This window comes from Carya illinoinensis, chromosome 10 (assembly GCF_018687715.1).
Source record: "Carya illinoinensis cultivar Pawnee chromosome 10, C.illinoinensisPawnee_v1, whole genome shotgun sequence".
Taxonomy (NCBI): Eukaryota; Viridiplantae; Streptophyta; class Magnoliopsida; order Fagales; family Juglandaceae; genus Carya; species Carya illinoinensis.
In genome coordinates this window covers 36741439-36813527 of record NC_056761.1, presented here as the reverse complement: position 1 = coordinate 36813527, position 72089 = coordinate 36741439, and the positions used below count along the sequence as shown (strand labels likewise).

The 72089-nt window shown below is 35.7% G+C and overlaps 2 protein-coding genes, 1 non-coding gene and 1 pseudogene across 4 annotated transcripts; 1 reads left to right on the top strand and 3 right to left on the bottom strand.

Annotated features, from left to right (window-relative positions):
• Window positions 1-15314: 15314 nt before the first annotated feature.
• Window positions 15315-22419, top strand: LOC122278939 (annotated as a pseudogene).
• A 9999-nt stretch (window positions 22420-32418) lies between these two features.
• Window positions 32419-32556, bottom strand: LOC122280248. The gene has a single exon (XR_006229833.1). It is a non-coding gene; the product is annotated as a small nucleolar RNA Z247 (small nucleolar RNA).
• A 5929-nt stretch (window positions 32557-38485) lies between these two features.
• LOC122278158 (mitochondrial uncoupling protein 1) lies at window positions 38486-55196 on the bottom strand. 2 transcript variants are annotated; one of them, XM_043088264.1, is made up of 9 exons: window positions 55067-55196; window positions 46430-46648; window positions 46253-46331; window positions 46033-46166; window positions 45839-45937; window positions 45627-45731; window positions 44903-44977; window positions 44274-44360; window positions 38486-38729 (listed from the first exon to the last, which is right to left on the bottom strand). In XM_043088264.1, the coding sequence occupies exons 2-9, from the start codon at window positions 46550-46552 to the stop codon at window positions 38694-38696; spliced, it is 738 nt and encodes a 245-aa protein (XP_042944198.1). In that variant the 5' UTR covers window positions 46553-46648; window positions 55067-55196; the 3' UTR covers window positions 38486-38693. The 2 variants fall into 2 exon arrangements, with proteins under 2 accessions (XP_042944198.1, XP_042944197.1); XM_043088263.1 differs by lacking the exon at window positions 55067-55196 and adding an exon at window positions 47673-47862.
• On the bottom strand, window positions 54727-61694 carry LOC122278157 (neutral ceramidase 2-like). Its single transcript, XM_043088262.1, has 11 exons — window positions 61262-61694; window positions 60990-61169; window positions 60137-60540; window positions 59170-59378; window positions 58193-58561; window positions 57243-57507; window positions 56894-57164; window positions 56666-56791; window positions 56088-56151; window positions 55746-55915; window positions 54727-55520 (listed from the first exon to the last, which is right to left on the bottom strand). Exons 3-11 carry the CDS (start codon window positions 60481-60483, stop codon window positions 54972-54974), a joined length of 2370 nt encoding a protein of 789 aa, XP_042944196.1. The 5' UTR covers window positions 60484-60540; window positions 60990-61169; window positions 61262-61694; the 3' UTR covers window positions 54727-54971.
• Window positions 61695-72089: the final 10395 nt, after the last annotated feature.

Here is a 72089-nt window from a genome sequence, read left to right as displayed (position 1 = left end):
AGGTCATTCCTATTTGGCATTATCTTTGTTCAAAATCCTCCTTAACTCTTCGAAGAGTTGTAACACTTCAATGATAAATTGGTTAGCGGTTTCCAACCTATCCAAAATGGACGGCTCCTATGAGTCTCACGGCTCTTCCAAGTCTCCCTAGGTATTTGGGGAGCTAGCCTCTTGTGCTTCCCTATGGTCTTCTTCTTGCATTCCTGTAATAGCTTCTACTATTCCAGGTAGGGAATGATAGTGAAAACTGCTACAGTGAGATTTTGAAAAATCTCAGTAAGTAAACAACTAAATAAATAACATACAATAGATATCATAAGCATACGATAGCAAACCATAATGAATGTCTGTACATGAACTTTACATATACAACTTTGACTTTTCAAAAGATAATGTGCAACTTTGACTTATACAATAGATAACATGTAACGGAGATTTTTTGACATTTTTCAGAAAAATGCCTTTTCATTTTTTCATTCTTGGATCTTAAATATGTAACTTATGACTTTGAGTTCTTGATCATATAACATAAAATATCTTAAAGCTCAAGGTTTTATTCTTAACTTAAACATATAATTGGATACCTTATGGCTCCCATACGCACCATGTGTTCTCCACTAGTTACCGCATCAATTAATAACCTACTTTGATTGAAGTGACTATGTCTTATTCTTAAACATATATATTATGACATTTCACATTTTTGCCTTCACCGTATGGCGCCCACTTGCTTTAGATGTAACCCGTTTCTATATCCTTTCCTTTTTAGAAACCATTTAAGATCCATCGACTATACTTCGTTGACCCATGGGCTATTACTCTATTTTAATCACTCCAGATTGGACAAAGGAGTTCCACAAGAGTGTTCTCCCATTCTAGCAATTGGGACAGTGACAACACTTTAAATAATTCTTTTCTTTTAAGAACAATATTACAAACCTAATGTATGTGACATGGATCATGATACCTTGCTCTTTTCAAGAAACATGTACTCATGTATGCCAAGACTTTATGCAAACCATACATCATGTAGTTATGTGCAACCATATATATATTTCGCATTACGGCTTGAAAATATTAGAACATGTGACCATATTACAATGACATTTAACAAACAAACAAGGAATAAAGCATGCATTCTACCTTATATACCATGCATGGCTGAAACATGCCAACTTTAATAAGCATGGATTTTTTTATTTTTTTATTTTATGAACTTGGAGTTTCAAACATACTTGATAATGCATCAAACATAGGTATGGCCGAAACATACAAACAATTGGATACACAAATATTCAATCTTTTTATAAACTTGAAATTTTTTAATAGACTCAGTTAAGCATCACTAATAAATTGGATCTCTCTTTATATATCTTATTAAATGACAATTCATTCTATCATTTACTTTTTTCCAATTGTCAAAATTTTTTATTGGTAAATGCATCTGATCCTAGAAGGCCCATTGATTTCTTCGCAAAAACGTAGCATGGAAGACAAAATACAACATTTTTCGATTGTGAGTACTCCAACCAATTTAAATATTTTTGAAACCAAGAAAATTGAAATCGACGACGTTGATTGCCTATTCCTAAAAGAGTTTTGCTACATATAAGCACAGTTGTGCACTAATTTGTATACCAACACTGATTTATTCATACTTAAAATTTAAATTAACACTGTTTTCAATAAAATCTACTTTTTGACCAATCACATCACATTGGTGCACAATTGTGCTTGCAACTATACTTTTCCTTCCTAAAAATGGATATTCTGAAATTTTAGGTTGATATGAACCAGTTTTAAGATAGACATGCCAGATCTCATCTTGTAGGTTAGTAGGAAATTTTCATATTTGTGGACGTAATCTTGGATCATATTCTAAAGAGGTAGCATCCATCTCTTTAGATTGGATTTTTGAAGTTTTAGAGGGACGCTCATTAGTGATAGAAGCATCAGGATCAGTTGTTACTGAGCTCTCTAAATGTATATTACTCTCCGAATTGTCCACATCTTTCTTTTGAAAAAAAATTAATTGTTCTTGGCTTGCTCATATTTTTCTATACTTCAAGAAAAATTTATCAAGAAAAATTTATAGATCAAGAATAAACCTGAAAAGTACCTAATAAGTTTAAAGTAATGATAAAAAGCTGTTAGATTTTTTTATATAGCTTGTATTTATTACTGAGTGAAAAGGAAAAAAAAAAAACTAGATGCAAATGTTCTGTCAGGGCCTCAGGCTATCAACAACAGAATAATCCTAATATTAAAGGTGCTACTAGTACTTTATATACATATGTAACCACTCAATCCATAGAAATCTGCGACCAATACTACTAGTACTTTACATATATATATATATATATATATATATATATATTGTATACACATGTATGATATATCATTGTATCAAACAACTAACAAGAAAATAAATGGAAAACCAAAATCAGCAAAGAAATACTCAGACTAGGCAATGAAGAAGAAATAGTGACCTGTGTCCCTCTGGGAATAGTTCTTGAGTTGATGACTAGGCACTAAAGCAAATACTTGGATAAGAGAAAAACTCCGTAATGGCAAGCAACGCTCCACAAAATATTAACAAGAACTTAAGATACCCTTTTGGATCTTCACATAAAAGGAAAAAAGGAAAATTGTAAAAACTAATTATATAATTAGCCTTCTCAAGATTCAATTTGCTTTTAATGCTTGCAAAATATCAAAGAAAGAGTTAAATTATATCAATTTTCTGCAAAACTTTTCTATACATCAAATTAGATTTTGTCCAAAAAGAACTTCAAAAGAAATATCATTACAGTCATAGAGAGAAAAAAAAGGTTAAAAAGATCAAACTTCACAATCCATAAAAGAAGAAAAAAAATAGGAAAAAGAAAAAAGAAAAAATCCTACGAACTTGTTTGGTTCCCAAGAAAACTTGAGAAAATAGACAACAAGACGCAATGCACACGAAACTGTTATTCTTTCTTTAGGTGGGGGTATGAAGAAATTAAAAATAGGAAAAAAAAAAAAAAAAATAGACAGAAAGTAAGAGGAACAGTGCCGATTATTGATAAAAAAAAAGTAAGAGGAGCAGTGTCGAGTATTAGGATTTGGGGGTGTTAGTAGTTGAAGTGAAGTGAAATGAAAAGTTGAAAATTTGTTGGGGGTGTAAGAGCAATAGCACCGAGCTGGGTGCTGAGTATCAAGGTTTATTGGTAAGTAGTTGAAGATTTGGGTGTCAGGTGAGGTGGAGTGAAAAGTTAGAGTGGGTTATGTGAGTATTAGGACTTTTTTTTTGGGGGAGGGGGGTTAAAAAATCTAAGTATTGGGGGGGGGGGGGGGCACAATTTTAATTATATAATTTTTAATTTTTAATTTTTTTAAAATTTGGGTGGTGATAGCCCTCTACCTTATAACTAGTTTCGCCCTTGCATGTGAATATACATATGATCACTCAATTATTTCATGAACTTAAATTTCTAACAATTTCGGTTAGACATCAAACACTAACATGTGCATCAAAACATATAAATCTGAATACTGGATGTAGTATCACAACTCATTTTCATGATGTAAACAAACCAATCAAATAACATGGTAACAACTACTCAAAGAATAGAATATATGACATGATAAAGTATCATCAAATCAAACACAACTAAACAAGTTTACATATCATATACTTGCAATATCTGAGAGTAAGTTGAAGATCTACATACAAAAGTCCAATATTCAATAATAAGAAAGCTAAAAACTATAATTTAAAATTCACGAGAATTAATCATTTAAAAACCCTAATCTGTGTGTAAGTGAGTGTCGTGTTCTTATCTTTTCTTTGATACAAAAAATAATCTCCAATATTCAAACTCCCTTCCATAAGTTTGAAACCTCCATGAAATAAAAATCTTAATTTTAGATAAGTACTTAGGTCGTGGCCCTTCTTCCTCTCAAAGACATCGTTCTCATAAGTTTAATGCAAATGAGGTTGGTATCCTTATTCTTTTAGAAAAAGGAAGCCCTAACTATCTAACGATGTGTGTGTGTGTGTGCGCGCGCGTGTGTGCACATGTTCATGAAAATCTCATGGAATCCGAAACTTTCTCCCTTGGCTGTGTGTGAGGTGTAAGGCAAAAAAGTATTTGGTTCCTCACATTGCGTGGCTTTTCTTGTAGAATGTGTCTCTAGCTTGGCAAGGTCATGGCCCTTCTCTCTCTCAAAGACATCATTCTTATAAGTTTAATGCAAATAAGGTTGAAATCCTCATTTTTTTTAGAAAAGGGAAACCATAACTATTCGACAATTTGTATGTGTGTATGTTTGAGCATGTGTTCATGAAAATCTCATAGAATCTAAAACTTCCTCACTTGGCCGTGTGTGAGGTGTAAGGATAGAAAGTGTTTGGTTCCTCACATTCCATGGCTTTCCTTGCAGAATGTGTCTCTAGCTTGGCAATCACTTAGAATGATGTTTGAATGGATTCTGATAGTGTGGGCAGTGTTTGGATGGAGAGAAAGTTATAGAAAGTAGAGAGAAAGTAAGAAGGCCGAATGTCTCAAGAAATTTCTCCAAGTAACCAAAAGACCTCAAGGTTTTAAGCTCCTCCCCCTTTATAGGCATGTGAGTCCTTGAAAAGCTAAAACTTTTCGCATGGATGCCACGTGGCATCAAACCGTGTGCCTCTTTTCCTTCTCCATCATTGGATTGTGTTGGGAACCAAAAACAACCTTTTGGACAAGTGGCATGGCTCCTCAAAATTGAAACCCTACCTTTCATTTTTGCCCTTCCTCTTATGTCTTGATTCAATATACTAGGTGGTAAAAGAGTCATTTTTTTCAACCAAGATCCTCCTCAATCTTGTGTATGTGTGCCATGTGGTGTGTGGGGTGTTGATGGCCAAAAGTACTTTATCTTTTCAAGGAGATCCTTCATCTTTTAATGTCTTAGACAATGTCTGATTGAGCAAGGAAGGTGACAATGCACAAGTCCCTATTGCCGTCCACCTCATGTGTTCATCTTACAAGATCCTTCTAAAGGCCCTTAGACGTGTAAGCTATCCCTTTCATGCAAGATTTTGCCTTTTCCAAGGCCACCTTCTTCAATTTTCATCATTTTACTTTGCATGTATGATAAGTGGCAAAACTTTCTAGAAATCGAATCCTCTCTAGGGCTTGTTGTGCCCTTCTTGTCTCTTAGCTTGCCCTAGGCGCCACTTCTCTAAGTGTCCATCATTTCTATTTTTTAGAAGTTCTATATACTAGTGAAAAGTGTCAAAAAGTCCATTCTTACAAGCAAATTCCTTTGCATGCATGACAAATGACAAGTAGGTAAGATTTTAGGGTAGGTGTGTGGGACTCCAAACCCTAATTTCTCTCACCTCCCTTCCCTCGTTTCACGTTCAGATTCATTTGTTCCTAATGTGGGTCTCAATGGATGACATTTAGCATAAATGAAAATGGGTTGGGCTTGTGCCCTAATTCTCTAGGGTTTCAAAACCCTAATTTTCTATAGAGGCAGAATGAGCGTGGGCTTGTGCGTCTCCCTTGTGGGCTTAGATGCTAGTGCATCAAACTTAGGTTTCCAATTGGATTTCACCACATTGCATGTTATAAATACCATGCACTAACCTATAATAAAATAAGCTAAAAGGCTAAGGTAAGTGTAACGCCCCCAAATTCCGTTTGGGATCGGATGAACATTTGAAGCGTCGAGACATGCAACACAAGGTTACCTGCCCCCGTTCATGACATATAAGATGCAATGTTCCTAACATGCATCTAACATCATGCAATATTTGCAGCGGATAATTTTTTATTTTTTAGCAATACTATGCACCAAATTGAAAATATCCCAAATACTTAAAACATACTTCATACATAAAGACCCATTGAATAGATCACAACACTAGTCCAAAATGGTTATGATCCAAAAAGTACTAAAGATGCAACTCCATTGTACAAGTAATAATTTACGTTAACTACTATATTAACATTGACGTCACACCATCGCTTAGTCAACTGTGTCTAGTTAATCAGCTCCTGATTCTCCTTCAGGTCCTGTAACAAGATCTACCATTCGGGGGGAATGGTAGTTGAGACTACCAAAATAAGATTTGATTACAAATCTCAGTAAGTTAACAAAAAACTTCCACACAAGCTAATGATGCATGCATGACAGTAAGAGCATAAATGCATAATCAAATTCATAAGTAATTAAAGTATAACTTGGCGTACAACATAGCATAATTGACATAACTTAAATTGAAACATGAACTGAACTTGACTAGACATGAACTTGATCTGAAACTTGACTTAACATGAAAAATACATACTGCACAGTTATTGTGGCCCCATGTATTCTACATGTAAATACATACTCCACAGTTGTTGTGGCCCCATGTATTCTACACAAACTTGACTTAACATGAAAAATACATACTCCACAGTTGTTGTGGCCCCATGTATTCTACACAAACTTGACTTAACATGAAAAATACATACTCCACAGTTGTTGTGGCCCCATGTATTCTACGTGTCACAATTGCTGTGTCTCACATAGTGTATGCGTCACAATTGCTGTGACCCCATACATAAGTAATCAAGATGAAACGTGACTGGAATACGAAATGACTGAAGCCCTGACGTAACATAACGTGACTTGAATATAACTTGAAATACATGACCAACTTGAGATAGAAATATTTCGTAACATTGCATAACATATAATATACAACATATTTAACATGACATACTTGCAACAGTGAATATTACATGACTTGACATACATGTAATAGATGACATACTTAGCATGACGTACTTGTAAGGTACAGTAATACATGACAGAATATATTATGTAACAGATAAAAATTGACGACAGAATAAATTCTGTATAATAGACAATTATGTGCTAACTTGGCATGACATGACATATATGATAACACACATACATACACTGTAGTTCCTTTACTTAGCACACATACACAGTAGACTGCTAGTAAGTTAAAAACTAACTTACCTCGATCTCCGCGTTTCTTATAAAACTTCAAGTGCGACCACGAGGAACTGTAATTAGTGATTCTAAAAGTTAGAACTAAATCACTAATAATTTGAAATATGGAAAATACTAACTTAAAGAGTAAAATTTTCATTTTACTCTCTACATGTGGGAAAATGACCGTTTTACCCATAACTTAAGGATTTTGCATACTAACTCTAAAAGTTTACAAAATCTACATTGCTCATGTAAATTTTGTCCTAAACTTAAATATCAACTCAGAAAAATTTAAAACAAAACACAACTATGAAGAACACACTATGGCCGAAACATCCATAGGCCATTTCCCTTGATTTTTGTTGCAATTCCTTCCAACTTCAAAACTCATGCTTAAACCAAAATTTTGGAACAAACATCTTCTAATCCTAAGTTCAAAACCATACTTAAAACATCCATTTAGAAAAAACTAATAATTAACACCAAACGTTTTTGTAAAAAGATCGAAGCACTTGAATCACAAGTTTTGACTTTAAATCAAAACATTTTCAAGAATTTCAAAAATCAAATCTTACTTCTAACATATTCATAATATCATCCTAACATCAACCATGCTTTAAATCATCAAACTAAAGTCACCAAAATCACAAAATAACATTTGGAGTTTTTGGTTTTACACTTAGTCCAAAAACAGAAACTTTTTCCTCAACTAGTTTTGATAAATCTCTTGATCTATGACTTATAAATATATAATCTTCAAACCAAACCATCACATGGTTTAAAAAGATGTCCTAAAATATATATATATATATATAAGCTTCTAATTCAAGATCACATGGTTAGAAATTAATCAAAACATAAATTTAGCCAAGAATATCCACACTTTGGCTTATCTGAATATCTCTTTGCATAAAATTCTATATCTTTGAAACTAACATCAAATATCTTCAAAATAATAATATAACATGTATATAAGATGCTTAGGATCCTCCAATAAAATTATCAAAGTCACTGGAATAGGTTTAGACCACCAAAGAGTTAAACTTTCTCAAAACAGAAATTGTTTTTCCTCTTCCAGTTTCTAAGTTTCTAAATCTAAGAAAATCTTTCATCAAAACCTTTAATCATGCAAACATCCTCAACCAATAATCATATACACATGTTAACAATACTCCATAAAAATTTTGGACCAATATTTATCCATTAGCTTGGTCAAAAACTCCAAACTATAACATATTCTCCAGTTTATCTCCCAGAATGACATTTCTATGGTTTATATAATAGTTTACTAATCAAATGATCTTCAAATGGGACAAATAAGATATCTACGTAAACTAAACTAAAAAAGGAACAACTTATATGAAGGAGATTTTATGATAAAATACTTACAAAAGTTTCAAAATGGGTGTGCAAAAGACCTCCTAAAAGCTGTCCGAGAGAGAGTGTTTGATATTCTTTCAATGGAAAGTGTAAATGAAGATAATTTAGTGGGGAGAGGTGGCTGGAGATACTTATGGATGAGATATGGAAGAGATGAGGCTGGAGTTGAGAGTTGAGTGTAGTTTTCTCCTACCCAAAATATCTATAAAAGATTATCTCATAATATTCTATCCAATAGTATCTACAAAAAATCAACTTAAGATATTTTTATCTAATAATATCTATAAAAATCAACTCAAAATATTTTTACCCAATAATATTCATGAAAATTACCTCAAGATATTTCTTTTTATCCAATAATATCTACAGTTTTGAATAGACGTTTTGTCCGAAAATATGAAAAAATGTTATTGCGCCATAAGACTTTAAATAACCCTCCGAGTCTAATAGTACAAACCATAATACATTTTGACACTTCTAACTACCTCCAATAATCAAAAATACACTTCTGATACCATAGTAAATAATAACACTAACTATGTAGTTAGACAAAAACCTATACGATTAATGGATTCGTGAAAACTTATGGGATTTTCACGAGATTCCTAAAGTTAATAGAAATTTCACAATTAAATTTCTAGCGGGCTGTTACAATCTCCCCTCCTAAAAAAAAGATTTCGTCCTCGAAATCGAAGTAAGAAATAACAAGTTAAGGAATATGTGTTGCTTACCAACCTTGTGTCTATCCCGTATATATTTGCCTTTGAGATTATGTCATTCCTTAACTCTCTTATTTTAATCAACAATTATATTATACTTCTTTCCACAAGGTTGGCCAAGTTGTATCGACACACTCTCCAAACCTAAAATTTCAAGTAAATAATCTTCCGAAATTCTTCTTTAGAAAAACATAGGCGATATACTTTAAGTGTTCTTGTAAATACTAAAGTTAGTAGAGAATTCATCAAAATTAAGCCGTTATCCTCTCTCTCTCTCTCTGTTTTTTTTTTTTTTTAAATCGGTGGCCTCTGTTTTAGACCAGACAACTCTGATGCGCATGATTTTTATAGGTCTTCTGTAGTTGTCAGGCGCCACATAGTTACGACACTACTTTGTTCTTCTGTAATTGTCAGGCACCGCAGCTATGATACTACATTGCTCTTGTCTCTTGTAGAGAAATGATTCACGAGAGATGATTCGTCATAATTTTCTCTATAAAAGAATTATTCAGTTCATCTTCTTTCTCATCTCATCTTCTTCACGTTTCTGAAATTAGTCTGCATTCTTACTCTGCAATCTCTTTCTACTTACTCACTTTGCAATGGCTCAGCAATCTTCTCATTACCAAAACATGAGGCATTCTGCACCTCGTTCACCAGTTGTTTATGCTTCTTCCGTAGGTGCTATAATGCAATCCAATAATGATCTGACTAATAAGTCAGATAATGAACTTATTTACGAGCTTGTGAGTCTCGGTACTCGATACTCATCAGCGATTGTCGCATATTCTCAGCGACTGCAATCCAGGACTGGTGGGGTTGACAAACTCCACGAGAAAATTTCTATCCTTCAGAGGCTTCTTATGGAATCTAACATGAAGATAGAAGCAGTAAAGCGAGAGAACAGAGATTTAAAATCTTTGCTTAACTCTTCTTTTCGAGTGGCTACTCCTTTAGATAGGAAAGGCATGCAGATTTTTGAAGAGCAAGAGCGTTTAAAGATTGAGGCAAAGAGTCTCAAATTTCTGTAATTTTGCTTTATAATAATAAAATAATACTTTACAAATATTCATATTTGTGTTTCTATCTTCTGGTAGATGTTTTATGTGCTCCATTTTATTTCTTTCAGGGATTTTCATATATATGACATGATCCAATGACTCATATAAATATGCATTTAATCATGCATATCCAAACTCTCAGTAATCTTCAAGTTAATAAAAACCTCAAGGAGTTCTACTGGTCTAGGACTAACTTACTTCTTTATAATCGCAACAATCAGTCATCTTCCTAGGTGGTACTTTGATAACTGACCAATTAATAACTTAAACTTGAGACTGTCTTTCTTATGATTGTCATAACTCTTCTATCCATCATGAGTTATCAATTATTCTAACTCTAAATGATTTGTTCCTAATGTTCACATAAATCCTCAAGACCAAGATTTTACTCCCCATATAATAGTCTTCAAAAGAAGATCAATCTATGTATCCATAAAGATAGTGCTTTGCCAGAAATCATTTATTGGCGGCGTGGTAATACTATTATCATAAATGAATCCTACTAAGGCTAAAGCTTCTCCTAATCAAATTACTCTTCCAAACACAATTTCTATCGTATTCTCAGAATCAAAACAATCCTCCAAATATGTGGAATATCATTCATCAATCCTACATATCATTTCTCATATTACTAAAAGGTATTCTATATCTACATTAGTATGAACAATAATACTTCTAATGAAAATTGTTACTCTTACCACTAGGGTAACAATTTAGCTTCCAAGCTGAATTCTCAAGCATTACCACAATTAATAGAAACAATGACTCTTTTGAATCAAACAATGTACAATTTACCAACCCCAAAGACTTGACCTACTCCAAAATAACAATAATGCAATACTACCATCAATTGCAATCAGATCAACGTTAACTATGTTTACCTCAACTAATCTTTCATCCATCGGGAAATTTTGATCCTCTTGATTGTTATCTTCCTTAGGATTCCGAGGTATTCTATCACGAGTCATGTGTCCCTTCTTGAAACACACGAGTATATGTATAAAAACCACATACTACCTTTCATACCTTAAGAAATTCAAGCCTACTGACGACTAAAATTTCAAGTCAAATGTTTGGTGCATTTCCTAAGGACATGTAGATTTACTGCCCAGAGACGTATTTGCTCTGATACCACCCTGTGACGCCCCCAAATTCTGTTTGGGATCGGACGTACATTTGAAGCGTCGAGACATGCAACACAAGGTTACCTGCCCCCGTTCATGACATATAAGATGCAATGTTCCTAACATACATCTAACATTATGCAATATTCGCAGCGGATAATTTTTTTCTTTAGCAATACTATGCACCAAATTGAAAATATCCCAAATACTTAAAACATACTTCATACATAAAGACCCATTGAATAGATCACAACACTAGTCCAAAATGGTTATGATCCAAAAAGTACTAAAAATGCAACTCCATTGTACAAGTAGTAATTTACGTTAACTACTATATTAACATTGACGTCGCACCGTCGCTTAGTCAACTGTGTCTAGTTGATCAGTTCCTGATTCTCCTTCAGGCCCTGTAACAAGATCTACCATTCGGGGGGAATGGTAGTTGGGACTACCAAAATGAGATTTGATTACAAATTTCAGTAAGTTAACAAAAAACTTCCACACAAGCTAATGATGCATGCATGACAGTAAAAACATAAATGTATAATCAAATTCATAAGTAATTAAAGCATAACTTGGCGTACAACATAGCATAATTGACATAACTTAAATTGAAACATGAACTGAACTTGACTTGACATGAACTTGATCTGAAACTTGACTTAACATGAAAAATACATACTCCACAGTTGTTGTGGCCCCATGTATTCTACATGTAAATACATACTCCACAGTTGTTGTGGCCCCATGTATTCTACACAAACTTGACTTAACATGAAAAATACATACTCCACAGTTGTTGTGGCTCCATGTATTCTACGTGTCACAATTGATGTGTCTCACGTAGTGTATGCGTCACAATTGCTGTGACCCCATACATAAGTAATCAAGATGAAACGTGACTGGAATACGAAATGACTGAAGCCCTGACGTAACATAACGTGACTTGGATATAACTTGAAATACATGACCAACTTGAGATAGAAATATTTCGTAACATTGCATAACATATAATAGACAACATATTTAACATGACATACTTGCAACAGTGAATATTATATGACTTGACATACATGTAATAGATGGCATACTTAGCATGACGTACTTGTAAGGTACAGTAATACATGACAGAATATATTATGTAACAGATAAAAATTGACGACAAAATAAATTCTGTATAATAGACAATTACGTGATAACTTGGCATGGCATGATATATATGATAACACACATACACACACTGTAGTTCCTTTACTTAGCACACATACACAGTAGACTGCTAGTAAGTTAAAAACTAACTTACCTCGATCTTCGCGTTTCTTATAAAACTTCAAGTGCGACCACGAGGAACTGTAATTAGTGATTCTAAAAGTTAGAACTAAATCACTAATAATTTGAAATATGGAAAATACTAATTTAAAGAGTAAAATTTTCATTTTACTCTCTACATGTGGGAAAATGATCGTTTTACCCATAACATAAGGATTTTGCATACTAACTCCAAAAGTTTCCAAAATTTACATTTCTCATGTAAATTTTGTCCTAAACTTAAATATGAACTCAGAAAAATTTAAAACAAAACACAACTATGAAGAACACACTATGGCCGAAACATCCATAGGCAATTTCCTTTGATTTTTGTTGCAATTTCTTCCAACTTCAAAACTCATGTTTAAGCCAAAATTTTGCAACAAACATCTTCTAATCCTAAGTTCAAAACCATAGTTAAAACATCCATTTAGAAAAAGCTAATAATTAACACCAAACTTTTTTGTAAAAAGATCCAAGCACTTGAATCACAAGTTTTGACTTTAAATCAAAACATCTCCAAGAATTTCAAAAATCAAATCTTACTTCTAACATATTCATAATATCATCCTAACATCAACCATGCTTTAAATCATCAAACTAAAGTCACCAAAATCACAAAATAACATTTGGAGTTTTTGGTTTTACACTTAGTCCAAAAACAGAAACTTTTTCCTCAGCTAGTTTTGATAAATCTCTTGATCTATGACTTATAAATATATGATATTCAAACCAAACCATCACATGTTTTAAAAAGATGTCCTAAAATATATATAAGCTTCTAATTCAAGATCACATGGTTAGAAATTAATCAAAACATAAATTTAGCCAAGAATATCCACATTTTGGCTTATCTGAATATCTTTTTGCATAAAATTTCATATCTTTGAAACTAACATCAAATATCTTCAAAATAATAATATAACATGTATATAAGATGCTTAGGATCCTCAAATAAAATTATCAAAGTCATTAGAATAGGTTTAGACCACCAAAGAGTTAAACTTTCTCAAAACAGAAACTGTTTTTCCTCTTCCAGTTTCTAAGTTTCTAAATCTAAGAAAATCTTTCATCAAAACCTTTAATCATGCAAAAATCCTCAACCAATAATCATATACACATGTTAACAATACTCCATAAAAATTTCGGACCAATATCTATCCATTAGCTTGGTCAAAAACTCCAAACTATAACATATTCTCCAGTTTATCTCCCAGAATGACCTTTCTATAATTTATACAATATTTGACTGACCAAATAATCTTCAAATGGGACAAATAAGATATCCACGTAAACTAGACTAAAAAAGGAACAACTTATATGAAGGAGACTTTATGATAAAATACTTACAAAAGCTTCAAAATGGGTGTGCAAAAGACCTCCTAAAAGCTGTCCGAGAGAGAGTGTTTGATATTCTTTCAATGGAAAGTGTAAATGAAGATAATTTCATGGGGAGAGGTGGCTGGAGATACTTATGGATGAGATATGGAAGAGATGAGGCTGGAGTTGAGAGTTGAGTGTAGTTTTCTCCTACCCAAAATATCTATAAAAGATTATCTCATAATATTCTATCCAATAGTGTCTACAAAAAATCAACTTAAAATATTTTTATTTAATAATATCTATAAAAATTAACTCAAAATATTTTTACCCAATAATATTCATGAAAATTACTTCAAGATATTTCTTTTTATCCAATAATATCTACAGTTTTGAACAGACGTTTTGTCCGAAAATATGAAAAAATGTTATTGCGCCATAAGACTTTAAATAACCCTCCGAGTCTAATGGCACAAACCATAATACATTTTGACACTTCTAACTATCTCCAATAATCAAAAACACACTTCTGATACCATAGTAAATAATAACACTAACTATGTAGTTAGACAAAAACCTATACGATTAATGGATTCCTGAAAACTTATGGGGTTTTCACGAGATTCCTAAAATTAATAGAAATTTCACAATTGAATTTCTAGCGGGCTGTTACAGTAAGTCTAGGTTATCACAATTTTGTAAAGGAAAAATGATAGTATGCCCTCTTATTTTGCTCAATCATTTTGACTGCTCATGCATTTAATTATTATGTTTTGCTTAATAGTTAAGGAAATGATTATTAGTGTATTGATTTTTATTTTAATTTTTTATAAATGTTTAAAGATGTTTAAAAAATGTGAAAAGGAAAAAGAACAAAAATAAAGGAGTAAAATTTAGCCTAGTAGTTACTCTCCGCTGTCACTGCTAGGCAGCACCCTAACAGTAACTTATGAAAATAATATCATTTTATATAAATACTCTTATTTTAAAATATAATTATATAAAGAATTGTACATGTATCATTATTCTTGATAATAGTGTATGCACACCAGTTTGTAATCATCATCCCTACACACTACACTTATTTTTATTTTTTTCAACTATTTTTAGCTTTAATCTTCCTAAAATAATTAAATTCTTATACTTATCATTTATATACCAAACATTTGGTAAGATAAAAAAAGAAAAAAAAAATTATATGTAGTGTGTGATGTAAGAATGATGAGTTGAGTTTTTCTTATAAATAACATGACTCATGTTTAAATGTCGTTCAAGGGCTACAATTCGGTAAGAAAACGGCAATCGTTTATAGTTATTTTCCCTTTGATACGTGGCAGATAGTTGTTTGCAAGTGATGAGTCATAACGTCCGAGCCCCGAACAGAGTAGACTTTTATAACCGATATTTCACGACCCTGCTCTTTGCCCCTCAACGGCTTCTCTGACATCCAACACGTAGACACGGGGAATTGAGAGATGCTCAGATTTTGTTTTAAATCTTTAGAGTTTCCGTTTCTTCTCGTATTTTTGCTGCTTTCGTATCTGAGTTAGAGATTGATATATATATACATACATACATATATTATATATATATATGGAGGGATGTTGTACCATGAGGTACAGGAGGCGAAGCTGTGCGCGGTGCATTGCGTGAACGCGGTGCTGCAGGGACCTTTCTTTTCGGAATTTGATTTGGCCGCATTGGCCTCCGATATTGATCGCAAGGAGCGCCAGATGATGCTTGGAGGAGGTTCCGCCTCCGGAGATTTCCTCTCCGCCGAGTCTCACAACGTCTCCTTGGACGGTGATTTCAGTATCCAGGTTCCACTTCTTTGTTTCTCTTGGAGAAAATGACTTTTTCTTTCCTTATACCTTGTTTGGTTCCTGTGAAATCGAGGAAAACTATATTTTGGAAAAATCGAAGTATGGATATTTGTGCTTTTCTTGGTTTTAGAAGAGCAGCACAAGGCTAGTTCGAGTAGTTGCATTGGGTTTAGTGTACGTGTTGCAGGATGTAGGTTTAAGTTTATTCTGTTTACGGAAAAAGTATTGAAATCTGCATGTTTTGCTGCGAAAGGTTTTGGGAAGAAGAAAAGGAAGTAAGTTTTCTTTTTACTTTAATAAAGAAAGAAATAAAATTAGCATTTTATGACAAGGATCTGCTTGCGATTTATTTTTTAAATCTATGGTACAGAATTCTTTGATCTGGAGTGGACAGTGGAGGAGATAAATTTAGATGTTCTGTGTTCCTTAGATTCTACAAATTTAAGCTTTATGCATCGGTATAGAGAAACTAATCTTAGGTAAAAATTGGTGTACATGCATCATGTAAACTTACATTTGCTTGGTTTGGATTGAGAGGGGCTCTCAATCATCTCATCTTATCTCATAATTACAACTTTCATAAATTTTCACATAATATAAGATAAATAATTCAGTCTTTTCAAATCTTAAAATAATAATAATATTAAAATAATATTCTAATAATATTTTATTTGACTTTTAACTTTCATCTCAACTCACTAGCCAAACATAACCTTAGTGGAGATTTCAGTTATGGTCCCAAGGATGATTACCCAATGCCAGTTCCACTTTAGTGGGTGTGGTGAATAAGGTGCCACGTTTTAGCATTTTATTATGCTGTAGTAAATGAATAAATTTGATGCTAAAAACTTTGGGTCTTTTTCTTGAGCGTCTATTCACGGTATCAATTTGACGTTATCCACTTGGCAAGATTTTTAGTATGGTTTTCCCATTTCCTCATCTTTTCACTACAGATTGATCTTAGTGGTATGCATGTTTGAAAGCCCAAAATTTTGGCATTTAGAGGGTCATTTCAAGCTTCTTGAATCTGTAAGTGGTAATTAAAAGATAGCACTAGAAGTGATGTTGTCATTTTGTTCTTGAATTCCTGTTGAAAAACGTTGTTTATTTTAAAATTAAATGGAAACCAATTTCAACTCTGTTCATTTCTGGCCCAAATTTAGGGGTGGTCAATGTATCAAGTTCATTTTTAACTTGAGTATATGGATCAAGTTCTTGCACCTTTGCTTGGTTTAGAGATTGCAAAGCAACTTGCAGCCTATAGGGATCTCTTCTAGGGTTTGATGTTGGCTGTCTGGTGTGTAGAGAATTGAAAAATGGTTCAAGTCAAACTAGCACTTTGGATTTTGTATTGTTGAGTAATTTCTTCAAGTAGATCTTGAAAACAACTTACCATTCAAGTGGGGCAGGAAGTAGAAGAACAATAAATTCCTCTTTAGAGTTAGGGCTTGAAGGAAATCTGGACAGAATATAAAAGTGGCCTTAGAGATTTGTTTTCAAGACATTTGGAGAGAACAAGTTATGGAAAAACCATGGAATCTCTTACCTCAGAGGTGTGACAGATCTGGAATTGACGTCACTTGTGTTTTGGCTTAGGGTTTTGATGCTTGAGAGGGACATCAGCCTTGGCAGTACCTGAAGTAAATCTTTGGCTACATTTTCTTGTGAAAGTTTGGAGAAAATAGGTTGCTGTAGGGATGGCTGATCTGGTAGGGAGTGTGTAAGGTTTCTGGAGAGGCTAAGGTTTGATTTTCTTGAAGAAACTAGCGAAGGTTTTGTTGACAAAGCTTTTTGGACTATTGGCAGTTCTAATTTTTCAGGTCCTAGGGTTTTTTATTTTTATTTTTTTCTTTTTCAAGTCTGGACAAGAAAATTGGTATGTTGTGACACCTAGCTTCTTAACTTCTTAAGAAATAGGACTCTAGGACTCCTAACAGCTAAGAGCCATGGGAGAGGCGCAACTCTTCCCTAAATAGACTTGGTAGTATCTATCAAAGAACTTCTATTTTCTTTATACTTCCTTTAGGTAGTCCTTAATCCCTTTAAATCAACATCCTTTATTTTTCTAACACAAAAGAATTGTATTAAAATTAACAAACAAATTGCAATGAATCTTTTGGGATCCATATAAAAAATACCTAGATTTAGATTTAAAAGGAAAACCTAGTTTTCTAAAATAGAAACTCTAGAATTTAGGGTGTGACATACCTAGAGGTTTGCTCGAGTGATAAATGCCTTGGGCTTGGGGGTATACCCCCCTCCTTCCAGGCCTAAGATTCAAATCCCCTTGGGCGCAAACAATGTTTAGGGTCTATCGGACTAGAGGATTTTTCCCTTGAATTACCCAAGGTGCACTTGCAGTAAACTCCTTGCCGAGTGCCTGTGCACCCCTAGGATTAATCGGGACACTATTTTTGGACACACGGTGCCAATAAAAAAAAAAAGAAGAATTTAGGGTGTGACAACTATAGACAAGAGCGGATGTTGTTGAAACTAGTTTAAAGTAATTCTAGATGGATAATAGAAAACTGGATTATAAGGAATTATCATCATCCGTTAAGACATTAAGGTCCCGTTTGGATGTTATGTTGAGTTGAGTTCTTTATGAATAGGAATGAGTTGAGATGGTGGAGTGAGTTTTGTGGGGTTCACCTAAGATGAGTTTAGATGTGTTTAAATGTTAAGATAATTTTAGATATATTTATGAGAAGTTGAAAAAGGTTGTGAGTCTAGCGTGTAAAAAGGTGTTGAGTTGAAAAAGGTTGTGGGTCCTACATGTAAATAGGTTTTGAGTTAAAATAAGTTTAATAATTTGAGAGTTGGGTGTTTGGATGTTAGACTTAGTTTAAAATTAGACTTAACTGAGTTGATCTCAATTAAGTCTAGTTCTAAACGCACCCTAAATGGACCACTAATATTTATTATTAGCGGGATGAAGCTAAAAAGTGTTAAAATGAGGTCTGAAATTCTGATGTGTCACCTTTTGTAATGACCTGACCCAATAATTTAAGGTTGGAATATTGATAATTTTATTGGGCCTAAATTATATTTAATGGGCCATATTGGATAAATCCATGAGCTATAAATTATTGATGTTGATTGGAGTTTTAATTAGACTCAATAACTATGTTAAATCCCATTTAATATTTATTGAACTAGTTAGACTTCTTTTAGAATTTAAAGATCAACCATTAGAAGTTTATTTCAATTAAAAATCATCATTGATTGAAGTTTCCTACACAATCTCAGTCATCGCCAATTCTACATTGAATGGACTATTAGATCATATTTTTAAATTCAAACTCTCTTCTTGAATAATCATGAACAAGTCCAACTCAAACTCCGCAGCACCCACTTCCAAATCTCTCTATAAATATTGTCCTTCCGTATGTTATTTGAAAAAATTATTATGAACTTCTGTAAGTGCAACTGTCGAACCCAAGATACTTGTTCTAGCACTGTGCATGTCCCAAGTTCACCATGCCAATAGCCGATTGTCTCATTCCTCTTATAGCATCCCTCATGTTTTCTCTCTTATGACAGTGACAGTGACCTAAATAATGTACAAAGATTTTAAGTTATGTCTTTTATAGCACAGGCTTCAAGAAATCTTAATAAATGATTCCGCGTACTCTCTCTTATGATCTCAATATTGTAATAAAAGATGATTTTATTTATAGAATCTTTGTACCTGGTGCTTCCTTTAGTATAAAGTAAAAATGTTTTTTTAAAGTCAAATTCAGTAGTAATACTCCGACTTTCCCGAAAATTTCTAAAAGTGATTTTATTCTTAACTGTTGGGTGCGGGGTGTTATGCCTTTATTAGTTTTAGTGGGAGAAGTATAGTTCTTAAATAAATATCTTTTTTAGGTAAGCAAAGTATACTTCTTAAATAGCTTATAGGACAGTGTGAAGTCAATCATTTAAACTATATTCTTTAAGAAATACCATGTGCATACTATGTGCTTTAGACCTGCTTGATTTGTTTAAGTGGTTTAGACCTAGCTTGATGAAGTTGTGGTTATAGGGAATGGAAGTAAAATTATTAACTTTTCTATGTTTTTGATGAGGCGAGAACGGAGGAGTAACTCTAAGGGGAATCGGTCACCAAATGAGTTTTTTCCCTTCTTTGAGGGAGAGAAAAAAGAAAAAGGGGGGGAGGGGGGGGGGGGGGGGGGGGTTGTTTACCAATATGGTATTTTTTGGGAAAATGGTTGCAGGTAACATAAGGTGCTTCACGAATTCATATTATGATGACAACAAAGGATGGTTGAGTCATGAGAAAAAGAGGGAAGATGGTTGGGCGTAAGAAACTCAGCCGTAGGTCCCTTGCCCTGACTTAGCTCATTACTTGGATGCATTTGGAGGTTCTAGACAGACATAGTTAATCATTTACTTCTATTGATATTCTGGCTGTAGAACTAAATCTTTGCTGTACATATTCAGTTTTGATGTCATATGCCAGCGGATGATAACTTGTGCTCTTGTAATGGACTTGCAATTACAAAAGGTTTCATTGTTCTGGGTTGGGTTTGGGGATGAGCTGAGCAAAGGCTAGAATGAGACCATCTGTGTTTTGATTCGGTACAAGATGTGTGTTCAATATTAGCCATTCAAATTAAGCCTATTTCAGCATTTTTCAGTTTTTGGGTGAAAGTGATGGTGATTGGAGCTACACCAACTAGCATTATCGGGTTTTTAAATGTTAAAAATTATTTTACTAAATGCAAATTTTGATAGTTATCTCTACCTATAGTCTCTAGACCAGTTGAACGCGTGTAAATTCATTTGGTGTTGACCTTTCCAGTGCATCTTAACTAAACATTGTCATGCAGGTTTATTTTATTTTTATTTTTGGTCTTATTTTTAAATCTTTGGAAAGCTTTGGAATATATCTGAATGGTAGCAGATATAGTTTCCTTTTATTAATATGAAAATCCATAAGAAAACAGACTGCTGAAAATACATTTTATTTGGGGGAAAAAAGAAAGGATTAGAAATCTAGGGAAAACGGACAAAAAATTTACTTGTTTTAATTTAGGAATCCTCAGAAATGCCTCCAGGTGTCCATCTGAAGTGATAACAAAAAGATTGGTGTCCTTTCTTACAGTTGGGCTGGAAATAATTCTCGATCGATTAGTTAGTCTTAGGCCAATATCTATATTATTTAGCTTTATTTTTGGCTGATAACCAATATTCGATATGGTATTGACTTGACTGATTAGAAAGTCATTCTTGCAGGTGTTACAAAATGCTTTAGAGGTGTGGGATTTGCAAGTCATACCCCTTGATTCTCCAGTTGCCGAGCATGCCCAGGTTGACCCTGAGTTGGAAAGTGCATTTATCTGTCACTTGCAGGATCACTGGTTTTGTATCAGGAAAGTGAATGGAGAATGGTATAACTTTTGACAGTCTCTATGCAGCACCGCAGCACCTTTCCAAATTTTACCTTTCAGCCTATCTGGACTCTAGGGCTGCGGCTGGAGCATTTTTCTGGTGAGAGGAAACTTCCCTAAAGAATTTCCCATCTCATCCTCAGAGTCTTCTAATGGATATGGGCAGTGGCTGTCACCTGAAGATGCTGAGAGGATAATCAAATTGTGCAACCCAACACTGGCTCCTGAGAGGATCACTCTGAGTCAAGAACATTCAGATCAGGCTCTTCCATCTAGGGAGGCAGAAATGATTTCGGAAATTGAAGATGAGGACTTGAAAGCAGCAATAGCTGCTAGCTTGGTTGATTCTTTCCCAGCCACAGCCAGTTCTGAAACCGGCCTTGCAGAAAATGAAAATCAGAATAGGAACGCAGAAATTCAGTAAGAAGAAATACTCTTTTGGACTAATATTCACGTGTTGAGTGCAATAATCCATGTCGGGGGAGACGGCGCAATTAAAATCCATGGCATGAGGTCATTGAACTGTGCACTATATATATTAGGAACACTTGACCAAATCTTAGTTAACATTATGAAATCATCAAGAAATAGCCTCAGCTTTGCCATTGGAGTATGTTTCATTTTCCATGGTAAAGCAATAGTGTTTTTGCCATTATGCTCGGGTTTACGTGGTGATTATTTTTTCACCCTTTTCCCCATTTTCTTGGTAACTTTATTTGGAAGGGTCCTGACAAATTGTTGTTTCCATAATTTTAAAGTAATTCTGGTTTCCATACAGTTGCTATTTATTTTTGCTGAGGATAGTTAAATTTACAAAGTAAAACTTTCTTAAAGGGGGGCTTGAATTTTCAGTTCCCATACATCCCTCGTGGAAGAGGGGGAAAATATTATCATACTGCATATTCATTACCTGCTAGACCTATTTAACTCTCATAAGTGTTGCAGTCTTATCTTGAGAAACATTTTATACAACATTTGTGCATAGTCCTAACCATTATGAACCATTTTATGGCAGGGTTCTATAAATTAGTGGTTAGCCTCGCACAAAAGGTGCTCTGTAATATCTGCATTCTCATCAGTTAGGGTAATTTGGGTGACCTTGCAACTATCAGTAGTTCAGAATTGTTTCTTGTTCAAGCTAGTCATGATGCTCTTTCTCCACTGGACAACTGCCCAAAGTACTTGATCATGTTACATCTTTTTATTAATTGTATTCTCTCCTCTCTATCATCTTCCTAATGTTCCTCATTTCTTTTTCCCTCTAATATCTCGTTAATGCTATAATGTGTATACTTTTCTTTCTTCAAGGAATTCCTCTAAATACCTCCAGCTTTTCTTTTGTTTTATGGGCTTAGACCTTGCATGAAACAGACCTCCAGCTCTTCAAGGAATGTCTCAAAATATGTGAAAATTTGGAAAAATGAATTTCAAAATATACGAGAGAGGAGAGGAGGGGCAACTGCTATTGGGTTGTAAGGCCGATTACAAAAGTTCCAAGTAAAAATCATATTTGGAAGTCAATGTGAATGATATATTTTTTACGTTGTTGTTATGTCATGATTTGATTTGCAAGAAAATTTTAAAACTTTGAATCTTATAAATTAAATCTTAATACGTTAATGTTATAAATAGTGTATCTCCCGGACTGGTTTGCAAGTAGAATGACTCATCCTTGGAACAAATAATAGGAACTATGGGCAGTTTGATCCATTCAACGAGTTCAAAAGAGAAACAGTACTTAATAGAGGAAAATCAGCATCCTCTCTCTCAGAGTGTACCTAGCATTATTCTAGCTGAAGAAATCAAACTTCTTTTATCTTTTGTAAACCACAATTATGGGAACAACCAAGATTCTTCAAGCAGCATCTTTCAGTACACACCCAAAAGAACATTAAGAAAATACAACAGGAAAAACAAACATCATTAGCATTTATATATATATATATATGGATGATCAATGACCTTAAAAATTCTTGCCAGGTCTAGGTGTCAAGCAGTTTAGGTTTAACCCAACCGTTAACCCTCATTTCGCGGTGTGACACAATATGCAAATCCATTCTTGCTTGCTTTGATTCAACAAAATGCATGGAAATCTCCCTGCCATGGCAAGCTGGAGCAGAAGGAAGTAGAACAATTCCGAGGAGAAACACTGCAACAAGAATAGACGAGTGAGCCTTGATCATTGCTACCTACCTTGTGCCGAATTAAGGGGGTGTGTTGGCCGGGGGGTTTCCTCATTAAGTAGGAGAATATATATAGATGATTTTGGGACGGTGGCATAGGCTAGCTGTATTGATGGTCTATTCCTCTTTTTTTGCATGAAGTCAAGTGAGGTAGCTAGAGGATTATGGAATGAGATATTGAGTAGACTAGATTTGGGCTGGGTAATGTCAGAGACAGTGGTGGCGGTATTGGCTTGTTGGACAGATTTGAGAGGCATTCAACAGATCAAGACTATGTGGAAGATGATCCCCATTTGTATAATGTGGTGTGTATGGCAAGAGCATAATGAACGGACCTTTGAGGACAAAGAGAGATTTATGGAGGAACTAAAAGCTTTCTTTTTTAGAACTCTTTGTACATGGGCCACTGTTGTTAATTTTAATGGCCAAAATTTTCATGATTTTCTTGTATTTATTGAGCCTACGTAGTAGGGCATTCATTGTTCTGAACATGGCTTTTGCCTATTCTTTTCATTAATATACTTTGATTTTACTAATAAAAAAAAAAGGCCACTTTGCGCCATTTTCTAATGCATGCATGAATGTGAAAATGATCTTTTTGAATCATAACTCATCATAACCATATTGGGTGGGTGACTTTGATCCTCTCATCCTCCAGACAGGACAAAATTCCATCAATTTGTTTTGATTTTGCCAAATGCGCATTGGTTCTCACATTTATCCATCACCTCATGTCTTGGGGATGAATGAGCGCGCGCGTGCGCGCACACACACATATATGTAACTATAAGAAATTAATACAATTCGGGAAAAAATACAAGCATCATTAGCATTGATTTGAGTTTCCCATAATCAACTTATTTTATAACAGTAATCATGACCTTAATTAGGCAATACTCCCGGGACTTGGTGGTGCGTCTTGACAATGCCCACCGCTGGCCTGTGGTGAAGATATCATATTGACCAGCGGAATCCTTCTAACCCTGAAGTTGTCATGTGATACAACCTGCAATTTCCTTCCTTCTCGTAATTGGGATTCAACGAAATTCACCATCACAATCAGCTCCCTGCTACCATCACAAAGTGTAGCAGGGAATAGAAGAACAACTCCAAAGAGAAACATTGCCACAAACATAAATGAATAGTCAAACCTTGGTCATATTGCTACCTTAATCTTAATTATGTTGGAATGTTAAGGAGGTAGTGTTGTGGCTTCACCATGTAACGCCACGTTCTCGGAGGTTTGGAGAGTTAGCTCTTATTACTTACTATCAACTTCAATATTACAACTATAAAATCCAACAAACTCTATAAAATCTTAATTTATTCACTCAATCTAAATATCCATGTTCCTTCATAGACACAACAAAGAAATTCTCAATAACATAAATTAAAACTCCCCAAAGATTTGAAAATATCCTTAACTCATCAAATCAAAATATTCGAAAATAAATCAATTTACTAACTACGACTCTCATACCCTTGGGACCTTATTCCACTATGATCATCACACCTTACTAAAACTTCCTACTCTTGTTCTTCAACTGAAGCATCAAAATTATCTAAAAAATATTTGGAGATAAGGGGTGAGTTATCAACAACTCAGTAAGTAGAGAACATATACTAGTGTGCAAACATGAGCATTTACATATTTCAGAATGCAGAACAAAATATTTTCTTTTTCATTTTCAGAGTGTGGAAGTAGAAACATGTTAACAAAAATTAGAGCGAAAGTTCAAAAATTATTCTTATTCAAAATTCCATTAACACAGCATAATTGAAACATCACATCAGAACATAATTCCATATTTAACCCCCGTGGTAGGGTTGTGCAAACCTCGACGACCAATTGAGTAGAAACAGAATGTGAATCTTCCTCTTATTATTCTTGGAGCCCCAAGTGTGTATACAAGAAAAACTACGCAGAAAACCATTTTGCTTCCAAAGTGGGTGCATCAAAAACAGAAAAGTTGGTACCAACTCAAACTGAGGCCACAGTTTTACACCCGTGATAAGGTTAGAACAGAACAGAAATAGAAACAGAATTACATGCCAGAGTTTTTCAGAAATCACATCATATCAGAGTACATAACATTTTCAGAATATAGCAAAACCAGATCACAAAAGTAAGTTTATGTACAAAATTTCATATTCACTCTCTTTTGCACAGTTTAAAAATAAAATGTCAAAATAGCCCATGTGTAACAGCCCGCTAGAAATTCAATTGTGGAATTTCTTTTGACCTTAAGAACCTCGTGAAAATTCCGTAAGTTTACACGAATCGACTAATCGCATAGGTTTTAGCCTGTCAACATAGTTAGTGTTATCACTCACTATGGTGCCAGAAATGCGATTTTAATTATTTGAGATAGTTAGAAGTGTCAGAATACATTATAGTCTACACCACTAGGCTTAATTGAATATTTAGGATTTTTCAGTACTAAGTTTATTACGTTTATTTTTGGAGTGAATAGTAATCTCGGTAAACGTACTAAACGCAGTGTTTTCAAAATCACAGTGTGAAATGTCCAAATTAGGTTAGCGAAATTTTATTTGGATACTTGGCAAGATCTTAACCACACATAATGAATAGTATTAGATACTTAGCACAAAGAGAAACCATTAGATGGAATTGTGAAGGAAATCAAGGTGTGAGATCATGACACCTAAGCAAAATACACATTTGAAAAATATCTTAAGAACATAGATTTAAAATACACATGGAAAGATTTTAACCACCTTACTCTTCCAAGTCTACTCCACATTTAGAAAATATTTTGAACTAATTTCGTGGATATTATTGGGTAAAAAAATATCTTGAGTTGATTTTTGTAGATATTATTAGATAAGAGAGTCCTACACTCCACTCTCACTCCGGTAAGAGAGTCCTACACTTAACTCTCACTTCGGGTAAGAGAGTTTTGAGTTAACTCTCACTCCAGCCTCATCTCTTCCATATCTCATCCATAATTATCTCCAGCCACCTCTCCCCACGAAATTATCTTCAATTACACATTCCAATAAAAGATTATCAAACACTCTCTCTCGGACAGCTTTTAGGAGGTATTTTGCACGCCAATTTCGAAGCTGTTGTAAGTGTTTTATCATAAAGTCTCATTCATATAAGTTGTTCCTTTTTGAGTCTAGTTTACATGGATATCTTATTTGCCCCATTTGAAGATCATTTGGTCAGTCAAATATTGTATAAACTATATAAAGGTCATTCTGGGAGGTAAACTGGAGAATATGTTATAGTTTGGAGTTTTTGACCAAGCTAATGGATAGATATTGGTCCGAAATTTTTATGGAGTATTGTTAACATGTATATATGACTATTGGTTGAGGATTTTTGCATGATTAAAGGTTTTGATGAAAGATGTTCTTAGATTTAGAAACTTAGAAACTGGAAGAGGAAAAACAGTTTCTGTTTTGAGAAAGTTTAACTCTTTGGTGGTCTAAACCTATTCTAATGACTTTGATAATTTTATTGGAGGATCCTAAACATCTTATATACATGTTATATTATTATTTTGAAGATATTTGATGTTAGTTTCAAAGATATGAAATTTTATGCAAAGAGTTATTCAGATAAGCCAAAGTGTGGATATTCTTGGCTAAATTTATGTTTTGGTTAATTTCTAAACCATGTGATCTTGAATTAGAAGCTTGTATATGTTTTAGGACATCTTTTTAAACCATGTAATGGTTTGGTTTGAAGATCATATATTTATAAGTCATAGATCAAGAGATTTATCAAAACTAGTTGAGGAAAAAGCTCATGTTTTTGGACTAAGTGTAAAACCAAAAACTCCAAATGTTATTTTGTGATTTTGGTGACTTTAGTTTGATGATTTAAAGCATGGTTGATGTTAGGATGATATTATGAATATGTTAGAAGTAAGATTTGATTTTTGAAATTCTTGGAGATGTTTTGATTTAAGGTCAAAACTTGTGATTCAAATGCTTGGATCTTTTTACAAAAAAGTTTGGTGTTGATTATTAGATTTTTCTAAATGGATGTTTTAAGTATGGTTTTGAACTTAGGATTGGAAGATGTTTGTTGCAAAATTTTGGTTTAAGCATGAGTTTTGAAGTTGGAAGGAATTGCAACAAAAATAAAGGGAAATGGCCTATGGATGTTTCGACCATAGTGTGTTCTTCATGGTTGTGTTTTGTTTTAAATTTTTATGAGTTGATATTTAAGTTTAGGACAAAATTTACATGAGGAATGTAAATTTTGGAAACTTTTGAAGTTAGTATGCAAAATCCTTAAGTTATGGGTAAAACGGTCAATTTCCCACATGTAGAGAGTAAAATGAAAATTTTACTCTTTAAGTTAATATTTTTCCATATTTCAAATTATTAGTGATTTAGTTCTAATTTTTAGAATCACTAATTACAGTTCCTCGTGATCGCACTTGAACTTTTATAAGAAACGCGGAGATCGAGGTAAGTTAGCTTTTAACTTACTAGCAGTCTACTGTGTATGTGTGCTAAGTAAAAGAACTACGGTGTATGTATGTATGTTATCATATATGTCATGCCATGCCAAGTTATCACGTAATTGTCTATTATACAGAATTTATTCTGTCATAAATTTTTATCTGTTACATAATATATTCTGTCATGTATTACTATACATTACAAGTATGTCATGTTAAATATGTTGTCTGTTATATGTTATGCCATGTTACGAAATGTTTCTATCTCAAATTGGTCATGTACTACAATTGTGATGCGTAAAATACATGGGGCCACAACAACTGTGGAGTATGTATTTTTCATGTTAAGTCAAGTTTGTGTAGAATACATGGGGCCACAACAACTGTGGAGTATGTATTTTTAATGTTAAGTCAAGTTTGTGTAGAATACATGGGGCCACAACAACTGTGGAGTATGTATTTTTAATGTTAAGTCAAGTTTGTGTAGAATACATGGGGCCACAACAACTGTGGAGTATGTATTTACACGTAGAATACATGGGGCCACAACAACTGTGGAGTATGTATTTTTCATGTTAATTCAAGTTTCAGAGCAAGTTCATGCTAAGTCAAGTTTCAGAGCAAGTTCATGCTAAGTCAAGTTCAGTTCATGATTCAATTTAAGCTATGTCAATTATGCTATGTTGTACGCTAAGTTATGCTTTAATTACTTATGAATTTGATTATGCATTTATACTTTTACTGTCATACATGCATCATTAGTCTGTATGGAAGTTTTTTGTTAACTTGCTGAGATTTGTAATCAAATCTCACTGTGGTAGTCCCAACTACCATTCCCCCCGAATGGTAGATCTTGTTACAGGACCTGAAGGAGGATCAGGAGCTGACCAACTAGACACAGTCGACTGAACGACGGTGCGTCGTTAATGTTAATATAGTAGTTAAATTACTACTTGTACGATGAAGTTGCATCTCCAGTACTATTGGATCATAACTATTTTGGAATAGTGCTATGATCTTAGTTATTCAATGGATCTTTATGTATGAAGTATGTTTCAAGTATTGGGATATTTTCAGTTTGGTGCATAGTATTGCTAAAGAAAAAAATTATCCGCTGCGAATATTGCATAATGTTAGATGCATGTTAGGATTATTGCATCTTATATGTCATGAACGGGGGCAGGTAACCTTGTGTTGCATGTCTCGACGCTTCAAATGTCCGTCCGATCCCAAACGGAATTTGGGGGCGTCACACCATGTCTACACTAATCGTGCTAGAAAATACCTTTTTCTTATACAAAATTTCATGAGTAATGCAAAACAAATAACTGAGGTATTTCAAAATTATTTTCATAACAAAACATGCATACTTTTTTAAAATCAACCTCAGTTCATTTCTTTTATGCAAAATCTAGCAATTAGCATAGGAACCCCGCTTACCTGACTTCTTAATCTTTCAAAAGTTTCCTCAACAATGCCGAACAAATATTAATCGTCATCTATAAAATAATCACTTAATTTTCATAAATTTCCAATCGAACACTTACTTCAATATTTAAGCCTAAGATGATAAAATAACCTATTTTAATTCCTCAAGAACCTAAATTCTCAAAATTCCTAAAATACCATCCTTTTCCAAAACCATCAATATCCACTTAATATTCACTTAACCCAATTTTAACTTATTCACAAGGTTTATTTAAAAAAAATTAAAACCCAAGGTAAAATCCTAAACTATTAAAACAAAGATTTTAAGCCCGTAGCCTATATTCTAAAGAGATATTTGAAAACAACTTGGCACTGAACTCGAGTGTTAAATTCTCCCCTCTAAAAAAATTTCGTCCTCGAAATTTGTTAAATCAGAAGTCAAGCCTAATATAGCAATCCATCCTAACTTTTCCAAAATCTCTTCGTTCCAAAATCTCTTCGTTCCAAAAAATCTTCCAAAACCTATTTGCACAATTCTTGCATGCTCATAACTTTAGACTACGCACCCTTGTGCATTCCTATGCGACCTATGTCCGTCATCGGAAAAATCACACACATTCACCTCAATCCAAACTTCAATATTCTAAGCTATAAAACTTAGAGTAAGATCCATAAAAAAAAAAAAAAAAATACAAACATGGTTAGGCCCCACTCAACTTAGAATAAAGCTATCAAGAAGGAAAACAGTAGCGTACCTGTGATCGCGTCATTATTGTCCTCAGCATCCTCGGTTGTCAGTGAAAACACTCGAGCCGGTCCTCCCATTCTGCGCTGATTGCTTCCCTAATTCGTTTGTTGGGAACCCGAAGGTGGATTAGGCTTCTTGTTGTCTGTCAGAAGCAAAGGGAAATCCTTGAGAATTTCTTTAGGGAGTTTTAATTTATGTTATTGAAAATTTCTTTGTTGTCCCTATGAAGGAACATGGATATTTAGATTGAGTGAATTAATTAAGATTTTACAGAGTTTTCTGGATTTTATAGTTGTGATATTGAAGTTGATAGTAAGTAATAAGAGCTAACTCTCCGGACTTCCGGGAATGGGGCGTTACACACCATGTATCATTATGAATGTAGGAGATCAAAATAGTTGACTCTAAGATATATATATATATATATATATATATATATATTCGTGGTCTATTATGTGGGGGTGTGTGTGGAATAGGTTGGATATATGTATTTGTAATTAATGTTTATTAGTAATTCATAATAGCAACAAGTCATGCAATGAAGTCAATTCCTTTTGTCATGAATTAAGTCAAGTCCTTGTAGCTAGCAAAGCGGCTACAACTTGCTTGATTTTCTAATGCATCCATCAATAAGAAAAGATATTTTTTTTTTTTTTGTTTAATTTACTAAGCCTGATTGAAGAGATTTTGGAGTGTGCTTCCCATAATCATTTTGGGAGTTGTGGGGTATTATTTATAGATGAATATACATGTGATTTGTTACATCAATCAAATTCAAAAACAAAGATATATATTATCTAATCTTATCATCATCTATTGATAAAGAAGATGGAGATAAACTTGTGTTGTTGGAGTTATCTTTGAAATCTTGATCTGGTTTTGAATTTGAGTTTGTTGCAAATGAGGATGACTTGGTCTTTGTTTCAATACACCCCCGCAAATTAAACAGTAGCTCGCGAACGTTGAAGTTGTGTTGGATAGAGGAGAAACGAGCTAGGGCCAGGGGTTTAGTCAATGCATCAACTAGTTGATTTTTAGAGGAAAGAAAGTGAGAGGGATCTTGAAGCCACTTGATCATGGACAAAGTGAAAATCAATGGAGATATGCTTAGTCATAATTTTGTTATAAAGGAGTTCCATGGGAGACTTATGGTTGGTGACAGGTGATGGTAGTCAGTTTATGAGGTAGGCAGCAATGGTAAAGGAGTCATCCCAGTATTGTTTAGGAACATGTGTTGCAGCCAGTAGTGTGAGACCAGTTTCCACTAAGTGTCTATGTTTACGTTCGATTGAACTATTTTGTTGATGAAGATGAGGACAAGAAATACAATGTACTATGCCAAATGAAGTCAAAACTGGATGTAATTTGCGGAACTCACCACTCACCACTCCCTCCTCCCCCCCCCCCCCTTCCCCAACACACAACAATTAGATTGTATAGCTTTAATAGGTCAGCCAAAAAATCTTTCAACTTGATTTTTGAAATTGATAAAAACAATGGAGACAATAGATTTAAAGGAGATTGGAAAAAGCCAAATATATTTGAATAATCATCTACAAAGTAAAGGTAATAAACATTTCCATTGATAGAAGGTTTGGGAGATGGACCCCATACATCTGTAAATAGCAAATCTAATGGATCTTTAGAAATAGATGTAGACAAATGAAAATATAGGCTGTTACTCTTGCCTAGTTGACAAGAATGCTTAGAATGGCAGGTATTATTGACAGATTTTTGGAACACATCTAAGTGATGCGTAGATAAAAAATTGCGAACAATACGTAAGGAAAGATAACCAAGATGATTGTGCCATTGAATTAGAGAAGCCCGAGCACTGAAGAAAGCTGCAAGTGAATGAGAGAGCTTAGACAGATTCTGTAATGGGTAGAGACCATTGCTACTCTCGCCTTAAAGAAGGAAGGGGGAAACTCAAAATAAACATGATTGTCTTTGGTAAACTGATATATAGAAAGAATATTCTTTTTTATATTAGGAACATGCATAATTTGATTTAGAGGAAGAGAAAAGAGTGGAGGAGCCAACATGGTGAATACGCAAACCTTTTACATTACCAACCATAACTTGATCATGTCTATTGTATCCTTCAGTGTGGAGATTCAGATTGCCCAAGTTAAGATGTAATATGGTGAGAAGCACCAATATCGGGATACCATGACTGATTTAAGGGAGCTTGGGTGTTAGTAGCATATGCTTGAGGTGGTGAAAGAGTTTGATAGTCTTGATCAAACTGGTACCAACATTTAGGAGCTATGTGGCCCACTTTGAGGCAAATTTAGCAAAATAGTCTAGAAGAGCCATATGAGTTTGTTGGTGAAGAAGAGGAGTTAGAGCGACCATGACCTTGACCATGATTACGTCCACTAAAGCCACCAGAGGACATATTTGAATTGTTGGGACCATGACCATTTTGTGAAAAATTCTGAGTAGCCATATTGGCAGATGGAAGGCTAACATCGGAAGTAGCAGTAATTTGCACTAGGTGACGTTCATGTGTGATCAAATGGCCATAAAGTTCATCAAGCGGCATAGGCTCAAGCGAGTGTTGATAGAAGTAATAAGAGGATCATATTCGGTAGGTAATCCAGCAAGAATATAAGAGATGAGTTCAGAGTCACCAAGTAGTTGACCAATAGCAGATAACACATCAACAAAGCTCTTAGCTTTTTGAAAATAATATTGGATTGAGAGTTTACCTTTCTTCAAAGTGCTGAGTTGGTATAAAGTATTCATTTGTCAGGCACAAGATGTAGTGGAAAACATATTCTCAAGAGTTATTTAGACATCACAGGAGGTTTCAAGACCAACGACTTGTGTAAGAACAGATTTTGAAAGAGAGGAGATTAAGGTGCTCAAAATCAATTGATCTTGTTCAAACTATAACTCATACTTGGGATTTGGGAGAGGAGCTTCCGAGGGAGACAAGGCTGGTAAGAATTGTGGAGGGGCAGGATGATTGCCATTAACAAAGCAATAAAGTTTTTGGCCACATAGGTAAGGAAGAACTTGGGCCTTTCAAGAGAGGTAGTTGTCACGATTTAGTTTAAGGGTGAACTGATGAGTGGGATGAATGGGGAAGGCTAAAGGGCGAGACATGGAGGAGGAGGTGGTGGAGGAGGACATAGTAGCAAGTAGGGATCAATTGGCTCTTGATACCGTGAAGAGATTTTGGAGTGTGCTTCCCATAATCATTTTGGGAGTTGTGGTGTTTTATTTATACATGTGATTTGTTACAACCATCAAATTAAAAAATTAAGATATATATTATCTAATCTTATCATCATCCATTGATAAAGAAGGTGGAGGAGATAAATTTGTGCTATTGGAGTTATCTTTGGAATCTTTATCTGATTTTGAATTTAAGTTTGTTGCATATGAAAATGACTTGGTCTTTGTTTCAATACCAATGAAATCAAGTTCTTGCACCTGAGAAAGGAAGGGGATATTGTGCATTTTTTTTTTTTTCAAGATCCAAATCTTCTAGAGTTTCTTTTCAAGTTCTACTATTTAAGTGTGAAAATGATTTATTTATTTATTATAGGTCTTGTTTGTTTTCACAACACACCTCGTCTCATCTAATTAATACAATTTTCTTAAATTTCTATACAAAATAAAATAAATAATTTAATATTTTCAAATCCCAAAACAATAATAATATTAAAAAAATATATTCTAACAATATTTTATAAAATTTTCAACTTTTAATTTAACTAATCTCATCTCATATGTGAAAATAAATGAGATCTTAATCCACTAAGCCCAACGAAGTCAGGTTACTGCTTCTTAGAAAGAAAGAGGGTATTTGCATGATTTTATGTATTTTTTAAATCAAAATCATCTAGGGTTTCTTTTCAAATTCTATGGTTTAAAGTTTAAAAATGATTAAAAAATAAAAAATCTAGAGTCCAACATAGTCAAGTTCTTTCATCTTAGAAGGAACAAGGACTCTCCGTATGCAAAACAGAGATACAAGAGGAGGGGGTTGTGGTGCCTCACACAAAAACTCAATTACAATGAACCATACGAGGGGACCACAAAAAGTAGTTTGAATTGATTCAACAAGTGTATTGATTGGTTGCGGCATTAAACCACAACTAAAAGAAAGACGTCGCAATCGACTATTCTTGTGTATTTTGTAGCATGTAGAAGGTCTCCATTTCCACTGCCTCTATATTCTCTCATTCAGGGAAAATAAGACCATAGAGAAATGCTACTGTACCAACGCATGGGCCCATGCGCCGGTGGGAAAGGGGCAGAGTTGTAGCAATTTGAATATCTTAAGCCAAGGAAGTTGCCGGTGCAGCGCATGTAGTCATTTAAGTCCCAACGTCAAACGTCAAACATAACTATTGTTAACCCTTCTTGTTGATCGATATATGGAAGTACGATGGAGTGGCGCATGTACAAATTCAGTGGCCAGAAGGCAATAGATTGGATATTTTATGACTTATTAGAGAAAAAAGTGCAAAAATACAAGGATAAACCACTATGAACATGCAGAGGAGGAGAGTACGTAGAGGGTGGAGGAGCAGCTCCTCCCTCCCCAAACTAGAAAGAGGGGTTTAAAGCAAAGTTTTAAAAACCGTTCCGTTCTGATTGGAATGACCGGAATTTTTCGTGCCGAAATAGTGACCGGAATGGAGTAGGTATCTATTCCGTTTCGGATCAAATTCTGGCCGTTCCGGTCAAATTCTGGCCGAATTCCGGTATTCCGGCCATAATAGTAATTCCGATCTGAAATTAAAATTCAAATTAAAAAAATGGTTCTCTTGTAAATAAGTTAAAAAATAATGGATAAAATTATACTTTTAGAATTCAAATACCCATTTCCATGCACTAAAAGTATTATTACTTTTAATAATCTGTCTATTCTTTAATTTTTTCCTTTATTTTTGTCTCAACTCAGGTTTGTGATTTTTTCCAATATATATTCATTTTATAAATCTTTAATTCTTCTATATATATACACATATACATGATACACACTTACATATATATGTATTTATTTGATTAATTGTTAGTTTATATATACATATAAATATTCATATATAATATATAATTAATCCCGAAACGGTACACCGAAATGTATCGGTACCGAAATATTTTGTTCCAGTGCTTCAATCGGAATGGTCTCCGAAACAGATTTCAAAATTTTGGTTTGAAGTTTTTAGAAAAAAGGTGGAGAAAATATATTTAGAGACAGAATAAACGTTAGCTCCCGTGGAGTTATTTTTGAGTTGAAACTTACTGTAATCACGCATTGTAGTTGGTCTAAAATTTGCCAACACCCCTTCAATATATCAAAGATTTCAGTAATTTACTTTTGACTTTGCCAGAGCGAGTTGGTTCGCTCATTAATCAATCATCTACTCTGAGATCAATATCATCCACAGATAAGAGCCTCACTGCTGTTATTGTTTTATTTTTAGAAAATGATTGTATGATTGTGAAATATGTATATTAAATGTATTTAATTATTTTATTTTTTTTTAAGATTAAATAAGTGACTATTAATAAATTTATATATTATATAGTTTTTATTTTTTTCTTAATTGTTAAGCATGTTTAAAAAATACTTAAAGAAAAACAATTAAAAATACTCATTTATATTAGTGTGCATATTTGGTAGTCATTCTAGCATTATCCTAAAATATAAAAAGATATTTTAAAAAAGAAAAACAAATAAGTCCTCCAGATTTTTAATTTTCACAATTAAATCATTGAGTTTGAAAGAAATTCACAATTAAAGTCAAATTGCAACGCGATCTAGACTTTATGTGTCAATTAATCAAGACTTGATACGTCCAAGGGAGCAAGGAAGAGATGCACAGGATAAATAAAAGAGAAATGATATTTGTAATTATAGAATATGCAAATGTCTTATAAGAAAACTTTTATAGATACAAAGAGATTACATAAAATAAACTTATGAACTGATGTGGTTTTATAGAATCTGTTAGATCTATTTTATAATAAAAATAACTTTACAATCTAATGTACTACATCAAATCACATCAATTTGTAGGTTTACTTTTGTATAATTTTTTTGTGGTTAAAGTATTTTTCGTATTGCAATCTATTTGTAAAAAGTGAATAAATATAGAGAGCTTACATGAAAAAAACAGAAGAAGCTAATTTTATATTAATAAATTTCATTATTTTTTAAAATGATTGCATGGTACTTTCATAATTTACGACTATATATAGCATTATTCTTAATTGAACGACTACTTCCGGTTGTTGGGTTTTCTAACAACAAAACTGAAGTTGTTGGTAAAAGATGTTTTGAAAGATGGAAAATTATTTTGGTATTAAAATACATTTTGATTGAACTTTCTATAGCTTTCTAAAAATCTTTAGAACTCTTCATGCAACATACTTCAAATTTAATATATATAAGATTAAACAAAATCCTCTTTTGATCTCTCTCTCTCAAAAAGAAAAGTCTCCATTCTCTCTAACAAAAACAAGAAAATACACATACAAGGGAAGGACTCCTCCCTTTCCTCTCCTATTATATTCGTAACCTGGTTTGTTTTTCGTTTGTTTTTTTCTCGTTTTTATTTCTTTCTAGTTCTTAAATGTCACATTTATCATTTTCCGACCACTCAAGTAATATACACATCCCACCAGTAAATTCAAAAGTTGTCGATTTACAACCTCACCAAATGGTATCCAAAATGGAGCCTCATGCGAGTTGCACACGCCAGTCAAAGCTGCGTGTGGTTCTCACTCGTCACTACAATTTGACATGTGTAAATAGTACAAGAGTTGTATCATTCGACTTCCAAGCCTACAATTTTTCACAAACAATCTTCACCCCCTCTACAACCGGCACATGAGGCCTATGCAGCAATGTAGTGTCTTGCTCCACTAGTGAGCTACTTGCGATCCTGTAATTTTGACTCTAAATATCTGATTATGTTCCCACTTTCCTTAAATGAGGGCACGAAGGTAGTGAACATGAAAATCTCAAACAAATGCACCAAAGTAGTTGCTTGCAGCATGTCGATTGACCACAACCTTTCAATTCACTTGTTGATCAACAAAAATCCACGTTAGCATGGTCCCTTCCCTTCCTAGGCTTTGCCAAGGAACAATGGCCCTAGACCCATTTTGGTTCATTGTTCATTTTATCCTTTTGTTCCTTTTTTTTTTTTTAAACTGTAATAAAGCATTTGTTCTGGTATCCCAATCCCTCCTTCGGTACCTCTGTTTTTTAATTAATGCAATTTGTTTACAAAAAAAGAGATGAAAAATGCTAAGCTTCCCGCTGGGGATTTTTTTTTTTTTTAATTTTGTGATTAAGAAAATATTTTTTTTAATGATTTTGTGAATTTTTTAAATATTTAAGTGTTAAAAAATATATGTGAAAAATAATTAAAAAAATACTTGAAATTGTATTAACGAGAGCGCTCATTGGGAGCTGAGAGCCATCCCAAATAGATATAAGGTGGAAGAACAATGCTACATACAGTCATGAAATTACAAACGCCGCGCAATCACTTTGAAAAAGAGTGAAGTCCACGATTAAAAAGTTAGTTTTTTTTTCATGTGGGTCCCATATTAATTCATTTTTTTCAAAGCGACTGCACCCCGCTTACACAACCACGACTACAAATATCATTTCTCAATAGATCATGAACAGTCCTTATGATTTGGTATAGATATTCTTTCCTTACGGACCTCACCCTAATTGGATGGTAATTAGATTTTTTTTTTTTTTTAAATAACCGTCCAATTTGAAAATTAGATACATGCATAATGTTAATTTTGTAGTATTTAACATTTTATTTTCAAATTTCTCATAATAATTTAATATTGTGTTTATTTATCTCCAAATCGAAACATCCAATTCGGATGGGAATATTTTCAAGCGGTATAATTTGTCTCTTTTATGTTTTTCTAACATAGAGCTGTTACGGATACAAAGAAATTATATAAAATAAATCCATAAATTGATGTGATTTTATAGAATCTATTAGATCTATTTTAATTTTATCATAAAAATAACTTTACAATTTGACGTATCTCATCAAATCACATCAGTTTATAGGTTTATTTTTATGTAATTCCTTTGTGATTAAAGCATTTTCTTTTTCTCACTGCCAATATTCTCTCCTGACTTCCTTCTTTCTCAACCATTTCCAAGGACAGTTGCTCTTTCCTTGTGTCTCATAATTACAATTTTGAGAAATGATTTGTACAAATTTCAAATAGATAAGTCTCACACAAGCATTTGTTAAAAAGTAGACCCTACCTTAAAAAAATATATTATTTATTAGTAAAACTCACTTTTTTACAAATAGCTTGAATGAAACTTATCTGGAGATTATAACTAACATTACTCGAATATTTTTCCAGTTTAATAGTTTTGAACAAGTTCAGAAACATCCTTCACCATTTTCAGGAACAGCTGCTCTTCCCTTGTTTCTCATAATTATACTTATGTAAACTTGAGTCTGAGTTGGATGGCAGCTTAGGGATAAATTGGAAAGGAAGCTCGAGGCAAAGAAAGCAATAAAAAGGTGACTCAACGACTACAACGCATCAGTGGGAATGACAAGGAAGTAACATGTTATCCACGAAAAAATCATATCCCCGGGACTGTTCCTTGTGTAGAATCCTCCATCTCAAATGGAGAAAAATAAGAAGAAAGTGAACAGTGAGAACTTCATTATTTTCTAGACAACTTCAACTGGCTGCTGATCCAATTCACTTACGAGATCCAGCACTATATCTTTGAGGGTATTTGGTTGTTTTCAGGATGATTCTATACTTTTGACAAACTTCTTCGCCTGTCAGGGTGGAGGAAAAAAAAAAACACAGAAACAGATGACCAGGCTTTCTAAAAGTAAAAGACATTAGACTGCTCTAGCCTAACTGCTGCCCCCTGGGTCAAGTGGGCATAAAAAATGACCTCCATGAAAGGTGGCCTCAATATGCAAGAATCTCATTCCCCCAATTGCTGAGATTTTCTAATCCTAGCATAAAATGTACCATCTCGCTATATAAGTGCAAAGTGAAAACTGAGGTACAGAACAAATGCAAGAAAAGGCCAGAAACTCGAAAGGGAGGGAATGAAAGTAACAAAATCAACGATTGTTTTGTAGCGGTAAAGCCACTTTTATGGACTTTTATGGGTCAAAAATGGTGGCTAGTTGAGCTTGCATTCACACTTGCTTCCACCATCTTCCACTTGCTTCCGCCATCTTCCACTTGCTTCCGCTATCTTCCACCGCCACCTTTATGGGTAAAAAATGGTGGCTAGTTGACAACCTACATCAAGCTTGCGTTCACATTTGCTTCCGCCATCTTCCAGTTGCTTCCGCCATCTTCCACCTCCTTTAACTCCTATAAATACATGTTTTTGCTTTTAGAAACCTATCCCATTTTGAAAGAAAAATTTAGAGAAAGAGAGAGAGTTTTAGAGAGAAAAATAGTGAGGTTTCTCCTATATATTGTCTCTCCTTTTATAAGAAAGAGTGAGTTTTCTCCTTTTATAAGAGAGGGTATTGTCAATTATGCTCTCCTTATTCAAGAGAGAAATTCTTGTAATCCTTTTGCTATAAGTGAAATTCTTCTACAATTGGAGTTCCTTATTATTTCTTTTATTTTTTCTCATTTCTACTTCAGTTGTAATTGTATGCCCCGTACCACAACCTCCTAACAGTGGTATCAGAGCATCAGGTTTATAGCCGGTTTTCGTGCTACAGTTAGATCCAGTTAGTGGAAAGGAGGCATCTTCAATAATGGCAACGAAGTACGAAATAGAGAAGTTCAATGGGAGTAATTTCTCATTGTGGAAAATGAGAATAAAAGCAATTTTAAGGAAAGATAATTGCTTGACGGCAATTGGAGATAGGCCCGATGAGATCACTGACGACGGCAAGTGGAACGAGATGGATGGCAATGCTATTGCTAATCTGCACCTAGCACTAGCTGATGGAGTATTGTCAAGTGTGGCGGAGAAAAAGACAGCAAAAGAGATATGAGATACTCTGACAAAATTGTATGATGCCAAATCACTACACAACAAAATTTTCTTGAGAAGAAAACTCTACACCCTTCGGATGATGGAGTCAACTATGGTGACAGACCACATCAACACCCTCAACACTTTATTTTCACAGCTCACAGCAATGGGGCATAACATAGAGACGGGTGAACGTGCTGAAATTCTACTTCAAAGTCTACATGATTCGTATGATCAACTCATCATCAACTTAACCAACAACATTGAAGTTCTAGTCTTCGATGATATTGCAGCTGCAGTTCTTGAAGAAGAAAGTCGGCACAAAAGCAAAGAAGATAGACCAGGAGGTTCACAGCAAGCCGAAACTTTGGTAATGACGAGAGGGAGATCAACGGAACGTGGCCCTAGTGGGAGTCAAAATCAGAGTAGATCAAAATCCAGAAGTAAGAAGAATGTCAAGTGTCATCACTGTGGCAAGAAAGGGCAGTACAAAAGGGAGTGTTGGCATCTCAAGAAGAACGAAGAAGCCAAAGGAAAAGGCCCTGAGTTGTCAAAAGCTCAGGGTTGTGTAGCAAGCACCTCAGATGATAGTGAAATTTTATACAGTGAGGCAACAACAGTTACTGAAGGTAGAAGAAGATTCGCTGATGTCTGGCTTATTGACTCAGGAGCAACATGGCATATGACTCCCTGGAGAGAATGGTTCCATCAATATGAACCTATCTCAGGAGGATCTGTGTTCATGGGAGACGATCATGCATTGGAGATTGCTGGTATTGGTACCATCAAATTGAAGATGTGTGACGGTACAGTTCGCACCATTCAGGAGGTACGACATGTGAAAGGCCTGAAGAAAAATCTATTGTCTTTAGGACAATTAGATAATAGTGGGTGTAAAACCCATATTCAAGATGGGATCATGAAAATAGTTAAAGGCGCGCTTGTAATGATGAAAGCGGAAAAGATAGCTGCAAATTTGTACATGCTTAAAGGAGAAACACAACAAGAAGGAGAAGCATCCACTGCGCTGGCAAGTTCGGCAGAAGAATTAACAATGATGTGGCACCGTAAGCTCGGCCACATGTCGGAACGAGGTTTGAAGATTCTTGCTGAACAAAAGCTTCTTCCAGGGCTCAAAAAGGTTTCATTACCCTTTTGTGAATATTGTGTTACTAGTAAGCAGCACAGATTGAAATTCAATAGTTCCTCTGCTAGAAGTAAAGCTATCTTAGAACTAATCCATTCTAATGTTTGGCAAGCACTAGTTTTGTCCCTAGGAGGAGCAAAATACTTTGTGTCATTTATTGACGATTACTCCAGGAGATGTTGGGTGTATCCAATAAAAACTAAAGCAGATGTATTTTCAGTTTTCAAAATATTCAAAGCGCGGGTTGAGCTTGAATATGAAAAGAAGATCAAGTGTTTAAGGACAGACAATGGAGGAGAATATACTGGTAGTGAATTTGATAGCTTCTGTCAACAAGAAGGTATCAAAAGGCAGCTCACGGTGGCATACACTCCACAACAAAATGGAATAGCAGAGCGGATGGACAGAACCTTGTTAGAACGAACAAGAGCGATGTTGAGAACTGCGGGAATGGCCAAGTCATTTTGGGCAGAAGCAGTCAAGACTGCCTGTTATGTGATCAATCGGTCACCATCAACCGCAATTGATCTGAAAACGCCGATGGAGATGTGGACTGATAAGCCAGCTGATTATTCTCACTTACATACATTTGGAAGTCCAGTTTATGTTATGTACAACGCCCAAGAAACATCAAAACTAGATCCAAAATCTAGAAAATGTATTTTCTTAGGGTATGCTGATGGAGTCAAGGGGTATTGCCTGTGGGATCCCACTGCCCGCAAGGTGCTAATCAGCAGGGATGTTGTATTTGTAGAAGATAAGGTACAAGAAAAAGAAAATGATAGCGCTTCAAAAGAGAAACCAGAGACTACTACAGTTCAAGTTGAAGAAAGACAAGAATTAGAAGTTCCAGATTCTTCTAAAGCAATATCAGAGCACGAAGAACAAGAACAAGCTGAGTGTGCAATTCCACAAGTTCGACGGTCAACTCGGGAGAGAAGAAAACCAACTTGGCACTCAGAGTACATCATGGAGGGAAACGTCGCATACTGTCTACTAACAGAAGATGGAGAACCGTCAAATTTCCATGAGGCTACAAATAGTCAAGAAGCTTCTCTGTGGATGGTTGCAATGCAAGAAGAAATTGAAGCTCTCCATAAAAACAAAACATGGGATCTTGTACCACTACCACAAGGAAGGAAGGCCATCGGAAACAAATGGGTTTACAAGATCAAACGAAATGGCAATGATCAAGTGGAGCGGTATCGTGCTAGATTGGTAGTGAAAGGATTCGCTCAGAAAGAAGGCATAGACTTCAACGAAATATTCTCTCCTGTTGTTCGACTCTCAACGGTTCGAGCAGTCCTTGCGATGTGTGCTACATTTGACTTGTACTTAGAACAACTGGATGTGAAAACTGCATTTCTTCATGGAGAAATTGAAGAAGAAATTTACATGCTCCAACCAGAAGGTTTTGAAGAAAAAGAAAAAGAGAACTTGGTTTGCAGGTTGAACAAATCTCTATACGGTCTCAAACAGGCGCCGAGATGTTGGTATAAGAGATTTGATTCCTTTATCATGAGCCTTGAATACAACAGACATAGTTCAGATCCTTGTGTTTATTACAAGAGATTTGGTGATGGTAATTTCATTATTCTGTTATTATATGTTGACGACATGTTGGTAGCAGGCCCCAACAAAGATCGTATTACAGACTTAAAGGCACAGTTGGCTAGGGAGTTTGAAATGAAGGACTTGGGACCAGCAAACAAGATTCTAGGGATGTAAATTTACCGAGACAGAAATAATAGGAAGATATGACTTTCTCAGAAAACTTATTTGAAGAAAATCTTGCGACGCTTCAACATGCAAGATTGTAAGCCAATTTCTACCCCTCTTCCTATTAATTTCAAGTTATCCTCAAGTATGAGTCCTAGCAATGAAGCAGAGAGGATGGAAATGTCTCGAGTACCGTATGCATCAGCAGTGGGTAGCTTAATGTTCGCTATAGTTTATACAAGACCAGACATTGCACAATCAGTGGGAGTGGTTAGTCGATATATGGCGAATCCTGGTAAAGAGCATTGGAGTGCTGTAAAGAGGATCCTGAGATATGTCAAGGGTACCTCAAATGTCGCATTATGTTATGAAGGATCAGACTTTACTGTCAGAGGCTATGTTGATTCAGATTATGCAGGTGATCTTGACAAGAGCAAGTCCACCTCAGGTTATGTGTTTACTCTTGCTGGAGGAGCTGTAAGCTGGGTTTCAAAATTGCAGTCTATCGTGGCTACTTCTACAACGGAGGCAGAATATGTTGCAGCTACACAAGCTAGCAAAGAGGCAATATGGTTGCAAATGCTACTGGAAGAGCTCGGACACGTACAAGAGAAGGTTGATTTATTTTGTGATAGTCAGAGCGCTTTGCATTTGGCAAAGAATCCAGCATTTCATTCAAGGACAAAGCACATACGAGTTCAGTATCACTTCGTTCGTGAGAAGGTGGAAGAAGGAAGTGTGGATATACAAAAAATCCATACAAAAGACAACCTAGCAGATATATTAACAAAGCCAATTAATAATGACAAGTTTATCTGGTGTCGATCCTCCTTAGGCCTAACAGATATGTAAGCGGCATAGAGATGGAAAGTGTAGAAAAGATAGAAGGATTACAAAAGTGACTTTAAGTGGGAGATATGTAGCGGTAAAGCCACTTTTATGGACTTTTATGGGTCAAAAATGGTGGCTAGTTGAGCTTGCATTCACACTTGCTTCCGCCATCTTCCACTTGTTTCCGCCATCTTCCACTTGCTTTCGCTATCTTCCACCGCCACCTTTATGGGTCAAAAAATGGTGGCTAGTTGACAACCTACATCAAGCTTGCGTTCACATTTGCTTCCGCCATCTTCCAGTTGCTTCCGCCATCTTCCACCTCCTTTAACTCCTATAAATATATGTTTTTGCGTTTAGAAACCTATCCCATTTTGAAAGAAAAATTTAGAGAAAGAGAGAGAGTTTTAGAGAGAAAAATAGTGAGGTTTCTCCTATATATTGTCTCTCCTTTTATAAGAAAGAGTGAGTTTTCTCCTTTTATAAGAGAGGGTATTGTCAATTGTGCTCTCCTTATTCAAGAGAGAAATTCTTGTAATCCTTTTGCTATAAGTGAAATTCTTCTACAATTGGAGTTCCTTATTATTTCTTTTATTCTTTCTCATTTCTACTTCAGTTGTAATTGTATGCCCCGTACCACAACCTCCTAACATGTTTTGTGATTCGTACCTGCTCTAATGTGAGAAACATGATGACATTCCACGATCCCAGACGTCCAAAATTTGGGATGAAGCCCTTGTAAAAGGCCAAAGGTCCCTGAATAATGTTAAATGCTGTGAGTTTAAATGTGAATTTATATTATTGGAGCCCTCTGATTTAAACGGTAATTTCTAGAGTAATGAAGACTCCAGAAATTAAGATGCAACTAAATTAAAACCATATGTAACTAAGGTGTCAAAATCTCTCAGTAGTGAAGAATGATCTTGCTGAGAAAGACAACATAACTCGTAGACCTTTAAACATCAATGAATGCATACTACAGTTCATTAAAACAGAAGGGAAGGGGGGAATAGAGGAGATGTTTTCTTCTATTTTCCTACCATTAACGTAAATAAATAAAAAGCAAAGGCTTAATGTAATCAGAGAACGCAAATATTTAAGATTCGAGAATGCAAAATCATCATGAATAAACAGAGATCACATCTTAAATCAATGTACAATTAGAATGTGTTAGAAATCATTCAACTAGACCATCTTGCACGTCAAAGTCGACAAATGTTAAAACCCGCCAGATACGTCCATACCAACAAAAAGATATACGCTACCGAGTGTCAAACAGAGTTGTAAGGAGAACATACATCGTTCTTCAAAGTTCTGAGAAAACAATCAAGAGTGCTTTTGTAAGCAGAATCGCCCATCACTCTGGACTTAACCTGCCAAAAGAAGAATAGTTAGAGGAATTAGATTGGTCTCAATTAAAACATCAATAGAAGGAAGAAATCCCCTTTCTCCAACAAAAAGAGAAGGAAAAAAATGAGAAAGAGGAACCATGGTACAAAATAAGGTGACAAGCAAACAGGCAATAAACCAATGGCCCCCTAAAATAAGTGAGAATCAAGTCTTGCATCTCTTGATCCAAACAAACTATAACCCTGGGCAGAATGGACCATCTTACTGACCTCCTATGTAGATGCCAATACTAATTTACAACTTCTATAATCACAGCTTGAACATAAGTTTTAATCATCATATAGCTATGGTAACAATGGCAACATCAAATGTATGGGCCAGCGTGGAACTTTGTCGTTGACAATACAAAGGGATTCTCATGCAACAATGTACAGACTGCCATAATCTGATCTTCATGCAACAAGATCATTTAATTCCCCATATAGGATGAGATCACAATATAAACTAAATAAACTACAGGCACCACAATATATATTAAAAAAATAAAAGTTGATCATAGGCAAATCGCCATGTAGCTAATTTTGTTTTTAGCAAGTAGACACAAAAAATCCGCACTAATATACAAAGAGTCAACAACTGTTAGAAAAAAGTGCATCTACGGTAGATAAGTACCACATCAACTGGGGAGCCAATACAGACGGCAAAAAACCCTGCCCCCAGACCAGAAAGGAGATGAGTGAGAATGTTATCTGTGAACCCTGGAATTTTAAGAATGGTCTGCATTAAATTATATAAGACTTGTTAGTCAGGAACATCACAAAGTGTTTTATATCAAAAGACAGGAAAAAGTCTATCTGCAATGAGTTTTTGTTTATTTAACTCACTTGCTTCGCTTGATCGTAGCTGGCTAGTTCAGCAGCATTTATGATTGGGTTTCGTGCTACATTGGGCCCAAGGCCAGTCCAAAGAGCTCCAAGTCCTTCCTAAGAAATACTAAACAAGTTAGAAAACAAAATAGATATCAACTGGAAGGAGAACAAATACTTCCTCTTCCAATCTCATAGGTTTGAAGCACAACCTGTCGCACTATTGTAGAATAAGCATTCAGAGCCCCAGTACAGCGCCTCGGCACACCAGGTGGTAATTTTCCTTCAGCTTGAAGTCTAACTTTCACAAGATCAGTCGGATTTGCTACAGTTATTGCTAGAGCACCTGTTTAATAAGACAGACAGGTAAACATATTCTCCAAGCAAGCAAATGCGAAAAGTAATTTCTTGAACACCAAAAAGTTTGCCCACCAGTAGTAAGTCCAGCAAGTATTTTCTTGGATAGAGGAACATCCCCAACAAAGTCATTTCCCACATACAAGTTTTTAACCTGTCAAGCTCACAGATAATAACCGTATCAGAAATCAGCAAGCCAACAGAACAAATAAATGCATACCAAGTTCTGATGACAAAACACTGAAAACTCACAGGTTCATACAATCCAATTCTTAAACCTCCAAACAGACATTGCCGATGTAATCCAGGTACAATTCCCTTACACAGTGCTGATAGACCTTCTTCCCTCGCAATGGTACCAACTGTACCCAGCATACCCTTGTATTTTGGTAAGGCCACTCCATCCCCTGCAACAGCTTTCTTTTGGAGCTGAAGCCTAACTTTAGCCGTGTCCAAAGGAATGGTACAAATCTGCATCAAGTTCAGGTGCATTCTGCTAAATAAATGAACTCTAGAACATAATAAATTTGGGTGGGGGTCACTCTTGGACATGTGACCTTCCTCGCTTTAAAAAAATAAAAAATAAATAAAAAAATGAACTCTAGAACTCATGTAAAAGAACTCGGCAATTATAATGAATACATCACTGGTGACTAAACACGTTAAAGATGGTAGAGAAATCAGCATTACTTGGCTTATGACCACCCATATTGACCTCTAATGGAGCAGGGAGTCGTTGATTAACTGAAGTGTTACTGTTTACAAAATTTGTATCACAGCATAACACAAGTTGTATCAATACCGCTTAAATTGTAAACAATGGTACGATTTATCAATCAAATTCATAGCCACTTTACGAACTCGATACATAACGAAAGAAATACTCATAACATTGTTGCTAAGGTTCAAAATTATTTTAGAGGTTGTAAGTATTGTTTTGAACACCCTAAAGCCTCAATTGCAAGACTTCTGCACAAGTCACTATGGTTCTGCTACTTGATAAATTACTAATTGCTACTTGATAAATTACTAATTGTGCCAAAATCCTAAGCAATAAGCAAAATGCTAAATTTTTATCTTTTTCTTTTTTGAAACGTTAGATTGAGCGAAGTCAAGGTTCGAACCTGCATTAAATTACACCTTGTCTGAAAGCTAGGAACGGGTAAATTTAATCACTTTTATCAATATTCTAAGATTATCTCAAAGATCTAGAAATGGGTTTAAGAATAGCAATAAGAATGGCAACGGGTCTTCAACCTATTAACAAAATAACAAGCTTAACCCATGTTGACTTTATAATTGACAGTGAGATCTAATTAGGAAGAACTTTCACAGGTTTCTTTAATCTTTTATAATTTCCAGAACAACGATCTCAGGTAACGCTAACACACACAAAATTGTATTCAATTTAATATAAAAATTGTTATATAGAAACAAATTAATATAAAAATTGTTGCACTAAGACTAAAGTTAAAAAACGTTGACAACCGATTACCTCAGCGAAACAAGTGGAGAAAACGCTGCAAGCGAAAGTTCCAGCAAAGGAGATTTGAGGAGATTTGAATTTAGACCTGTTATCGGCCACCATTTCCTTCGCAAACCTGGAGGCCGATAACGAGTCCGAGAGGAGCACGTTTGTGTGAGAAAATGGAAGAAGGAGAGGAAAGGGAGATCAATAAGGGGGGTTTATGTTGGGAGCTGTTCTGACACAGAAATGATTCTAAATAAAAGAGGGACGAAATTTAACGTGGTTCGGTAATTGCTACGCCCACAGCTGCTGTAATTTCACTATGAAAATAATTTTTACAGAAAAATTTTCTCTGCTCACCCACTCTCTTCCTCTCTTCTTTCTCTCTTCTACACCCTGTCTGCACTCTCTGCTGCACACACTGTCTGCACCCTTAAGCTCTCCTATTTATAGGAGAGCAGATCACTACGTTGCAGCAATTTGCTGCATAATTCTTAGGGAGATGCCTAACAATACAAAAGCACCGAACGGTGCCTAATGAGCCAAAGAAGCAAACGGTGCATGGCTCACCGTTTACTATTTTGTCTCCATCTGCAACAATCTCCCACTTGGAGACAAATGAGTCTACATATTTTCATAGCAATCATCACAGCAACTTTAAGTCATGCCTTTAAGTACGAAGTCCAACTGAAGCTATACACAGCTTCAGTTTGTCAGCAGTAACTACTTTTGTGAACATGTCTGCTGGATTCTCTATTCCTCGAATCTTCTCAAGTATCAGTTGTCCACTATCGAGAAGAGATCGGATAAAATGGTATCGCAACTGTATGTGTTTTGTTCTGGAATGAAAGGCTGGATTCTTTGCAAGAAAAATAGCACTCTGACTATCACTGTGCAGAATGCCTTTTTCATTTTTCTTTCCCAATTCCTCCAAGAATGACTACAACCAAACCATTTCCTTCCCTGCTTCAGTTATAGCAACGTATTCCGCTTCTGTAGTTGAGAGAGCAACAATCTTCTGTAACTTAGAAGCCCACGATACAACTGTATCACCCAGCGTATACACAAATCCAGTAATACTTTTTTTGCTGTCAACGTCACCTGCTAAATCAGCATCTACATATCCCTGTAGTTTTAAACTTGCTTTTGTAAAGCATAGTGACGTATCTAAAGAGCCTTGTAGATATCTTAAAATCCACTTGACTGCTTCCCAATGCTGCTTTCCTAGATTACTCATGTACCTGCTCACAGCTCCCACTGCTTGTGCAATATCTGGCCTTGTACAGACCATGGCGTACATAAGACTACCAATAGCAGATGCATAGGGTATTCTGTTCATGCATTCTTGCTCTTCCTCTGTCTTTGGCGACTGATCCTTAGTTAGTCGAAAGTGACTAGCTAAGGGTGTGCTTACTGGTTTCGCCTTGTCCATGTTAAACCTTCTAAGCACCTTCTTTACATATTCCTCCTGCGAGAGCTTGAGAGTATCATTAGACCTGTCTCTAATAATTCTCATACCAAGGATTTGTTTTGCAGCACCCAAATCCTTCATCTCAAACCGCTTTGACAACTGCTTCTTCAGTTCATTGATTTCCTTGATGCTTGACCCTGTAACGAGCATATCATCCACATATAACAGTAGGATAATATAAGAGTTGTCAAAGTTCTTCATATAGCAACAATGGTCGGCCTGCAGTCTTGTAAATCCATTACTGCACATGAAGTTGTCAAACTTCCGGTACCATTGTCGTGGAGCTTGTTTTAGGCCATACAAGCTCTTCTTCAGTTTGCAAACTAGATTCTCTTTTCCCTTCACTGAGAATCCTTGTGGTTGGTGCATATAGATGTCTTCCTCCAAATCACCATGAAGGAATGCAGTCTTCACATCTAACTGCTCAAGATGTAGATTCTCTGCAGCCACAATTGCCAAAATTAGCCTGATCGTTGTCAATTTTACAACTGGAGAGAAAATGTCTGTGTAGTCGACACCTTCCTTTTGTTGAAACCCCTTCACGACCATTCTGGCTTTGTAGCGCTTGCTACCATTATGCTCTTCCTTAATTCTGTACACCCATTTATTGTGCAAAGCCTTCTTGCCTTTTGGAAGTTTAGTTAGCTCCCATGTCTGATTTGACATCAGTGACTCCATCTCATCTTGCATGGCTTTCTCCCACTTGATCGAATCTTCAATTCGTAGAGCTTCATCATAACTTTCCGGTTCACCACTATCTGTTAGCAAGATGTAATATAGAGATGGTTGGTGCATATAGATGTCTTCCTCCAAATCACCATGAAGGAATGCAGTCTTCACATCTAACTGCTCAAGATGTAGATTCTCTGCAGCCACAATTGCCAAAATTAGCCTGATCGTTGTCAATTTTACAACTGGAGAGAAAATGTCTGTGTAGTCGACACCTTCCTTTTGTTGAAACCCCTTCACGACCATTCTGGCTTTGTAGCGCTTGCTACCATTATGCTCTTCCTTAATTCTGTACACCCATTTATTGTGCAAAGCCTTCTTGCCTTTTGGAAGTTTAGTTAGCTCCCATGTCTGATTTGACATCAGTGACTCCATCTCATCTTGCATGGCTTTCTCCCACTTGATCGAATCTTCAATTCGTAGAGCTTCATCATAACTTTCCGGTTCACCACTATCTGTTAGCAAGATGTAGTATAGAGATGGTGTGAACTGCTGTGGTGGCCTAATTGTTCTTGAAGATCTTCGAGTAACAGTGAGTGGTGTACGTTGTTCGATCTGTGTATCATCATTTTCTTGATCCTCGTTCTGATCAGTGTTGACTTGAGTAACATCAAAGTCAACAACCTCAGGTTTCTTTGGCTGTTCCTCAGATTCAGCTTGTGACTTAGCTTTGTACAGAATCTGCTCATTAAATATCACATTTCTACTTCTGATGATTTTGCGATTTTTATCATCCCAAAATCGATAGCCAAATTCTTCATCACCATAACCGATAAAAAAACATTTTCTAGATTTGGCTTCTAACTTGTTACGATCAGTAGAATCTATGTGAACATATGATAAACAGCCAAAAACTTTCAAATGGGAAAGATTTACCTTCTTTCTGCTCCAGACTTCCTCTGGTAGATCGAACTTTAAGGGAATTGAAGGTCCCCTATTAATCAAATAGGCTGCAGTGTTAATTGCATTAGCCCAAAAACATTCAGGCAATCCTGAATTCAGCCTCATGCTTTTGGCACGTTCGTTGAGAGTTCTGTTCATGCATTCAGCTACGCCATTCTGCTGCAGTGTCTCGGGAATAGTCTTCTGAAATCTAATCCCATTTGCAGCACATAATTCTTTGAACCCTCCGTCGATGTACTCTTCTCCATTGTCTGACCTCAGACATTTTAACTTCAAGCCTGTTTCATTTTCAACCATGGCTTTCCACTTCTTGAAAGTATCAAATGTGTCAGATTTATTTTTCAAAAAATAAACCCATACTTTCCTACTTGAGTCATCAATAAATGAAACATAGTACCGCGATCCTCCAAGAGAAGCGACTGGGGATGGCCCCCACAAATCTGTGTGCACCAATTCCAACTTTGTAGATTTTGGAGTTCTACCATTTTTCAGGAAACTAACCTTTTTCTACTTCCCAAAAATGCAACGTTCACACATGTCAAAATCAGTTTATTCCAACTTTGGTAACTTCCCCTTGGATAATAGTACTTTCATTCCTTTCTCACTCATATGACCAAGCCTTTGATGCCATAGGTTGGCATTTGCATCAGCAATTGCAATAGTATCTCTAATACTTGAAGTCATGTATAGAGTACCTGTTTTTGTGCCTCGAGCTACTACCATAGCTCCTTTTGTTATCTTCCATGTGTCACCGGTAAATAATACCGAATGCCCATCAGCATCAAGTTGTCCTACAGAAATCAGGTTCCTCCTGAGCTTGGGAGCATGTCGCACCTTCTGTAGCAACCATGCACTTCCATTGGGCAAATTGATTGGTACATCTCCCATGCCTTCGATTTCCAACGCTTCACCATCTGCTAAGTACACCTTCCCGAAATCACCAGTGACATAATTCTGCATGATTTCTCGGTGTGCTGTAGTGTGGAACGAGGCTCCTGAATCTAACACCCAAGATTCAATTTGGTTGTCGACTAAAAGAAGTAAGGCATCTTGGAGATCTTCTGTTGTGGCATTAACAGAGTCATGCTCATTCTTCTTCTTTGCTTCCTTGCAATTATTTTTGAAGTGGCCAATCTTGCCACAATTCCAGCATTGTACTTGTTTTCCGGACCTAGATTTACTTCTGCCTCTTCGGGACTTCGATCTGCCCCGATTTGAACTTCTACTAGCTCCTCTACCTCTCGTCTCGAGGTTTAAGGCAGAACTGGAAGTTGATGCTTCTCCTGTATCTCTTCTGCGAACTTCCTCGCTAAGAATATGGTCCCGGATATCTTGATACTTCATCTTTGTTTTGCCATAAGAATTGCTGACAGCTGTTCTCATGGCCTCCCAGCTCTTTGGCAATTGAGCTAAAGCAATCAGTGCACGTACTTCATCATCAAATTCAATCCCCACTGAAGCTAATTGATTGATGATGGTGTTGAACTCATTCAGATGCTGGATAACTGGAGTTCCTTCTGCCATTCTCAAGTAGAATAGCTTGTACATCAAATGCACTTTGTTATTGGCTGATGGCTGCTTGTACATGTCCGATAGAGCTTTCATCAAATCCGCCGTGGTCTTTTCCTTTCCCACATTGTGTGCAACTGATCTTGACAGTGTTAGTCGAATGACTCACAACACTTGTCTATCAAGGAAACTCCAATCTTCATTGCTCATATCATCTGGCTTTCTTCCTAGGAGCGGAAGATGTAGTTTCTTCCCATAGAGATAATCCTCTATCTGCATTTTCCAGTAGGCAAAGTCTGTACCGTCAAATTTCTCGATACCAACACCTTTAGCTTCTTCTCCAGCCATAACTTTACAAATGAGTTCAAATTCAAACAAACAAAGATCACCATTGCGTCCGAAACACTCGAATTAGCTGGAAACGAGTCCGGAATGATCTAAATAGTTTGTCAACACTATTTGATCGTCGCGATGGAATTCCAACTGGCGTGATCTAGCCCAAAATGATCTGCAACACGTGGATGGTTCAGATCCAATGTACTGATGCCGAATCTCAAAATTTCAACCGTACGGATGAGTCCGGAATGATCCAAATAGTTGAAAAGCACTATTTGATCGTCGAAATCGAACTCCGAATGGCTTAGATCTAGCCAAAAACATATCTGAAAAATGGACGGTTATGATCTGTCTGGCGCGTGAGATACACGCGCTGCACAGTGCGCGTGGGCAACGCATGGGCGCGTGTAATACACGTGCTACAGTACTGTGTGCGCATGGGGGAGAGTGAGGCGCGTGTGCCACACGCGCCGAACCTCTCTAGGGCGCGTGGGGGCGCGTGGGCGCGTGTCCTTCACGCGTCTTCAACCTCTGACGCGCGTGGGGGCGCGTGGGCGGTGTGGTGCACGCGTCTTCAACCTCCGGAGCACGTGGGGCGCGTGGGTTGCAGCAGATGCACGCGCAGATCTTCTAGGGGCGCGTGTAGCCTCGTCCGACCTCCGTTTTCGATTCCGTTTGCGGCAACGGATTCGTCTCGACGCGAGGAACACCGTGGAGTTGTCAAAAATTGATTTTGAACAACTTGAATTTTCGGACAGCTCGAACCAGTGCTCTGATACCAGTTGTTGGGAGCTGTTCTGACACAGAGACGATTCTAAATAAAGGAGGGACGAAATTTAACGTGGTTCGGCAATTGCCTACATCCACAGCTGCTGTAATTTCACTATGAAAATAATTTTTACAGAAAAATTTTCTCTACTCACCCACTCTCTTCCTCTCTTCTTTCTCTCTTCTACACTCTGTCTGCACTCTCTGCTGCACACACTGTCTGCACCCTTAAGCTCTCCTATTTATAGGAGAGCAGATCACTACGTTGCAGCAATTTGTTGCATAATTCTTGGGGAGGTGCCTAACAATACAAAAGCACCGAACGGTGCCTAATGAGCCAAAGAAGCAAACGGTGCATGGCTCACCGTTTACTATTTTGTCTCCATCTGCAACAGTTTATAGGGCAGAGAGAGAGAGAAGAGAGCAAGTTGATATGGGGCAACGGGAATCTCTGGAAAAGGAAAGAAACCGTAGGCGGGGGATTTTTGGGCGAATCAGGTGTCCTTTAAGCTCTTCTAAAAGCTCTCCTCATCTGCTGTTTCGCTCTTCTACCTCATCCCTTTTCCCTCTCTTTAGTTGCATAAAGTATTTTCATTTGATAAAGTTAATTACTTTTGCACATTGCAGAGGATTGTGACTCGTTTTCTCAAAAGTAATCAGCATAAAACATCCTAAAGATAGAATGATCTCTGAGTGGAATCTCACGGAGCAATTAGAAACTCTAATGGGATTTGGGTTTTGTCAACTTATGTTAAAGTTGTAGTGATTGGTTACCGTAAAGAAGAAGGAAGCAAAGAAAAGCCAGGAAGATGAGAGAATAATATGGCGCCCATGTTGAGGTTCCAAACGGCTACTTGAGTCAGGATTGCACTGTGCAGGTGCAGATTTATATCCTTTCCCCTTGTTTACTATTTTTTTTTTTTAAATTCAGTTTTAGTAGTTAGTTAATTGAGAATTTAATTAGTTTGATGTTGAGATGATATAAAATAGAAAATTTGTGAATAATAATGAAATTGTTTGACTTACAATATTTAATGAAACTTTGAGAAATGAGTGAGAAAAAATTAAATAAAATATAATGTTTTAATATAATTTTTATTTTAGAATTTAAAAAAACTGAATTATTTTTTGTGTTTTATTTAAAAATTTAGAAAAATTATAATGATAAATAATGATTAGATAAAAAGTTAAAAATTAAAAAATGTTTGCATTTATAATATTTAAATATTAAAAATGAGATCATATAAGATGAGATCATCTTACAATCAAAACAGGTCTTAATCAAGGCAAATGGGTGCTTGTTACTAAAGATGTCATATTTATGATGGTAATCACAAGTCAACTTGCGTAATTATTCTTGTACCATCCACATCAAAATCTAATATTATTTCTCCTGCAAGAATCTTACACGCAATTTCCCACAAGAATTAAAGCAATTACAAAGGTTCTTTCTTTTAGACAATCACGCTCAAATCTTTATTTTTGTTACTTGGTATTTCCTCATACGTGATGGATCATCAATTGGAAGAGAAAACAGAACGAAATACTAATATCTATGAAAATCGATTCAGAAACATCCTTTATTAGCAAAAGGTTCATAAATTGCCTACTTATGCCACTACAAAAGCATTAGATGAACCTTTGAAATGGCGGATTGATCCAAGAAGTGATTTTGAAGCACCAAAATGGCTTATCCGGTACACACCTGAAGTTGCAGATGCAGGAATCCTCCATTCTATGGTTGCATGGCTCTGAGGGCTAAGTGTTGCAACCCTTGACCACTTAAACCGCAGGCAGAAATCATCATCGTCATAAGCTGGGGTCCATGTCTTTTGGCCCCGGAGGATCTCAACCAATGCAAATGTGCCTTCCGTCATGAGGTCATTTCTTGGGCAAGCAGACCAGAAGGTGACTGTAACTATTCCACCCTTTTTGAAGGTGGAATTTGGAGGGACATTGGTCTTGACATCCCCAAAATTCACCCTGGGCGGGGTACTGTCAACGACTACTGGTGGAAGTAAGCTAATTTGCTTGTTAAGAAGATTTGGTGGCTGCGGGCCTGGTTCAACAGTTTGGCCTCTGATGAGAGCTGCAGCTAATTTTTTGAACTCTTGACAGTAGGCATCAAGTGTGTGTGGACCATACAGTGTAGAGGCTCCCTGACAATAAAAATTAATCAGGAGAATTTATAATTCTGAGGGTTTGTTCTCAAAATGTGTTTCCATTCTTAGAAGAACCTTTTGTTTCTCTTGAGCACCAAGGTTATATTGTGACACTAGGATAGGAAATGAATGTTACAAGTGACAGGAAGTATTTGGACAAATGTGAGCAGCTATGCCTGATTGTTGTTAACAAGATTATGGAATGAAAATGGTGACACAAACCTCATATCTTTGCTCTTGGTATTCCTCAAAGGTGGTCACATACTGTGAATATGTATTGGTAAGCCCTGAAATGACTATATGGACATTGTTGTCAAACTCTCCACTACCTCCAGAAGTAAGCACAGTCTTGACAGCATCACGAAGGCGCCTGCCGGCCATAGTTGTAAATTCTGGAAGAAATAATATCATCAAGGATCTTATACCAACCCATGTCACTATATGATCTAGCACGTGTGTTATTATTATTTTTTTATCTCCAAGTACCATTTGCTTAACAACATGATTTGCATTGAGGTACAACTCTAATGAGGAATTTCTAGGAGTACGTTGGGGTTGTTGTACCTCCAGGCACACTCAGAATCACAAGCTGCCCTATCCGCAAAATTTGAACTGGAAGTATTGAGGGCTGCATAAGCAATTCAATTTATGCATGTAAGTAACACCGTTTACTCATAAAGGAAGATATATAAAGCACTGGCCTATTGATCCACAGACAACAATCCATAGAAATTGGACAAAATATTTAAGCAATCATCTAAAAAGATCCTTGAACGCTAACGCGTGCACCATTAATATGTCCCACTAATAGCCAAGGATAATCTAATGTGAATTTAAGGAGGCCAAACATCACATTTGATACTTCCTACTCCAGAAAATCAACTCAATTAGATTCCTGCAGTGGTAAAATGTTCTCTAAGAATGAAAGCAAAAATGAAATTGAAAAAAATCAGTTAGTATGACACCATGTGTGAGGTTTCCAAATAGTGCAATTGTCTTTAGACCTATATGTGCAGTTGTGCACCAGAGGCATAGTTCTCAATGTGGAGCACCTCAACATACACATTGCTTGTGTGAAATGTCAGTGTTATTGTAGACTTCTTCAATGTTTATATAAAGTGAAAACCAAATTAAATACTCACTGCCCAATCATATGGTGCCTTCATCTCCCCAGTATCAAGCAGAATAGGCTTCGGATTCTGGCATTTGATCTGTTCTTGACTCGGCATTTTTATCAAGTTCCTCACCAACCTCCAGAAGGCATTCCCCTATAGAACCACCCAAGAAAAGAATCAAATCATACTATAGGTGTTTCACTATTCAAGGGCATTGTATAATGATGGGTTAAACATGTGCCAGCAACTTCATACCTTATTATCTCCCTGCTTAAAATCAAACGCTCCAGGGCCATCAGTAGTCCCTGCAGCAAAAGCAAAACCCAAGGCAGCTGGGCATGTTTTTGCCACCTCATGACCCCTACCTGCTTTAGGAAGTGTGACCTCAAGGTTGGAAAAATTTAGATATGAATGCCGGTACTCAACCTTCCCTTTTAGTTGCTCGGTTGCTTTATCAAAAAGCTCCACGGCTTTTTTGAATTGCCTTTCTCCAATTATACGAGTACTCTCAAACTCATCAGGGTAACTGCCAAATGAATGTATAAAGTTCAAAAACAAGACTGGAATTTTACACGTGAAGGAATTTCAGAGTTTATATACATACCCTGGTCCCCGACCATAACATAATTCATTTTTACCATTGCAAGTACTCTGAGAGAAATCACAACGCAATCCAGTGTCTATGCAATATGCACCAAGAACATTTGGGCTTACATCACCACAATTTGATTGACAGAATGCAGATACAAACTGAGGCCTGTCAGCTTGGCTCAAAGCATTCCTGACCCGACTTGCAAGACTCAGAAACCTTGTTGTAGGTTGTCCTTGAGAAAACTGAAAACTGTTGGCAAGTCTCATCAACTCACTTCCTGCTTCAAAGGAACTATATACACTGAAGTTGGATGTTTCTCAAGTAAAGAAAGGTCATGTGCAAGATGCCATGCAGTCTACCTAGTCTACCTGTGAACGATTTTTATTTCAATTTACTAATTCGACCAAATCCTAGAGAAAGTAGTGAAAAAACAATCCATTTGAGCTTGTCAGATGGGATTGATATTAAGAAGTTGGAATATGCCAACTCCTCAACGTTCAGTTCCCCAAGTCTTTCTAAATAAACCAAAGCCAAGCAAGAGGATCTTGTAGGAGAGAAGTTACTGGTCTATGAAGATAGTTCTTTGATTGGCATTGGTTTCAGTTGGAAGCCAGAATATAAGATTCGTTACCATCAAGATAGAAACCAGTTTAATATATTTATTATTTTGAATGCAAGGAAATATGTTTTCCTAGATACCTAGTCTACCGTGTGAAAACATTACAATGAGGAAGTTGGACTGCCAGCAAATAAATTACTGCAATTTTCAAATTAAGTTGGAGGTTTGGTACATTAGATTTCTGATGAAAATAAACTAGATGGAACTGATTTCTGGATGACTTCCCTGAAAAGCACAGAAAAGCCAAGCACACAATGGTTTAATGACAATAAAACCACAAATTTTACCAGATATCTTAATACAAGTCCATATCCATACACTGATTTGAAGAGAATTCACTTACGGTTTTCATTATGGTTAGGAACTAAGGTTGGAACTATGATTGAGACTCTTCGAGGGATTCTGTCAGTTTCAGAATTATTGAAATGAAGACCGTCAAAACCTTGCTTAAAATCCTTCTGTTTAAACCAGTCCTCCATAAATCGTGCTGCAGCTCCTTTGTTGTCACCACTTATTAATGAGTTTGTACGACTCATTGAAGTTCCATGAGTAGCAAACCAGTTGAAGCTACCCACTGGGCCCCATGCATCATCTACAAACTTTAAGAGGGTCATTTCTTTGTCAACATCATACTTGTACTTAGCCCTCTCTTCTGCAGGATTCTTGAGATAAGCACTAGGACTACGGTTTACCCCAGCATCAAAAAGCTCACCTATGGAACCGTGATGGAGTTGTTATCAAGGATCAGAATATTAAGGAACATATCCTAAACAATTAAAAAATAAAAAATAAAAACAAAAGTCCTAATTAATCCCATGAAGCCAGGGGTATGATCAATATGCATCATCACACACTGAGAAACAACAAATTTCTTGCGGACCCTAAATGCCACCTATGCCTAAATATAAATGACTGTAAGCATAAAGATACGAAAATTTAAACAATAAAGAAATAAAAATTAATCAGTCCGACACTGATTCATTACAGCTATGAAGTTATAAGCATTAGGCATTGTTATCAATGCCAAAATTTCTCAAAAGAACTTGATTATTTAGTAAACTTCACTGATAAATAGGAAGTAGTGCACTTGTTCTGAATATAAGTCTGCAGAAGCACTTCGCTTCATCAATGAATTATGTTCCTAAAACTAAACCAAAAATAACAAGAGAGCATCCTCCTTCATATTATCATCTCCCAGGTAATACATGTCAGTTGTACACATTTTTACATTCTTGCACAGATTTTGCACCTAAGATTGAGAGGTAAATATGTTTCCCAAAGATGTAGCAGAGCACAGAAATATCAATGTACCTTCCTTACCTTTGTTTACAAAAATTGACCCTGGTTGAAGACTCTCGTGAGCTTGTACAATGCTTTTCTCTATGCCGTCAACAATGACACCAAATGATTGGGGTACAAATCCAAGAGATGTTACAATATATACAACATATTGGAGATAGCCACCAGGACCAGCATGAGTGTGGATACCACTAATGGCAACATTCTTCTCTGTATAAAGGTCCCCATACCTAAAGAAAGGAAGATATGTTATGATCTCAAACAGCAAGACCATTGGTAACAATTCAGTGAGAGCAAGGAAAAAAAGATTGGCTTGTCATTATGATTAAGTTCCCATGTCCTTGATAAAGTATCTCAGTATAAGATGCCATTTCAAAGTATATTCTTCCATGGGGTCTAAGAAATGGATTGGCTTGTCAGGCGTGCTGAAAAAAAAGGCTATTGCAGACATGAAAGCATGAGCGGCTTGGTTTGCAACTATCTACATATTCAGCAAGAGAGAAAGGAAAGGATATCCCGAAACCTGGCAAGTTCAGGTTGTGGTTCAAGAAAATACTGGCAATGTTAAGATGAAGCTGTCTAAAAGATAAAAGAGGTAGCTGACAACAAGAGGGAAACATTTTATTGAATGGTGGAACATTGGCATGCGGTTCAAATAAGATAATTGAGGGAGACAACAGTAGGAGGTTTATCTACAAATTGCAAATGGCAGCTTGACAGAGAGAAATTGTTTTAAGCTTTTGGGTACATGTTGTCCACTGTATCGGTATTTAATATCTGGCTGTACATACTTTTGGTTAAAAGTTTTAAGCTGAAGATTTTACTCACAAAGGAGGAAAATGTCCAAATATACTAGGTGGCATTTATTAGCATGTAAAGCATTGATTCATAGTAAAAAAGGTTCACGTTATGTATCTGCTCGGCCAATAAATAGATACTGCTGCACAAAGAAAAAGATGAAGACTGAAGCATAGTGAGAGTTTTCTACCTTGCTTTAAGTCTCTCAAGCACTTTAATTGAAACAATTTGGGAGGCCATGCAAGCATCAAGATTTACAAATACTATGCGGTTTCCTTGAGGTTCTGCCACAATAAATGATCGAGCTCGCAACCGGAAGTGAACTCCAGAAGCAGTCTGCTCTGAATTTGCATAACCCATCATATTGACATCTGCAGCAGGCCCTGTTATGTCATAGCTTCCAAGACCAATCAAATAATTGGAACCTGATAAAGATCCTCCAATATCATGTAGCAAGAATGTTAAGAAAACCAGGAACCGAATTGTTGCAGATGGCCAGTGCCTATGGCCATTAGGGATAAAACCCAGAATCCCCATTACTTTCTTTTGGGGGAAAAAAAAAACTTCAATATTCTTCAATGAATTCTTTTCATCCTGCACCCCCCCGAAAGGAAAAGATAAATAAACCATATATCAGAGGACACTAACTAATTCATACAAATAGATCAATACTTGTAACATCAAAGTATTGTAACCGGCATATAGCTTAAATAAGAGTCCAACAAACGGTATCTCAGAAGAGCATAAATAAGAATCCAAGGATTTCTAAAGCAAATATCATGAATTGAGAACTTTCATTTCTCAATATAAAAAAGGGGTATGTATTACAATAAACATTTAATTCCGTGACTTGAAAGGAACAATAGAGAATAACATCTTAACATTTCAAAAAAAAAAAAAACGAGAATAACATCTTGCCCTTATATGAGAAATAGAATAACATCTTGTCCTTATATGAGACAACATCCATCTAGGCCAATTTGGCGCTTTCATTCTCAAAATCAAAGAACACAAGCTGAATGCAAGAAAACATTTTGAGCTACCTTAACCCATAGAGTAGGAACTCTGTGTCACAGTGGCGTCAGGATCAGCTTCAATAGATGCATATTTACATGCACTTACTCAGAAGAAAGTGAGGAAAGCGTGTAGAATTCGAAACACCATAAAGTCACAAACTCCACTTCTGTCCAATGTGGGGTGGGTCGTCGGCGGAAGGATAGAACCTTTTTTCAAACAGAAATACTACAGAAGTTAGAACGGTTTCTACCGAAGGATAAACATGCCTTGAACAGTATTTGAACAAACATGGGAATACCATGACCAATATTCATACTGCAAAAGTCGTGATCTTTCTCCTTGCTTCGCTATGCTCATGATTGCAAAGAGCAGTGCTCCACTCCCATGAGCACCTTTTGTCTCCGACACTAGAGAGCTTACACATGTCCGTGGAGTTGGTAGGTTTTAGTGATAAACCTGAACATCCATATTCAACGTAGAGTTCACACCAGAAAGTTCCCATAATTTTGAGTACGCGCAGTGAGAGAAGCGCGCTGCGACAACTCAAGTCTTGAAGCCTTCACAATTAATTTTTTATCCTCTTCTTTTAAGATGACGATTAGAAATACCAAGTGATCCCATAAATAATTTATCCTGACCCTCTCCAAATTATCACTCTCAAGTGTAGAAGTGGTGCAGTTGTAATAATAAAAAAGTCCCTAAGTCATTTCTACAAGGACAAGTATATTTCCAGCAACATACTTAAAAAAGCTTATTGGAAAACTATGATGATATAGAAGAAATATTCTGTGACATTCTTTGTTTAGATTTTTATGATTTTTGAAAACAAGTTGGAAAGATAAAAAGTGTGCACCCACTAAAGGGTTTGTTATCAGTCAAATGTATGGTGGATTTTGGCTGTTTTCAAGGTAATGGCCTTGCTCTAAAACAGGAATTAAATCATGCAAAAATCTGACTTCTAAAATAGGTATAGTTCTAAAACAAAGTTACTAATCAATAGTTAAACTTGAAAGGTTCACAGAATCAATTGGGCAAACACCTGGGTTGCGGTTTCAAAGCTCATTGGTTTCCATCACTTACACAGTTTTCTCGACATTAATCTCCACTTACTAACTCAATCAAGGGGTTAATAAAATAAAGTATGCAAAATAAAAGCTCAGAGTAACTATGCCAAAACCTAAAATAAAGTACTCTCACTAAGCTTCCACCAACGTTAATTTAGCACTCGGCTGATGGAATCCTTGATTAATTCAAGGTTCTGTTGTGCCTTCTATTTACAGCAGAGCAAGAGATTTCATTAGATTTTCTTCTCTAGAATTTAATTTTAGACCAAGTGAGGTAAATAATTGAAACTACAGAAAATCCAGCAAGCGATGGAGAGCAATGGAGAGTTTCACCGCAACCCAAGCTTTTAAATTTAGCCAATCATCTTTATCAAAAGCTAGCAAAAGGCTATGCAAAACCTTAAGAAAAATCTCCGAAATGCCGTCTGAACCAAAATAGGGAAAAAAATGACAAGTAAAATGAAATGAAAAAACCAAATGCCCACAATTGAAGGTTTCTCTTCCTTTTATACTTAGGGGAGGTTTGGGGGTAGAGATGAGAATTTTGAGTTTGAGATGAGAGTTTAAAATATTATTTTTAGTAATATTATTGTTTTGAAATTTGAAAAAATTGTATTGAAATTTGAAAAAGTTGAATTGTTTATTATATTTTGTGTGGGGATTTGGGAAATGTGTAATGATGAGATGAGAATTTTGAGATGAGAATTAGAATCCTCTCTCCTTGCCACGGATCGCAGCTTTTCCATCGTACATAACCGCCCCATTTCTCTGCTTCTCGTGGTCCCCAAATCCCTCAAGAGTATTAGCATGTGTCAATCGGGTTAGGTGATGCTTCCTGTGGCTTTCTCCAGGTTTAATTTCTTCTCATAGGTTTAAGTTGTGGGCTTGAATTACTTTATGGCCTTACAAATCTCGAGCATCCTCAGTTGGCTTCACTCCTATATTGGGCCATAGCTCATGTAAGTTATCAGCTAGCCCATTTAATTGATAAAAGTAATACTCAGACCATACACATGAAAGTTTAATGCTTTAAGGTGTAAATGGTCATTTCCCAGGTTAGGAAGAGCTAATGCATATTGTTTGGTTAATACTCTTAATTTAACAGATAAAATTCACTAATTCCACTATGTTAAGAGTATTAAAAACAACATATTTATCCATTTATCAGTCACATTATTATTAAGTTACATATATTTTTTTTCTCTCCTTTTCTCTTATCTCCCATTCTCTCTGTGCCTCTCCCCTCCTCTCCATACCTTGCCTCGGTTGCCTCTCACCAACATCGCTGTCTCATCTTCCTCGCCCCTCGCCAACATAGTTGCAGCACCCCTTACTTTCCTCACCACTCGCCAAAGTCTCCCTTCGCCCTCGTCTCCATCATCGTTATCGTTGCTACTGCACCATCATCGTTGCCTTCTTCTCAATCGGGTTAAAGGAATTCTACACATTGATATGTGCCACATGTCTTTTTTTTTCCCTCTCTTTCTCTCCTCTTTCCCATGCCTCTCCCCTCTTTTTTTTTCTCTCTCTTTCTTTTCTCTCCCTCCCCATGCGTCTCCCCTCCCTCCCCCCACCCCCCCCAACTTTCTCAACCCCCTCAGCACGAGGAGGGGTCTTTAAATAACACTACAGCCATATATAAATTCAAATTATACCATATAAATAATATGTAGTAAAGATTTCTTTAAATAACACTACAGCCATATATAAATTCAAATTATACCATATAAATAATATGTAGTAAAGATTTCTTTAAATAACACTACAGCGACTCTTTGGCATGAGTACCACGTTGGTTGATTTTAAATTTGCATTCGTGCCGCATTACTTGCGTCAAGCATCAACCGGTATAACTATGAAAATTGTTGAAAGATCAAGAACTTCAAACAGTCCAAAAAGGAAACTGAACAATCACACAAATGGAAAAGAGGTGCTTCTATATTTTATAAAGATGTTCTCTAATTTATCATTTCTACTAGATTTGATGTTTCTAATCTTATTATTCAAATATACTAATCTTATAATATAAAATTAATATAACATTTTATATAAGTTAGACACTACTTATATTAATATAATTAGACACTAATTATACTATTTTAGACTTTTAGTTTATTCAAATTTATTAATCTCACTAATAAGTTAGATACTATTTATACTCTACCAATATAATTGAACATTAATGAATTAGTAATGTTAATAATAAATACTAAATTCTATCACTACAACAAAAATCATTTTTTGAGACGAAATTACTTTGGGACGAATTGGAAATCGTCCCAAAAAGTGAGATTTTGGAACGAAATTTGAATTTCATTCCAAAATAACGACGGTTATGCCAGACCGTTCGAACGATATTCTTAGGGATGAAATTTTTTGTTCCAAATAAGTTAACCGTTCGACCGTTAATGATTAACCCTTCGAACGTTTAATTTTTACCGTTTGAACGTAATATTGGCGCGGTAGGCAAAATTATTTTGGAGGGAAATTGACAAACCGTTCGAACGGTCAATTATAAACGTTCGAACGTTGCATATTCACCGTTCAAACGTTATTTGAATCGGGCGAACGGTGACAGGGTTTTAATTTTTTAAGTTTTTTGCCAAATTATATTTAGATTAACTAGTAATTATAAAAAAATTGGTTAATTAAATAATACGAATAATCTAAATTAAGAATTAGTTTAGAAAATATAAAACAATACTATTTCATACTTAAATACTGAATTTACAAAACACAAAATATTGTCCATACAAAAAACAGGAAATAAATAAATAAAATATATCATAAAGTAATTAAGACCCCAAGTCTTTGCACACTTCCTCGACTGCAGCTATACGTTCCTCTATTTGTGTCAGTCGAGTACTAATGGTGACCTGAGTCGCAGACATGGCAGCAAACTCTGTACGAAGCTCAGACACAGCAGAATGGATCTCCATACGCACTGCATCGATCACTGCTGATGTCTGCTCGCTGATCGCTGCACTCACTATCTCAGCCATCTCCTCACGAGTAACACTGTGGACTGATGCCTCGGCCCGTGCAGATGTCTCAACAGCTGCAGCTGAGACTGCATGATCTCCCGGCTGTGCATCTCTGTGAGGATCAACTGGTTTTGGAACATGTGCACGAAAACGCAGTCTCGAGTGTCCCGTGCTGCGTGAGAGGGTGGTGCTGTTTATCGGTCCCATCGGCTCTCGTTTACGCTCAGCAACATCTGGCACAACACCAGCACATAGTAGATATCGGGTGATCAGGACTCCGAATGGTAGTATATCCATCGAAATGTACCGAGATTCTGATCGAATCTTATCGAATATATACCCCACCAAGTCGATAGGAATGCCACGAGCGACCCGTATCATAAATTTCGTCCGATCAATGCCAATTTCTGTCTTTTGCTGCCGAGGGTCAATGTTATTGGCAATTATCAAATTTAATATCTTAAAGAAAGAAGATAAATCTGCCTGTTTGATGCTCTTCGTCCCGTCATACGGTGGAGCATCTGGACCGACAACCAAATCCCTCACCTCGTGATCAGCAAGGGTATCGACCTCATCAGTATAAACTGATGCCTCCTCCTCAGCTGTCTCCGCCTCAACTGAAGGATCAGACTCTCTAGGCACCACATTCGGATATGCATCTGGCAGCCTAAGAATACCGAGATGCTCAGCAAGTCCATCTCGTGAAAATACAACGGGTACTTCTCGGACAGTGATACTGTAGGCCCCAGAATCATCTGCGCTGGCACTGCCGAGTTCTCTATAGAACTCAGCAACAATGTCAATGTAGGAGACTGGCTCCCATGCTTCCTCCCGTTCATCCAAGATAGGTCCCCAACCACGATCACTGAATATTGAGGGCAATGAATGACCCTCCCAGAGAAGACTCTGGAAATCAAAAATCTTCACTGGTCGCTCCAGTGAAACTGTCCTCTCCCGAACTGGACCACTACTACTCTCACCAAGATTGCGTCGCTTACGTGCCGGTCTAGAAGTAGATATTATAATCAACCTGAAATTTATAATTACAAACTAGATATATAACATTAACAAGAAAAATACAATAAAGAACTATTTACAGTAGTTTGAAACAAACAGCAATTTAATAATATTTGATATTATGAACAACATTATCAACAATAAATATATTTCTCAATATCAATATTAATAATATAAATATAATATTAAAAAACCGTTTGAACGATTCCTGTAACGGTCGAACGGTTACAGACAAACCGTTCGACCGTTATGTTATATCGTTCGAACGCTACTCATAGCGTTCGAACGATCGGGATTCCAGGCCGAGTCGACTCGGCCATTGAAATCCATAAAATCCTTCGATTCCCTAGATTTTACACCAAAATAAATGCAATAGAAACCTAAATAAACGTTCCTAACATGGATTTATGCAAATCTACCGATTATTTTAATGTATAAATCGGTTTACCCTAACTTAAACAATTAATCTATCAAAAACCTAAATCTAAACGATAAAATGCTTTAAAAATGAAAAATATCGGTAGTTAGAGGTAGAGGCTTTGAGTGGGCATTGTTGACGGCGGCGAAAACAGCGTTCAACGGCGGAAATCGATGGTTTGGAGGCTTAGAACGGAGGAAATGGAGACGTAAACCTCCGTGAAAGTGACGTCGGGGGCCTTATATATGCAGTACCGTTCGAACGGTAAATTAATACCATTCAAACGTATTAACTGAATATTAATACTCATCCCTAATTAATCCATATTTCATGATAATAAATATTATTTAAATGCAATATTCGGTATTAATTATATTAAATATAATAATTAATTTAATTATAATATATTTTAACTGTTAAATATATTAAATGTAATATATTTAATGCACTTATATATTATTAAACACTATGTATTATATTTATAATTTTTTATATATATAGTATATATTATATTATATTTAATTAAAATATATTATACCATTGAATATTATAATATTCATATAGTATAAGTTATATTATATAGTATAATTAATATAATATAGACTACTATATACATGAAACTATGTTCATGTATTTATATAACATATATATTATATGTGATATTAACTAATATCACATATATATACTAGTATAGATGACATTATATATATTAATAGTAGATATCCTATTATTAAATAATATTATAATAATAATATAATATAATAAACATTATATATATGCATGTGATACATATAACCCTATGCTATGATACCATATATATGTTATATATAATAGGTTAATATATATACTTGACTATAATACTAGATGTAATATGAGATTTTATACTATATATGTTACTAAACTATATAATATATGTTTGATTATATATTATATAGTTATATTACTATGTCTCTAAACTATAGTATATTTACAAGTTATTATATTTAAATGTATAGTACAAAAAAAATACAATAAGCAACAATATAATTTGACGTTTGAACGGTTTAATATAACCGTTCAAACGTATAAGAAAACGTTCGAATGTATGTTTTCACGTTCGAACGTTAAATTAGCAGGGGAAATTTTTCCCGCTAATCAATTTGACGTTCGAACGTTCATTAAACAACCATTCGAAGGTAAATGTTCTACATTTATACGACAGAACCTCACAATCTCGCACTCGTTCCAGTCGACTTCCAGTAGCTCCCGCGCTCATTTTCTTCCAACCAACGCCATTATTCTTCAATCTAGCCCTCAAATATTACTAACTTCTATCAATCTCTTATATTTTCGGATTAAGAGGTTGTTTTTACCGTTTGGTGAAGAGTTTTTACCGTTTGGTGGATTTTCCGCTTTATCTCTCCAAATCAGGTATTCTCCTTAAATATATTCTCATTTTAGTTTTTATATAAGTGTTTTCGTTTGCTATAATGAGTTCGTCATATAGTTTGCTGTCTTTTGATGTAATTTAGACTGTAAATGTTGGGGTTTTCGGAGGTTGAAGATGAGTGATATCTGGAAGTAATCCGTTTGAACGGTTTTCGTGTTTCATTCGAACGTATGTCCTTAGATCGAACGGTGACTAGCACCGTTTGAACGTTATGTTGGTCAGTGTTAAAATAATTAACATTTTAAATGCAGGAATTGAATTAAAAATTAATTATTTATAATCTACATTTAATAATACTTAAATACTTAAAAGATTAAAATAATCAAATGAGAATGAATTAAATTACAAATCATCTAAAATTTAATAATACTTAATTATTTATGATGTTGAATTATTCAACTATAGGTTAATACAAATAGTTTTGTTTTAATAACACAAAAATACTTAATCTTTGAATTAATAAAATGAATTTTAAATAAAATACAAATAATCTGGATTTAATAATACTTAAATACTTAAAAGTTAAAAGTAATCAAATGAATTTGAATTAAAATATAAATTCCGAATTATAATTAATAAAATGAATGTTAATTACAATACAAATAGTTATAATTAATAAAATATTTTGAAAAATATAAAACAACTATCTATTTATTTAATAATATAAATACTTAATTAACATATGTTGCATTGTTTGTTTGATACATGTTAAATATTGGCATATCTTATATTGCTTGTTCATCAAAATTAGCCTTAGACCCGTTCGAGAGTTATCAATCCGCCTTAATTGAAAGATTGATAACTCTTGAATTGTCCAGAGTGGACAGTTTGGAATTGTAAGATCATTCTCGCAAACTATCGATCTATATCTGTTATATCTCCAGCATTAAGATTTTGGCAGATTTATCCCTTGTTCTCCGGATATGCCGTTTCGGTGATGTTGTATCGACGATTAACAAGTCGGTGCACACAACCAGATGAGCATATTTGGAGAATTATGGGGAGATGCTGCCAAAATTTTGTTGGGCGTGACAAATTATAGAGGATAGGTTTGCGACTATGATCTTACAATTCCGAATGGGATAGGACCAACTACCCGGTGTAAGGTGGCATACTCCTTGATTGATACATGATACATGCTTGTTTGTTGATGCACACGTGATTGTTTATAATGAAGATAGTCAGCATGGATAAGAGTTGGATGCGAGTTAGCGATCGTTTGGGTCAGAATTACAACGTATATGCTGAAGGTGTTAAGAAATTCTTAGAGTTTGCATTGGGTACATGTGATAGTGATGGACGTATTAGATGCCCATGTAAAGAATGCAGGAATTTGCGCTCTCATAAAATAGACTTGGTCAGAGAGCATCTGTTTGTGAAAGGTATTGACAAGGGATATACTGATTGGGTCTTACACGGGGAACCATATCCAACTTCATTCGATGCTCCACGTGAAGAAGAAGAGATCGATGAAGATGTACAACCAGATGTTGTTGGAGATGAGTATGATGAGGATATGGAAGAAATGTTAGGTGACATCGGTGCGGGAATGTTTATGAATGAAGGTGGCACGGACACATCAAGTTCAAATGATGGGGGTCATAATACTTTTGCACAATTGTGGAATGAGTCACAACGTGAGCTATATCTAGGATGCAGAAGACACAGTAAGTTGTCATTTACCGTAAGACTGCTTCACATAAAATCAATGTGCCGATTATCAAGTAATGCTGTCAATATGTTACTCGAGTTGTTTAAGGAGGCACTGCCATTAGATAATACACTTCCTCGTAACTTCTATGAAGCAAAAAAATTGAAACGAGGACTTGGATTTAATTACAACGTAATACATGCATGTAAGAATGACTATATATTATTTTGGCAAGAGAATGAGCAGTTGAACGAATGTCCCATATGCCACGAATCAAGATGGACATCTGACAAACAAAATGTGCCGCAAAAGGTAGTACGCCACTTTCCATTGACACCTAGATTACAACGATTATATATGTCACGTGCAACGGCTGCAGACATGATATGGCACTCATCAGCCAGAGTTAGAAACAATGATATTTTATCACATCCTGCTGACTCTCAGGTGTGGAAGGAATTTGATAAGGAGCACGCATGGTTTGCAAAAGAACCACGTAATGTGAGACTTGGGTTGGCAACAGATGAATTTAATCTGTTTGGAAATAAGAGTACTAGTCACAGTACTTGGCCAGTCGTACTTATGCTGTATAATCTACCACCGTGGAAGTGTATGAAAGATCCATATTTCATGATGAGTTTGCTCATTCCAGGTCTGAGATCACCGGGAAATGATATAGACATACACTTACATCCATTGATTGCAGAATTGAAAGATTTGTGGGAGAATAGGGTTGTCACATTTGATTCATCAATAGGCAAGTCGTTCAAGATGCATGCTGCCGTTTTATGGACAATAAATGATTTTCCAGCATATGGAAACTTGTCAGGTTGGAGTACTAAGGGGAAAATGGCATGTCCAACTTGTAACAAACATACTAAATCTGAATGGCTCACTTACGGGAGGAAATTATGTTTCATGGGTCATCGTTGATTTCTACCTGGTGATCATAGATGGCGGGGAAATTCACAAATGTTTGATGGTACTGTTGAATGGGGCCAACCTCCACCATATTTGTCTAGTGAAGATTTACTTATACAATTTGTAGATGTTGGTTGTAATGAATTTGGTAAAAAATAACGAAAGAGAAAACAAGCTACATCTGAGTTGAATTGGACTAAGAAGAGTATATTTTTTGATCTTCCATACTGGTCAAAGTTAAAATTACGGCACAATCTTGATGTTATGCATATTGAAAAAAAAATATGCGAATCCGTATTGGGAACATTGATGTCAATTGAAGGAAAAACGAAGGATACGTTAAACTCAAGGAAGGATTTGAAGCGGTTGGGAATAAGACCGGAAATGCAGTTGCAAGAAAATGGTTCGTCCGTTTACATGCCGATTGGGTGGTATACATTGTCAAGGAATGAAAGGGCTACTTTTTGTGAGTGGATAATGAAAATTAAATTACCGGATGGTTATGCCTCGAATTTGACAAGGTGTGTGCGAACAAATGACTGGAAAATAATTGGGTTAAAAAGTCATGATTGTCATGTCCTTTTGCAGCGTATCTTGCCTATTGGTATCCATGGGTACTTGACTAGAGACGTGCGCGTGGCTTTGACTGAGTTGGGTTTATTTTTCAAAGACTTATGTGCACGGACATTAAATGTAGAAGCTTTGGATCGAATGGAACGGGAAATTCCCATAATATTGTGTAAGCTAGAAAGTATTTACCCACCGTCATTTTTCGATGTCATGGTTCACCTGGCCGTCCATTTGCCACGTGAGGCTCGACTTGCAGGACCAGTTCAGTATAGATGGATGTATCCCATTGAACGATTTCTTGGGAAGTTGAAACGAACAGTTGGAAACAAAGCTCGCCCAGAAGGATCAATTGCAGAAGCATATATTGATGATGAGTGGCATACCTTCTGTTCCAAATATTTCCACGGAGTTGACACTAGGTTTGATCGGCCAGAAAGAAACTTTGACGTTGACAGAGCAAGACAATGAAATGTGTTTTCCGTGTTTTCCCAACAAGTACGTCCACTTGGTGCAGTGCGTGGTTATGACTTATGTGGAAGAGAGTTTGAGAAAGCTCAGTGGTACATGCTGAACAATTGCCCTGAGATAGAGATTTACTTGAAGTAAGTATTAATCTTTTCTTAATTTAGTATTCGCTCATTTACTTTCGCAAAATTCTAATAATATAAAATATATGTGGTAATCATCAATTTCAGTGATCATATTAACATGCTCAAGGAACTAGGAGTAAATGATATAGACCAGAAACATGAAGGGGAGTTTCCAAGATGGTTTGAACAACGGGTAATGACATTACATATGCGACACTCATTCAATACAAATAGAAAATATTAATTGTTTTTTTATTGATATAATAGAAGTTTTACTTAAGATGTAGGTTGTACAAATGCATGCCAATAATCCAAACGATATATCAGATGAATTGTATGCATTAGCGCGTGGCCCATCGAGACGGGCTACAAGATATTCTGCATGTATTTCTCTTGGTAGTAGGTATCACACAATAGATCGAGATCATTATAGGAAAACACAAAATAGTGGTGTCCTAATTGAGGGAAGTCATGATGGAGAA

Coding starts and splice junctions, on each gene's coding strand:
- LOC122278158 (XM_043088263.1), bottom strand. CDS start 47,765: ATGGTGGCCGATAACAGGTCTAAATTCAAATCTCCTCAAATCTCCTTT. Junction 46,649..47,672: donor TCTCCACTTGTTTCGCTGAG/GTAATCGGTTGT, acceptor AACTTGATGCAG/ATTTGTACCATTCCTTTGGA. Junction 45,732..45,838: donor GCTACGATCAAGCGAAGCAA/GTGAGTTAAATA, acceptor AATTTAATGCAG/ACCATTCTTAAAATTCCAGG.
- LOC122278157 (XM_043088262.1), bottom strand. CDS start 60,483: ATGGGGATTCTGGGTTTTATCCCTAATGGCCATAGGCACTGGCCATCT. Junction 58,562..59,169: donor GTCAATTTTTGTAAACAAAG/GTAAGGAAGGTA, acceptor ACGGTTCCATAG/GTGAGCTTTTTGATGCTGGG. Junction 57,508..58,192: donor TCCTAACCATAATGAAAACC/GTAAGTGAATTC, acceptor CCTTTGAAGCAG/GAAGTGAGTTGATGAGACTT.